We start from the raw sequence: 72,089 nt of genomic DNA, 5'->3' as shown, positions 1-72,089 counted from the left end.
TATTTCAAGATTCTTTTTACCGCATTCAAGTGTGATTCCTTTGGACAGGATTGAAATCGAGCACATAAGCACACAGCAAACATGATGTCAGGCCTACTAGCAGTTAAATAAAGTAAACTTCCAATCATACCTCTGTACTTCTTTTCCTCAACTTTTGTACCTTCTTCATCTTTGTCAAGTTTGGTAGATGTGCACATAGGTGTTCCAACAGGCTTTGAATCCTCCATTCCGAATCTTTTCAGCAACTCCTTGGTGTATTTTGTTTGATTTATAAATGTTCCATCTTGGGTTTGAATCACTTGAAGTCCAAGGAAGAAGTTCAGTTCTCCCATCATGCTCATTTCAAATTCTTTTTGCATGATGATGGAAAAGTCCTTGCACAAACTCTCATTAGTAGCACCAAATATGATATCATCCACATATATTTGCACAATTAAAAGATTTCGTGAGTTTTGTTTTGTGAAAAGTGTAGTATCTACAATGCCCCTTTTAAAACCATTTTCAATCAAAAATTCACTCAGACGTTCATACCATGCTCTAGGTGCTTGCTTTAATCCGTATAAAGCTTTTGAGAGTTTAAACACGTGATCTGGACAAGATTCATTTTCAAAACCAGGAGGTTGGTCAACATAGACTTCTTGATCTATAAAGCCATTTAAGAAAGCACTCTTAACATCCATATGAAATAATTTAAAATTCTTGAAACATGCAAATGCTAAAAACATTCTTATGGACTCCAGCCTGGCCACAGGTGCAAAAGACTCATCAAAGTCTATTCCCTCTTCTTGAGTGTATCCCTTAGCCACCAGCCTGGCCTTATTTCTAACAACCTCTCCTTTATCATTCATTTTGTTTCTAAAAACCCACTTTGTACCAATGATAGGATGGCCTTGTGGTTTGGCAACCAGGGTCCAAACCTTGTTTCTTTCAAATTGGATTAACTCCTCTTCCATAGCTAAAATCCAATGCTCATCATTCAATGCATCAACAACATTTTTAGGTTCAATATGTGATACAAAAGCAAGATTATCTACTAGGTGTCTAGAGGAACGAGTTCTGACCTTTTCAAATGGATCACCAATTATAAGCTCCCTAGGATGGTTATGAACAAATTTCCAAGTTCTTGGAAGATCATTAGGAGTAGTGGTATCTCTGTCATTCACTTCTCCAGCTGGACTGACCTGAGTATCAGTATCCTTTGAATCAGTTTCTAGTGAGGTAGAGTCATGATTATTGATTGCTAGCTTCTTTAGTTCTTCTTAAACACCTGTATCATCATCTTCACCACAACTCATAGAGATGTCACCATTAGATTCATCAAAAGTAATGTGTATCGCTTCCTCTATAATCAGTGTCCTACGGTTATAAACTCTGAAACCTCTTTTATTTTCACAATATCCCAAGATAATTCTCTCATAAGATTTCTTGTTAAACTTTCCAAGATGTTCCTTGATATTCAAAATGAAACATTTACAATCAAATACTTTGAAGTAACCAACAACAGGTTTTTTGTCAAACATGAGCTCATAGGAGGTTTTGTTCAAAATTGGTCTTAGAAGAACTCTGTTCATGGTATAACAGGCTGTGTTTATGGATTCAGCCCAAAAATATTTTGGTAAATTGCATTCACTAAGCATGGTTCTAGCAGTCTCTTGGAGAGTTCTATTTTTTCTTTCTACAACTCCATTTTGTTGGGGGACTCTAGCAATAGAAAATTTATGAGTAATGCCATTATGATCACAAAATTCTGAAAAATCACAGAACTTGAATTCTGTCCCATTATCACTTCTAATCCTGACAACTTTCAAGCCAAGCAAATTTTGTACTTTGGCAAATAATGAGGTAAAATTCTTAAAGGCATCATCTTTATGAGTAAGGAATATCACCCAAGTATATCTAGAATAATTATCAACAATCACAAAATAATATCTGATACCACCAAGGCTTGTAGTTTGCGTAGGACCAAACAGGTCTAGGTGCAAAAGTTCAAGTGGTTTTGAAGTAGAGACACATTTCTTTGGTTTAAAAGATACCTTGACTTGTTTTTCAAATTGGCAGGCATCACAAATCCTGTCCTTTTCAAATCTGATTTTTGGGAGACCTCTAACAAGTTCCTTTTTAGAGATTTCTTTTAGCAAATCCATATTGAAGTGACACAGCCTTCTATGCCATAACCATGGGTCCTCATTTGCTACTTTGAAACATTTGAGATAGGAGGAATCAATTTTTTCAAGAATAACTATATAGACATCATTAACTCTTTTTCCTTTGAAAATAATGTTGAACTTTGAGTCAAATATTAGACATTCAAGCTTTTTGAATAATACAAACAGATTCCTATCACACAATTGGCTAACACTTAATAAATTGTAGCTCAGATTGTCAACGAGAAGAACATTGTGGATAAAGGTTTGACCATTCTTACCAACATCACCAATACCAACAGTTTTGGCTTTGTTATCATCTCCAAACGTTACCTTTCCACTTGCTTTTTGCTTGAGTTTAATGAATTGTGATGCATCACCAGTCATATGTCTTGAACATTCACTATCAATGAACCATTTTGATTCTTTAGCAATGTTATCCTGATTCACCTACACACAAACCCACAAGATAATACTTGGTACCCTTTACATGTTGGGTCCTTGAGAGTTAGTCTTATGTCTAACTACCCACATGCATCTCATGTCATTCCTCATGTTTTTCTTAACATAACAGTTACTATTTATGTGACCAAATTGACAACAAAAATTGCATACTGACATTGGATCAATCAAATGAACAGGTTTAATGAATATGACTTGCCTTCTCCTGTGAATAGCAAACTCATTTGCATTTTGATTCAGTCTTATTTGATGAGTATTAACATAAGGTACAGTGTCATTCTTTTGAAGATGGTTTTGTTTCAAATGGTGTAACAATTGACATAAATCATCCATCCTTTTTCTTAAGTTACATTGCTCACTTCTGAGTATGTCACAGAAATTTTTATTTTTGTAAAGTTCAGCAAGCATATCAGTTTCAGTCATTTTCAGGTTATCATTTTCATGCTTAACACACTTGTTTTGTCGAAAAAGATTTGCATTGTCTTATATTAGAAAACTAATTTTTTGCTTTAGTTCCTTGTTTTTAACATAGGATTCTTTCAAGCTGTTATGCATTTTTTCTAGAAAAGAATTAACATCATCATCAGATTCACTATCACTATCGGTTTGAGAGTTGTATTGTGTTACCTCTTCATCTCCAATGGCCATGAAAGTCACTTGAGCAGATTCCCCTTCTTCTTCAACTTCGCCTTCTGAGTTGCAATCATTCCAGGTAATCTGGAAATTGTTGAACTTTGGTTTTCGTTCAACCTTGTTTTCCTTCTTTTTCTTCATTGGACACTCATTTGCATAGTATCCTGGTTGGCCACATTCAAAACATTTATCAGTTAGCTTCCTGTTGAACTCCAGTTTCCCTCTGTTTCTGAAGTCATTAGACCGATTTGGGAAGGAATTGCTGGATCCGCCTTTCCTAAATCTTCTCTTATTGAGAAATCTTTTGAAGCCTCTTGTGATGAGTGTAATATCACTGTCATCACCTTCCAAATCATTTTCATCCCGTGAGGCTGTTTCATCTTCATCTTGTGAAGATTTCAGAGCAATACTCTTTCTTCCTTTTGTGTCTTCTTCATCCTGCATCTTAGATTTAAGTTTCAGTTCGTAAGAAGTTAGAGAGTTAATCAGAGATTCAATGGATAAAGAGTTTAGATCCTTGGCTTGCTCTATGGCAGTCACTTTGCTTTCCCAATCCTTTGATAGAGCATTCAGAATTTTTCCGTTCTTTTCACCTAGAGAGTACTCCTTCTCAAGCACCTCTAAATCCTTGATCAGATCATTGAATCTACAATATATTTTATCTATGTTTTCATGAGGCTCCATCTTAAAAGATTCATACTTAGTGACCAGAATGGATTTTTTTTGTTCTCTCACGTTGTCACTACCCTCATGAATTTCTCTTAACTTATCCCACATTTCTTTGGCAGATTTACATTCTTTTACTCTAATTGACTCATTTGAATCTAAGGCACTATAAAGAACATTCATGGCTTTGGCATTCAATGCGAGATTGGTTCTATCTTGAGCATTCATCTCAACTCTTGTTTTTTGCCGTAACAAACCTGTTTCTGCATCAAGAAAGTTAGCATCATGCGGTCCTTCATTCACAATAAATCATAGCTCAATATCAATGGATTGCAAGAAGATAATCATTCTTTCTTTCCAACTAACATAATTGGAACCAGTAAACATGGGAGGCCTAGTGACTGATTGTCCCTCAACAAACATGGCATGATTGGTTGTCATTTTTACCCCAAACCGCTTGAGATTAATCTCTAGGAGACCAAACTCTGATACCAATTGTAAGGATCGAAAACAACCTAAAAGGGGGGTGAATTAGGTTTTCAAAAAACAGCTAAGATATAGGCCACTTTTTTTAAAAGTCTACCTTTCTTTTCTCAAAGACCACCCAATGGACCAGATAACAAGAGAGCATAGGTATTCGTGAGATGAAAAGGAGAACAGTTTATGTAGAAAAGCAGTAAATGAAAGTAGAAAAACAAACCAGGCTTCAAACACAACTGAAGTTTGAACAACACTTTTATATACCAAGTTACTTCAAGTTGAACAGTCTTGCAACCAATATCTTGTGTATAAGGGAGGGATCACTTCCTTCTTGCCCCAAACCACACTTGATCAAGCAAGGAAGTTTAACAAACACTCGAAGAACCCTCACTAAGCTACACAATTGAAGAAGCTGTGTCACACTTGAAAAACTACAAGAAGATTGCACAAGCTAAGAGTACAAATGTTCCTTTTGAGTATTCTAACACTTGAATCACTCACGATCTGATGTAGACTTGATGTGCAAAGTTCTTCTGAGGTGGTTGACTTTGTTCTTTTTATAGGAGACCAGAAAATTTTTCAATTAATGCTGTCAACGGACAGAAGGCAACTGAAGAGTCAACTAGCCGTTGGTGCTGTCGGACGTCCGATGTTTAGTTTTTATGCGTCCGAACGAGATCAATGAGTTCTGGAAGTTTTCTTGAATCTCTTAGGACGTCCAATCCCTTATCATCATGCGTCCGAGGGTAGAATGCACACTTGGAACTTCTTCTTCAATTCCTTCGGACGGCCGATGCGTCCAGAATGTTGCGCCCGAAGAGCAGCAACGCTTGTCGGACGATACTCAGGTGTTGAGCATCCGATCATGATCAGTAATCATAGAAACCCTGGCTTGTCTTCTTCGGACGTCCGAGTCTGAGTTCTTCACACGTCCGAAGATACTCAAAGGATGTCGGACGTCCGATAATCTCCTTTTGTGCGTCCGACATCATTCTCAGCACTATTCATTCTCTTTGATCTTCTTTTCCTGTTTGGTGTCATTTCTGAAAAGGATCTCTACAAAAAGTATTAGTAACATCCAAATGTTTTGTAATCATCAAAAGATATGAATTGAGATAAACACATTGTCAAAACTGAGTAAGTGAACAAATAAACTTTTAGGCGTCCGTTCCGAGATTCTCTTGAAAATCCTCTTGAGCGCCTGAAGAAATAACGATTTTCTATCACTCATAACCCCTGTGACGGCCCCACCTCCCCCTAAGGCGAACCAAAGGGTTTGGCGGCCCGCCTGCCCAGCTCTCGCCGGGACTCAGTCGATCACTAAAGTCCTCAAATGAATTACAAGAATAAACCTCAAATATACATCACATGGTCCACAAATATACATCCAAGTCTCCAATAATTACATGTCACAAATGCAGCGGAAACTAATTCCCAACTATACATAAAATGATTCCAACATCCAAATTGTACAAGATATAGGCCATCCAGTCACGTGAACAAGTACTACAAGTCCTTCCTTCGCCACGAGCCCTGTGGAGGGGAATAAAATATTTTTGGGGTGAGTTAGAAGCTCAGCGAGTAACCATTAAAATCAGTAATCAAATCGGTTTCACAATAGTTCATTTCAATGATGTCATAAATCGATGATGTCATAAATCAAATGATAAGTCCCGAAACAATTACAACATTTTCAATACATTAAATATGGAGTATCAATAATTCAAGAAACATTTAGCAAGGAAAGCAATAAGAACACATTCATTAAAAGGATACGGGCTCACAAGGAGCCAAATGTTCCCGCACGCGCTCGTTCTCCTGACATTTCCTTTTTTTTCATTTGAAATTGCATTTTTTCATTCAACCTTTCCCGGACATCGTCCAGGCTCCACCAACCTCCACCAACCTACAAAGGTAATACTCGAGTATACCAAACGTTCACCCAGATCCCTAATCGCCCGACCGAGTCCGCTTCTGGCTCGAGACGACCGGTAACAAGGGGCAATGGCCAGTTCAGCCCAAAAGGCTTACATTCATGCGCAAGTAGCATTTAATCATTAATCATGAAAATTTCACATTTATTTAGGCCGAGTGCGATAAAGTACACACTCGCCCAGAAAACTCGTTTTAACAATCATTGAAAGCACTTAACACATTATCAATCCATAATAACAAGCCAATAAGTCAAGAAAATATATCAAACAAGGAACACTCTCATATAAGCACGCATGATATGCAAGAAAACAGTTCAAAAGTAACTTTGGAAACAGTTCAAAAGTAAATAATGCAAGAAACGTTTCACAAGTACTTTGGAAATAGTTTAGGGTCACTCAACTCCATGGCTCAGAACCCATCCATCATATAACATTGCCTTGCTCAAATCCAAGTCTTAGATCACAAATCCAACGCAAACAAGTTCCTTTAAAAGTTCGGACAGCACTTCCCCTGAATTTGCTAACTTTTCCAGCCATCATGGCTTCATTATTTCCTCAGCCAGTTCCAAAGGTACACACACAACAACAAGTTCATCCACTAGCCATTCAACAAGCTCCAAGTAGTACTAGTACAAGTCAAGCTAGGGAAAAGTTCAGAAATGAAAGTTAAGCTCAAAACCAGAAAAATAGTTTTGACGTCATTTTGCGGTAATGGTACCAAAGGCGTTACGATTGTCCGATGAAGGTTCAAGACCCACCGTTTCGAAGCTAAAAGATAGGGTTACAATATTGAAGAAGGTCACTCAACCCAGTTTCGAGTGTATCCAGGTCAAAAATGCAAGATACTACACCAGAATCACAAAAACAGATTCACCAAAACGCATTCTAGCGGAAACATCATAACTCAGGCTCTACAAGTCCAAATCCAGAAATTCCAAAACCAAATGAGAGCTAAGAAACAGGGCTAAATTTCATCAGAAGGCCTCAAGAACTCATTCGGAAGCAATCCAGACCAAAACAACCAATTACAGAAGCAAATCCCAATTTCGGGTAAAACCAGAACAGCAATAGTAATTTCGACTTTTCTCATTCCACACTACTCCGATTGACCTGAAATTTTGTAGACACCTTTAAAATGTCATTCCCTACAACTTTCATGTTTTAAGCAAAGGCCAATTCGGCCTCTATCTAGGACCTAAAAATTCGGACAGAATGTTCATCACAAAACCCTCACTTTTCAATTTTTGGTCCAAAACAGAAATTGGTTGCAATTAATCACTTTTTCCACCTCATAGAGTCCTTAAACATCATTTCCAATCATCATATATAGCCACACAACCTTGTTTATATTAAAACAGAAAAATCCCCAAAAATAATAAAACTTCACCAATTCAACCAAAACCAAGAAATAATCCATAAAGTTGCACCTTATACCACCACTAATCATGAATTAAGCATCAATTAAGGAAGGAGAGGGGTCCTTCACAACTCACCTTAGCAATACAAGAGATAGAGCAACTAGTCACCTTAGCTTTCCAAACAACTCCACAAAACACCTCAAGACCACTTAGCAAAGAGATTTTATGGAATGATTTGGAGTTTCATTGGCTGGATTTGAAGATTGAGCAAGAAATAGAAGGAAGAAATTGAGAGCTTTTCTTTCTTTCTTGAGCAAGAACATTCGGCCAAGGAGCTTGCAAAATGAAGCTTATTTTGATCAATTTTTTTGTATTTATTTGGTAAAGGTAAAGGTAAAGTCAAATGATCAAAGTCCAAGATTAAATCACAAGGTGACACTTGTCACCTTTTGGTTCAAAACTTATCTTTTTGTCTCTCCAATACAAATATCTTAACACCTTTTAAAATAATATCACTTAATACAAAATTCCAACAAGTTGTCAAAAAATATAATGCATTTACCGCACTTGCGGGTCCCACGTCCAAAATACGCTTTTAATTTCTCAAAAACTAACCGATACTAGAAAAATCATTTTAAAACTATTTTTGCTCATAAACTTTATCTGGGGAATTTTTCTAATCAAGAAAATGTAGAAAAGGCGAGCGTTAAAAAAATAAACCCTAGAAAATTAGAAAATTTCCGGGTTCTCAAACTCTTTTTCTTCGGGGCGTCACAATCTCCCCTCCTTAAAAGAATGTCGTCCTCGACATTCCATCTTGTACCAATCAAGTCGAGATATCCCGCAAGAATCACTAATTTTTCAACCAAACCCACAGTCCGGCATCCTAAACTTCAAGCCTAGGATACACTACAGAGATCTGAAGCCTAAGCTCTGATACCACCTGTGACGGCCCCATCTCCCCCTAAGGCGAACCAAAGGGTTTGGCGGCCCGCCTGCCCAGCTCTCGCCGGGACTCAGTCGATCACTAAAGTCCTCAAATGAATTACAAGAATAAACCTCAAATATACATCACATGGTCCACAAATATACATCCAAGTCTCCAATAATTACATGTCACAAATGCAGCGGAAACTAATTCCCAACTATACATAAAATGATTCCAACATCCAAATTGTACAAGATATAGGCCATCCAGTCACGTGAACAAGTACTACAAGTCCTTCCTTCGCCACGAGCCCTGTGGAGGGGAATAAAATATTTTTGGGGTGAGCTAGAAGCTCAGCGAGTAACCATTAAAATCAGTAATCAAATCGGTTTCACAATAGTTCATTTCAATGATGTCATAAATCGATGATGTCATAAATCAAATGATAAGTCCCGAAACAATTACAACATTTTCAATACATTAAATATGGAGTATCAATAATTCAAGAAACATTTAGCAAGGAAAGCAATAAGAACACATTCATTAAAAGGATACGGGCTCACAAGGAGCCAAATGTTCCCGCACGCGCTCGTTCTCCTGACATTTCCTTTTTTTTTTCATTTGAAATTGCATTTTTTCATTCAACCTTTCCCGGACATCGTCCAGGCTCCACCAACCTCCACCAACCTACAAAGGTAATACTCGAGTATACCAAACGTTCACCCAGGTCCCTAATCGCCCGACCGAGTCCGCTTCTGGCTCGAGACGACCGGTAACAAGGGGCAATGGCCAGTTCAGCCCAAAAGGCTTACATTCATGCGCAAGTAGCATTTAATCATTAATCATGAAAATTTCACATTTATTTAGGCCGAGTGCGATAAAGTACACACTCGCCCAGAAAACTCGTTTTAACAATCATTGAAAGCACTTAACACATTATCAATCCATAATAACAAGCCAATAAGTCAAGAAAATATATCAAACAAGTAACACTCTCATATAAGCACGCATGATATGCAAGAAAACAGTTCAAAAGTAACTTTGGAAACAGTTCAAAAGTAAATAATGCAAGAAACGTTTCACAAGTACTTTGGAAATAGTTTAGGGTCACTCACCTCCATGGCTCAGAACCCATCCATCATATAACATTGCCTTGCTCAAATCCAAGCCTTAGATCACAAACCCAACGCAAACAAGTTCCTTTAAAAGTTCGGACAGCACTTCCCCTGAATTTGCTAACTTTTCCAGCCATCATGGCTTCATTATTTCCTCAACCAGTCCCAAAGGTACACACACAACAGCAAAGTTCATCCACTAGCCATTCAACAAGCTCCAAGTAGTACTAGTACAAGTCAAGCTAGGGAAAAGTTCGGAAATGAAAGTTAAGCTCAAAACCAGAAAAACAGTTTTGACGTCATTTTGCGGTAATGGTACCAAAGGCGCTACAATTGTCGGATGAAGGTTCAAGACCCACCGTTTCGAAGCTAAGAGATAGGGTTACAATATTGAAGAAGGTCACTCAACCCAGTTTCGAGTGTATCCAGGTCAAAAATGCAAGATACTACACCAGAATCACAAAAATAGATTCACCAAAACGCATTCTAGCGGAAACATCATAACTCAGGCTCTACAAGTCCAAATCCAGAAATTCCAAAACCAAATGAGAGCTAAGAAACAGGGATAAATTTCATCAGAAGGCCTCAAGAACTCATTCGGAAGCAATCCAGACCAAAACAACCAATTACAGAAGCAAATCCCAATTTCGGGTAAAACCAGAACAGCAATAGTAATTTCGACTTTTCTCATTCCACACTACTCCGATTGATCTGAAATTTTGTAGGCACCTTTAAAATGTCATTCCCTACAACTTTCATGTTTTAAGCAAAGGCCAATTCGGCCTCTATCTAGGACCTAAAAATTCGGACAGAATGTTCATCACAAAACCCTCACTTTTCAATTTTTGGTCCAAAACAGAAATTGGTTGCAATTAATCACTTTTTCCACCTCATAGAGTCCTTAAACATCATTTCCAATCATCATATATAGCCACACAACCATGTTTATATTAAAACAGAAAAATCCCCAAAAATAATAAAACTTCACCAATTCAACCAAAACCAAGAAATAATCCATAAAGTTGCACCTTATACCACCACTAATCATGAATTAAGCATCAATTAAGGAAGGAGAGGGGTCCTTCACAACTCACCTTAGCAATACAAGAGATAGAGCAACTAGTCACCTTAGCTTTCCAAACAACTCCACAAAACACCTCAAGACCACTTAGCAAAGAGATTTTATGGAATGATTTGGAGTTTCATTGGCTGGATTTGAAGATTGAGCAAGAAATAGAAGGAAGAAATTGAGAGCTTTTCTTTCTTTCTTGAGCAAGAACATTCGGCCAAGGAGCTTGCAAAATGAAGCTTATTTTGATCAATTTTTTTGTATTTATTTGGTAAAGGTAAAGGTAAAGTCAAATGATCAAAGTCCAAGATTAAATCACAAGGTGACACTTGTCACCTTTTGGTTCAAAACTTATCTTTTTGTCTCTCCAATACAAATATCTTAACACCTTTTAAAATAATATCACTTAATACAAAATTCCAACAAGTTGTCAAAAAATATAATGCATTTACCGCACTTGCGGGTCCCACGTCCAAAATACGCTTTTAATTTCTCAAAAACTAACCGATACTAGAAAAATCATTTTAAAACTATTTTTGCTCATAAACTTTATCTGGGGAATTTTTCTAATCAAGAAAATGTAGAAAAGGCGAGCGTTAAAAAAATAAACCCTAGAAAATTAGAAAATTTCCGGGTTCTCAAACTCTTTTTCTTCGGGGCGTCACAATCTCCCCTCCTTAAAAGAATGTCGTCCTCGACATTCCATCTTGTACCAATCAAGTCGAGATATCCCGCAAGAATCACTAATTTTTCAACCAAACCCACAGTCCGGCATCCTAAACTTCAAGCCTAGGATACACTACAGAGATCTGAAGCCTAAGCTCTGATACCACCTGTGACGGCCCCATCTCCCCCTAAGGCGAACCAAAGGGTTTGGCGGCCCGCCTGCCCAGCTCTCGCCGGGACTCAGTCGATCACTAAAGTCCTCAAATGAATTACAAGAATAAACCTCAAATATACATCACATGGTCCACAAATATACATCCAAGTCTCCAATAATTACATGTCACAAATGCAGCGGAAACTAATTCCCAACTATACATAAAATGATTCCAACATCCAAATTGTACAAGATATAGGCCATCCAGTCACGTGAACAAGTACTACAAGTCCTTCCTTCGCCACGAGCCCTGTGGAGGGGAATAAAATATTTTTGGGGTGAGCTAGAAGCTCAGCGAGTAACCATTAAAATCAGTAATCAAATCGGTTTCACAATAGTTCATTTCAATGATGTCATAAATCGATGATGTCATAAATCAAATGATAAGTCCCGAAACAATTACAACATTTTCAATACATTAAATATGGAGTATCAATAATTCAAGAAACATTTAGCAAGGAAAGCAATAAGAACACATTCATTAAAAGGATACGGGCTCACAAGAAGCCAAATGTTCCCGCACGCGCTCGTTCTCCTGACATTTCTGTGGCGACCCCACTTCCCCCTGAGGCGAACCAAAGGGTTGGCGGATCGTCTGCCCAGCTCTCGCCAGGACTCAAGCACGCATTTCAAACCTGAATTCCTCCGAAGAAAAGTCTAATCTATTACATCAGCAATTCTTCCAAGTAAAACTTTATAACTCCACAGTATCTTCAGGGATAACAGTGACATAAGTCAGCCCTTCGACGGCTCTTAAAACTATCGTTCACGCGCCTTACAAGAACAAAGTCGTACAATCCTAACGTACAAAAACCCAAACAGCGGAAACATAAAAATACCCCAGCCATAGGTCACCACGAGAGCCACACATTTTCCAGCTTCAAGTGGTAACACAAAGGCGAAAGTACGCAAGCAGGATTACACGTTACAAACTGAAATTTACAATTCTTAAAACCACATTGTCCAAACACACGCGTAACCAAATAAAAACAGCATCCAACTTCTCAAGCCTCAAAACCTGTAAGGAAAACAAATAAACGTGGGGTGAGCCGAAGCTCAGTGGTGCCCCAAAACATGCATCCAAATAAACATTTAACAGATAGAAATTTGCAGCATTAAACAAGTAGGAAAGCGAGTAACAACACAGGGCTCTCAGGAGCCAATTTCCACGCTGGATTAGATACCATCGTAGTTGACCCTCCGTCAACTTTCACTACTTATAGTCCATGTAGATCCACTTATTTTAATCCTAACCCGTCACCATTCATACCTCTGCTTTGGGCCCAAACTTCATCTACCGACGCAGTATACTCGAGATATACCCGTAATAAATTTGTCGAGGGATTCACCCAACGACGTAATTGTAGTCTGATTCACGCGTCGAGGGATTCACCCAACAACGTAACTACATTTAGATTGCAGTCAGATTCACGCGTCGAGGGATTCACCCATCAACGTAACTGCGTTTATGTTTAAGAATTTAGTTATAGTAGTCAGATTCACGCATCGAGGGATTTACCCAACGATGTAACTACTTTTAGATTCATAGTAGTCAGATTCACGCATCGAGGGATTCACCCAACGATGTAACTACTTTTAGATTCATAGAAAATATTTCACACACATCACCACTCGAACGGCTAGTGCGATAAAGTACACACTGCTCACTTCGATGGATCAAATCATTTATTGCATGTTGACAACTATCACATAGTGGATTGATAAAGCGCTTAACCACATAACATAGAACAAGCAGGGACACTCACCAAGAGTGAAGTTCAGATATTGGATTGAGGATCGAGTTCCGCGTCCTCGTAAAATCCTAGAATATCAGAATTTAAGCCATAAGTTTTCTATTGGAACTGTTGGCTTGCACATGTAGAGTTTTCTAGCATGTTGCTAGCTTACTTTTCTCAAAATATTTACTTGGAATCAAGCTTGTGAGATCAGTACCATATCTCTCATCGTTCTCCTGAAATACTTTTCCTTAAAGAAAAATACTACTATTATTTTCTTAAAATAAGTCGGAAAGCTATTTAATATCGAGGCTAAGAGTATACCTTGAGAAAAAGTTCCTTTGAGTGGCGGTGCTTGCAAAATTTATTGCTAAGGCTTCAGGATAAGGTTTCTTATACAATTGTTGCTAAAGCTGTTTGTTAAAAGGAAATAAGGTCTTTCTTGCCGAGCGAGTTTTCTATGCATATAGCTAAGGTGATCAAGACTCACCTTTTAAACTTTTCCTTAGTTAAAACTAGCCTTAGACGATTTATAAAGAAGGAAGGAATTTGAAACAAAACTAAGGTTTTGAGTCTGGGGGAATCATATTCCCAAATTAATAAGGCTAGTCTAGCTTAAGGGGTAAAAGTCATGTTGCCCAAGTTTCTAAGGCAAAAATAGTAGATACTATGTTTAGTAGTACGATGCTAGATCTGTACCGTTCAAAACTTGAAGCAAAATATTTTTCATTTACTTAGTCAAGCGTTTACTTGGAGTCACAAGGTCGGTACACTTCTCACATTTTCGATTCCAATCCAAAATCACATTTTCTCAATATTGCACAATTAGAATTTAAACAGTAATAACACTAGAGCTCATCAATTCTTAGCCCTGTGTTCCAACAAATTTATATCTAAGCATAAGCAGGAAAATTTACCAAGGCTTCGTCAATACTTAGCACTTGGTAATCAGCACTTATATCCACTCACAGTTTCACAAAATAGTAGCACAGATTTCTAAGAATTTCAGCAATTCAGTTATCCATTCAGGGTGGGAGTTCATAGAGCCCACCATCAGCCAATTTCCAATAACTCAACCATCAACTCAAAAGTGGGAATTCATAGAGCCCACTGTCCACAATTTCAACACATGATATACTAATGAAAGTAAATTTCAACCATTAGTTTTTCAGGCATTGAAATACGAGTAGAAATTGTTTCATTGGCCAGGCTTAAACATACGTTTAGCAAGTACCTTCTTACATCTAACTCTTTGAGAATTTCATGAACGCAATAGGGTCAAACCACAATCATTAACATCAACATTTTCCATGTGTTTCCAATCATTAAGTTTCAAGGAATAACTTCGCAATTTAAGTTGGAAATTCGTACCCAAACTTTGGTAACTACAAGGAAAATTTCCAGCATTGGCATGCCCATATCTTTGGTTAGACCATCCCATATATTAAATATCACATTGCTACCCAACTTGTATCTCTTAAAATTTGCATCTCGCATGCAGTTTTGACCCATTATGATCCAAGGAAAATAAAATAAAATTCCCGAAACTGATTACAATTTCCAAAGACAACTGAAATTCTGGTTGGTACCACTCGGATATCAACAAAATTTCCAGCAGCTAAAGGTTTACAAAAATCCAAGCTTTCCTTAGTTTAAACATGGTGTTAGGGACTCAAATTCAGCAATCAACCACTTAGCTGGCTATTAAAATTTTCCATTTCAAAAATCAGATTCATTCCATAATTAAAAGCATCCAGAAAATTCAGAACTTTTATCCATCAGCCACGGATGAACATGCATGAAGAAATGTTCTGTAATCATTTTATTTTTCTGGCTAAACCATGCTTTAAAACTCTCAGCTTCCTCATGCAATCTCTTAGCAAAACAATGCACATTTCCAGATCAGGAGTTGAAATTAAACCATGATTACAAACCCCAAAATTTCCAGGTTTAAATCTCACGGTTCTTTCTCAAAATTTCTGGCAATAACAATGGTTCTAAAACAGGATTTTCTTTGGTTAAAATAGAATTTTTGGTACTCTATTAGGACATGTACACACGTAGCTAGCTAGTAAAGGTTTCCAAATCCAATCCAGATTCAAACTACAATTGTACTCATCTAACCCAAATCCAGAAATTATATCAACTAGTGAAATCCGGAAACACTTCAATATTTTCAGCTCAATCATTTGGTTAGCTAAATTTTCCAGCAACCATTTATCTTGTATAAAATTCTTCCTTGGCTTATTCAGGGATTTAAATACTCAAATTCGGCATACGGATACTTAATTAACTGAGTAACATTTCTAGTTAAAAATTTAGGTTCGAATCATAACCCAAATCGTCGAATTTCCAAGAAAATCTCCAGCTAGCCTCGGTTTGAGCTGCACAAAAATCCGGTTGCATCTTATTTTTATTTTCAGTTCTAGCTCAACTAATTAACTACATGCAAAGCTAAAATTTCTTGTCATTAGCTAGCTAAATATGATTATAGGCTCAAAACAACAAAATTAAACCAAATCAAGATGCATTACTTCCAAACAAACTCACGGCAACATTACTACATCAAAACAGAATTTCTTATGTTCCTTGGTTCATCATCCGATATCTCTTCAGTTAAAGCCTTTTATTGCCCTTAAAGTCTCACATGCACAATTGCTGAGTTAATTAGCTAACATCCAGACCAGAAAATCAGCTCGGCAACAGCAAAACACCTTCATAAATCCAGAACTAGGTGAGACTACACTCGGATGAGTTTGCATGTGAAAAGTTCTATTTCATTTTTATTTCCAAAGTAATCCAGGCTAATTAAATTCATGCATGACCCTAATCATAATAATCATCCGAGATTCGATTAGTTAATCACCATTTCAGGCTCAAATCACTTCAGAAAAACACATTAAAGCTGCACTATCAGCTCAGCTCCTTGGCAGAACCATCTAGCCGAAATAGAATTTTCCACAGCTTTGATTTCAACATCTGATGGCACAGATTAACACATGCAAGACCACGGCTAGCTTAATCTACCTCTGATAAACTATTTTCATTCCAGAAAATTTACCTCACAGCAATTAAATTCACGCACGAAATCTGAAAGAAAAGTTTCTGCTCCCTCTCGGCTTACACACGCACGGCAGTGGTCCTGGTTGGGTTTGCAGCTGGAAATGGTGTTGGTGAAGATGGTTGCAGCTGATGGTGTTGGTCTGAAGTGAACAAGGATGGTGAGGTCCAGTAACTCCTCCAACTTCCACCAGCTCTCCCTACTCCCTCCTCTAGCTTACGGACAGGCAGAGATGAAATGGAAGTGCAGCCCGCGGCTTCTTCCTTTGGTCCTGCTTTGTCGATGGTAACTAGGCAGAGAAGGAATGTGTTTGTGGTCTGGGATATGGAATGAAGATGAATGAAGGGTGCCGCGGTTTTGAAGATGTTGAGCTGCAGAAATTGTTGAGTGTTGAGTTGGTTTAAGCTTTTGATTGGTGGAAATGGGCGGTGGTGGAAGAGCTTGTAAGGAGTGTTTGGTTCGGCTTTGTAAGGTTATGGTGAAGTGAGGATTTGGTGAATTTCTAAAGGCATTTTGGCCTATTCACTTCTCCTCCTATTATCCCCTTAAATCCTTAGTTCTAACTTAGCTCCAAAAATTATCCCCAAGTGTGATTTGATCGCCTAATTAAATCGCTAATCTTGCAAGACTTTGGTTATCGAGATTTTCCTCAAGTATGATTTAATGGCCTAATTATACTTTGGTATACCTAAACCATTTTATCGAATTTTTATAGATTACAACTTAGTATTAAGGTTCCCAACATTCATACTTCATTAGTTTCTTATTAAAATCAAGTTTGACCTTGTAATAAAAAATCTAACATTTTATTTTAAGGCGAAAATTAATCTAACTCAAGAAATATTAATTTAATATAGCAAAACCGAATAATTCAATATTAGGCACAATTATATTATTTATTTCATAAAAATTATCTTTACGCTTTATTTCAAAACAATTAATTACTATACTAGAATTCAGGGAGATTACTTGTTAGATTAGAGAAATAGTTTACCATAGAAATATGAAGTTAAAGTAACAAAACTAAGAAGTTTAGTGGTTTAGCACGATTCTTTTATTTTGCACCTAACATTTATCTTTACGCATTTATCTAACAATAATTAAATCTTAGTGCTAAAATTTATTAAAGAGTTAAAAGAAATGCAAATGATCTACAAAATAATATTTATATATATATTTTTCAGGGTTCTCACAATTTCCTTTTTTTTTTCATTTGAAATTGCATTTTTTCATTCAACCTTTCCCGGACATCGTTCAGGCTCCACCAACCTCCACCAACCTACAAAGGTAATACTCGAGTATACCAAACGTTCACCCAGGTCCCTAATCGCCCGACCGAGTCCGCTTCTGGCTCGAGACGACCGGTAACAAGGGGCAATGGCCAGTTCAGCCCAAAAGGCTTACATTCATGCGCAAGTAGCATTTAATCATTAATCATGAAAATTTCACATTTATTTAGGCCGAGTGCGATAAAGTACACACTCGCCCAGAAAACTCGTTTTAACAATCATTGAAAGCACTTAACACATTATCAATCCATAATAACAAGCCAATAAGTCAAGAAAATATATCAAACAAGTAACACTCTCATATAAGCACGCATGATATGCAAGAAAACAGTTCAAAAGTAACTTTGGAAACAGTTCAAAAGTAAATAATGCAAGAAACGTTTCACAAGTACTTTGGAAATAGTTTAGGGTCACTCACCTCCATGGCTCAGAACCCATCCATCATATAACATTGCCTTGCTCAAATCCAAGCCTTAGATCACAAACCCAACGCAAACAAGTTCCTTTAAAAGTTCGGACAGCACTTCCCCTGAATTTGCTAACTTTTCCAGCCATCATGGCTTCATTATTTCCTCAACCAGTCCCAAAGGTACACACACAACAGCAAAGTTCATCCACTAGCCATTCAACAAGCTCCAAGTAGTACTAGTACAAGTCAAGCTAGGGAAAAGTTCGGAAATGAAAGTTAAGCTCAAAACCAGAAAAACAGTTTTGACGTCATTTTGCGGTAATGGTACCAAAGGCGCTACGATTGTCGGATGAAGGTTCAAGACCCACCGTTTCGAAGCTAAGAGATAGGGTTACAATATTGAAGAAGGTCACTCAACCCAGTTTCGAGTGTATCCAGGTCAAAAATGCAAGATACTACACCAGAATCACAAAAATAGATTCACCAAAACGCATTCTAGCGGAAACATCATAACTCAGGCTCTACAAGTCCAAATCCAGAAATTCCAAAACCAAATGAGAGCTAAGAAACAGGGATAAATTTCATCAGAAGGCCTCAAGAACTCATTCGGAAGCAATCTAGACCAAAACAACCAATTACAGAAGCAAATCCCAATTTCGGGTAAAACCAGAACAGCAATAGTAATTTCGACTTTTCTCATTCCACACTACTCCGATTGATCTGAAATTTTGTAGGCACCTTTAAAATGTCATTCCCTACAACTTTCATGTTTTAAGCAAAGGCCAATTCGGCCTCTATCTAGGACCTAAAAATTCGGACAGAATGTTCATCACAAAACCCTCACTTTTCAATTTTTGGTCCAAAACAGAAATTGGTTGCAATTAATCACTTTTTCCACCTCATAGAGTCCTTAAACATCATTTCCAATCATCATATATAGCCACACAACCATGTTTATATTAAAACAGAAAAATCCCCAAAAATAATAAAACTTCACCAATTCAACCAAAACCAAGAAATAATCCATAAAGTTGCACCTTATACCACCACTAATCATGAATTAAGCATCAATTAAGGAAGGAGAGGGGTCCTTCACAACTCACCTTAGCAATACAAGAGATAGAGCAACTAGTCACCTTAGCTTTCCAAACAACTCCACAAAACACCTCAAGACCACTTAGCAAAGAGATTTTATGGAATGATTTGGAGTTTCATTGGCTGGATTTGAAGATTGAGCAAGAAATAGAAGGAAGAAATTGAGAGCTTTTCTTTCTTTCTTGAGCAAGAACATTCGGCCAAGGAGCTTGCAAAATGAAGCTTATTTTGATCAATTTTTTTGTATTTATTTGGTAAAGGTAAAGGTAAAGTCAAATGATCAAAGTCCAAGATTAAATCACAAGGTGACACTTGTCACCTTTTGGTTCAAAACTTATCTTTTTGTCTCTCCAATACAAATATCTTAACACCTTTTAAAATAATATCACTTAATACAAAATTCCAACAAGTTGTCAAAAAATATAATGCATTTACCGCACTTGCGGGTCCCACGTCCAAAATACGCTTTTAATTTCTCAAAAACTAACCGATACTAGAAAAATCATTTTAAAACTATTTTTGCTCATAAACTTTATCTGGGGAATTTTTCTAATCAAGAAAATGTAGAAAAGGCGAGCGTTAAAAAAATAAACCCTAGAAAATTAGAAAATTTCCGGGTTCTCAAACTCTTTTTCTTCGGGGCGTCACAATCTCCCCTCCTTAAAAGAATGTCGTCCTCGACATTCCATCTTGTACCAATCAAGTCGAGATATCCCGCAAGAATCACTAATTTTTCAACCAAACCCACAGTCCGGCATCCTAAACTTCAAGCCTAGGATACACTACAGAGATCTGAAGCCTAAGCTCTGATACCACCTGTGACGGCCCCATCTCCCCCTAAGGCGAACCAAAGGGTTTGGCGGCCCGCCTGCCCAGCTCTCGCCGGGACTCAGTCGATCACTAAAGTCCTCAAATGAATTACAAGAATAAACCTCAAATATACATCACATGGTCCACAAATATACATCCAAGTCTCCAATAATTACATGTCACAAATGCAGCGGAAACTAATTCCCAACTATACATAAAATGATTCCAACATCCAAATTGTACAAGATATAGGCCATCCAGTCACGTGAACAAGTACTACAAGTCCTTCCTTCGCCACGAGCCCTGTGGAGGGGAATAAAATATTTTTGGGGTGAGCTAGAAGCTCAGCGAGTAACCATTAAAATCAGTAATCAAATCGGTTTCACAATAGTTCATTTCAATGATGTCATAAATCGATGATGTCATAAATCAAATGATAAGTCCCGAAACAATTACAACATTTTCAATACATTAAATATGGAGTATCAATAATTCAAGAAACATTTAGCAAGGAAAGCAATAAGAACACATTCATTAAAAGGATACGGGCTCACAAGAAGCCAAATGTTCCCGCACGCGCTCGTTCTCCTGACATTTCTGTGGCGACCCCACTTCCCCCTGAGGCGAACCAAAGGGTTGGCGGATCGTCTGCCCAGCTCTCGCCAGGACTCAAGCACGCATTTCAAACCTGAATTCCTCCGAAGAAAAGTCTAATCTATTACATCAGCAATTCTTCCAAGTAAAACTTTATAACTCCACAGTATCTTCAGGGATAACAGTGACATAAGTCAGCCCTTCGACGGCTCTTAAAACTATCGTTCACGCGCCTTACAAGAACAAAGTCGTACAATCCTAACGTACAAAAACCCAAACAGCGGAAACATAAAAATACCCCAGCCATAGGTCACCACGAGAGCCACACATTTTCCAGCTTCAAGTGGTAACACAAAGGCGAAAGTACGCAAGCAGGATTACACGTTACAAACTGAAATTTACAATTCTTAAAACCACATTGTCCAAACACACGCGTAACCAAATAAAAACAGCATCCAACTTCTCAAGCCTCAAAACCTGTAAGGAAAACAAATAAACGTGGGGTGAGCCGAAGCTCAGTGGTGCCCCAAAACATGCATCCAAATAAACATTTAACAGATAGAAATTTGCAGCATTAAACAAGTAGGAAAGCGAGTAACAACACAGGGTAGGATACAGGGCTCTCAGGAGCCAATTTCCACGCTGGATTAGATACCATCGTAGTTGACCCTCCGTCAACTTTCACTACTTATAGTCCATGTAGATCCACTTATTTTAATCCTAACCCGTCACCATTCATACCTCTGCTTTGGGCCCAAACTTCATCTACCGACGCAGTATACTCGAGATATACCCGTAATAAATTTGTCGAGGGATTCACCCAACGACGTAATTGTAGTCTGATTCACGCGTCGAGGGATTCACCCAACAACGTAACTACATTTAGATTGCAGTCAGATTCACGCGTCGAGGGATTCACCCATCAACGTAACTGCGTTTATGTTTAAGAATTTAGTTATAGTAGTCAGATTCACGCATCGAGGGATTTACCCAACGATGTAACTACTTTTAGATTCATAGTAGTCAGATTCACGCATCGAGGGATTCACCCAACGATGTAACTACTTTTAGATTCATAGAAAATATTTCACACACATCACCACTCGAACGGCTAGTGCGATAAAGTACACACTGCTCACTTCGATGGATCAAATCATTTATTGCATGTTGACAACTATCACATAGTGGATTGATAAAGCGCTTAACCACATAACATAGAACAAGCAGGGACACTCACCAAGAGTGAAGTTCAGATATTGGATTGAGGATCGAGTTCCGCGTCCTCGTAAAATCCTAGAATATCAGAATTTAAGCCATAAGTTTTCTATTGGAACTGTTGGCTTGCACATGTAGAGTTTTCTAGCATGTTGCTAGCTTACTTTTCTCAAAATATTTACTTGGAATCAAGCTTGTGAGATCAGTACCATATCTCTCATCGTTCTCCTGAAATACTTTTCCTTAAAGAAAAATACTACTATTATTTTCTTAAAATAAGTCGGAAAGCTATTTAATATCGAGGCTAAGAGTATACCTTGAGAAAAAGTTCCTTTGAGTGGCGGTGCTTGCAAAATTTATTGCTAAGGCTTCAGGATAAGGTTTCTTATACAATTGTTGCTAAAGCTGTTTGTTAAAAGGAAATAAGGTCTTTCTTGCCGAGCGAGTTTTCTATGCATATAGCTAAGGTGATCAAGACTCACCTTTTAAACTTTTCCTTAGTTAAAACTAGCCTTAGACGATTTATAAAGAAGGAAGGAATTTGAAACAAAACTAAGGTTTTGAGTCTGGGGGAATCATATTCCCAAATTAATAAGGCTAGTCTAGCTTAAGGGGTAAAAGTCATGTTGCCCAAGTTTCTAAGGCAAAAATAGTAGATACTATGTTTAGTAGTACGATGCTAGATCTGTACCGTTCAAAACTTGAAGCAAAATATTTTTCATTTACTTAGTCAAGCGTTTACTTGGAGTCACAAGGTCGGTACACTTCTCACATTTTCGATTCCAATCCAAAATCACATTTTCTCAATATTGCACAATTAGAATTTAAACAGTAATAACACTAGAGCTCATCAATTCTTAGCCCTGTGTTCCAACAAATTTATATCTAAGCATAAGCAGGAAAATTTACCAAGGCTTCGTCAATACTTAGCACTTGGTAATCAGCACTTATATCCACTCACAGTTTCACAAAATAGTAGCACAGATTTCTAAGAATTTCAGCAATTCAGTTATCCATTCAGGGTGGGAGTTCATAGAGCCCACCATCAGCCAATTTCCAATAACTCAACCATCAACTCAAAAGTGGGAATTCATAGAGCCCACTGTCCACAATTTCAACACATGATATACTAATGAAAGTAAATTTCAACCATTAGTTTTTCAGGCATTGAAATACGAGTAGAAATTGTTTCATTGGCCAGGCTTAAACATACGTTTAGCAAGTACCTTCTTACATCTAACTCTTTGAGAATTTCATGAACGCAATAGGGTCAAACCACAATCATTAACATCAACATTTTCCATGTGTTTCCAATCATTAAGTTTCAAGGAATAACTTCGCAATTTAAGTTGGAAATTCGTACCCAAACTTTGGTAACTACAAGGAAAATTTCCAGCATTGGCATGCCCATATCTTTGGTTAGACCATCCCATATATTAAATATCACATTGCTACCCAACTTGTATCTCTTAAAATTTGCATCTCGCATGCAGTTTTGACCCATTATGATCCAAGGAAAATAAAATAAAATTCCCGAAACTGATTACAATTTCCAAAGACAACTGAAATTCTGGTTGGTACCACTCGGATATCAACAAAATTTCCAGCAGCTAAAGGTTTACAAAAATCCAAGCTTTCCTTAGTTTAAACATGGTGTTAGGGACTCAAATTCAGCAATCAACCACTTAGCTGGCTATTAAAATTTTCCATTTCAAAAATCAGATTCATTCCATAATTAAAAGCATCCAGAAAATTCAGAACTTTTATCCATCAGCCACGGATGAACATGCATGAAGAAATGTTCTGTAATCATTTTATTTTTCTGGCTAAACCATGCTTTAAAACTCTCAGCTTCCTCATGCAATCTCTTAGCAAAACAATGCACATTTCCAGATCAGGAGTTGAAATTAAACCATGATTACAAACCCCAAAATTTCCAGGTTTAAATCTCACGGTTCTTTCTCAAAATTTCTGGCAATAACAATGGTTCTAAAACAGGATTTTCTTTGGTTAAAATAGAATTTTTGGTACTCTATTAGGACATGTACACACGTAGCTAGCTAGTAAAGGTTTCCAAATCCAATCCAGATTCAAACTACAATTGTACTCATCTAACCCAAATCCAGAAATTATATCAACTAGTGAAATCCGGAAACACTTCAATATTTTCAGCTCAATCATTTGGTTAGCTAAATTTTCCAGCAACCATTTATCTTGTATAAAATTCTTCCTTGGCTTATTCAGGGATTTAAATACTCAAATTCGGCATACGGATACTTAATTAACTGAGTAACATTTCTAGTTAAAAATTTAGGTTCGAATCATAACCCAAATCGTCGAATTTCCAAGAAAATCTCCAGCTAGCCTCGGTTTGAGCTGCACAAAAATCCGGTTGCATCTTATTTTTATTTTCAGTTCTAGCTCAACTAATTAACTACATGCAAAGCTAAAATTTCTTGTCATTAGCTAGCTAAATATGATTATAGGCTCAAAACAACAAAATTAAACCAAATCAAGATGCATTACTTCCAAACAAACTCACGGCAACATTACTACATCAAAACAGAATTTCTTATGTTCCTTGGTTCATCATCCGATATCTCTTCAGTTAAAGCCTTTTATTGCCCTTAAAGTCTCACATGCACAATTGCTGAGTTAATTAGCTAACATCCAGACCAGAAAATCAGCTCGGCAACAGCAAAACACCTTCATAAATCCAGAACTAGGTGAGACTACACTCGGATGAGTTTGCATGTGAAAAGTTCTATTTCATTTTTATTTCCAAAGTAATCCAGGCTAATTAAATTCATGCATGACCCTAATCATAATAATCATCCGAGATTCGATTAGTTAATCACCATTTCAGGCTCAAATCACTTCAGAAAAACACATTAAAGCTGCACTATCAGCTCAGCTCCTTGGCAGAACCATCTAGCCGAAATAGAATTTTCCACAGCTTTGATTTCAACATCTGATGGCACAGATTAACACATGCAAGACCACGGCTAGCTTAATCTACCTCTGATAAACTATTTTCATTCCAGAAAATTTACCTCACAGCAATTAAATTCACGCACGAAATCTGAAAGAAAAGTTTCTGCTCCCTCTCGGCTTACACACGCACGGCAGTGGTCCTGGTTGGGTTTGCAGCTGGAAATGGTGTTGGTGAAGATGGTTGCAGCTGATGGTGTTGGTCTGAAGTGAACAAGGATGGTGAGGTCCAGTAACTCCTCCAACTTCCACCAGCTCTCCCTACTCCCTCCTCTAGCTTACGGACAGGCAGAGATGAAATGGAAGTGCAGCCCGCGGCTTCTTCCTTTGGTCCTGCTTTGTCGATGGTAACTAGGCAGAGAAGGAATGTGTTTGTGGTCTGGGATATGGAATGAAGATGAATGAAGGGTGCCGCGGTTTTGAAGATGTTGAGCTGCAGAAATTGTTGAGTGTTGAGTTGGTTTAAGCTTTTGATTGGTGGAAATGGGCGGTGGTGGAAGAGCTTGTAAGGAGTGTTTGGTTCGGCTTTGTAAGGTTATGGTGAAGTGAGGATTTGGTGAATTTCTAAAGGCATTTTGGCCTATTCACTTCTCCTCCTATTATCCCCTTAAATCCTTAGTTCTAACTTAGCTCCAAAAATTATCCCCAAGTGTGATTTGATCGCCTAATTAAATCGCTAATCTTGCAAGACTTTGGTTATCGAGATTTTCCTCAAGTATGATTTAATGGCCTAATTATACTTTGGTATACCTAAACCATTTTATCGAATTTTTATAGATTACAACTTAGTATTAAGGTTCCCAACATTCATACTTCATTAGTTTCTTATTAAAATCAAGTTTGACCTTGTAATAAAAAATCTAACATTTTATTTTAAGGCGAAAATTAATCTAACTCAAGAAATATTAATTTAATATAGCAAAACCGAATAATTCAATATTAGGCACAATTATATTATTTATTTCATAAAAATTATCTTTACGCTTTATTTCAAAACAATTAATTACTATACTAGAATTCAGGGAGATTACTTGTTAGATTAGAGAAATAGTTTACCATAGAAATATGAAGTTAAAGTAACAAAACTAAGAAGTTTAGTGGTTTAGCACGATTCTTTTATTTTGCACCTAACATTTATCTTTACGCATTTATCTAACAATAATTAAATCTTAGTGCTAAAATTTATTAAAGAGTTAAAAGAAATGCAAATGATCTACAAAATAATATTTATATATATATTTTTCAGGGTTCTCACAATTTCCTTTTTTTTTTCATTTGAAATTGCATTTTTTCATTCAACCTTTCCCGGACATCGTCCAGGCTCCACCAACCTCCACCAACCTACAAAGGTAATACTCGAGTATACCAAACGTTCACCCAGGTCCCTAATCGCCCGACCGAGTCCGCTTCTGGCTCGAGACGACCGGTAACAAGGGGCAATGGCCAGTTCAGCCCAAAAGGCTTACATTCATGCGCAAGTAGCATTTAATCATTAATCATGAAAATTTCACATTTATTTAGGCCGAGTGCGATAAAGTACACACTCGCCCAGAAAACTCGTTTTAACAATCATTGAAAGCACTTAACACATTATCAATCCATAATAACAAGCCAATAAGTCAAGAAAATATATCAAACAAGTAACACTCTCATATAAGCACGCATGATATGCAAGAAAACAGTTCAAAAGTAACTTTGGAAACAGTTCAAAAGTAAATAATGCAAGAAACGTTTCACAAGTACTTTGGAAATAGTTTAGGGTCACTCACCTCCATGGCTCAGAACCCATCCATCATATAACATTGCCTTGCTCAAATCCAAGCCTTAGATCACAAACCCAACGCAAACAAGTTCCTTTAAAAGTTCGGACAGCACTTCCCCTGAATTTGCTAACTTTTCCAGCCATCATGGCTTCATTATTTCCTCAACCAGTCCCAAAGGTACACACACAACAGCAAAGTTCATCCACTAGCCATTCAACAAGCTCCAAGTAGTACTAGTACAAGTCAAGCTAGGGAAAAGTTCGGAAATGAAAGTTAAGCTCAAAACCAGAAAAACAGTTTTGACGTCATTTTGCGGTAATGGTACCAAAGGCGCTACGATTGTCGGATGAAGGTTCAAGACCCACCGTTTCGAAGCTAAGAGATAGGGTTACAATATTGAAGAAGGTCACTCAACCCAGTTTCGAGTGTATCCAGGTCAAAAATGCAAGATACTACACCAGAATCACAAAAATAGATTCACCAAAACGCATTCTAGCGGAAACATCATAACTCAGGCTCTACAAGTCCAAATCCAGAAATTCCAAAACCAAATGAGAGCTAAGAAACAGGGATAAATTTCATCAGAAGGCCTCAAGAACTCATTCGGAAGCAATCTAGACCAAAACAACCAATTACAGAAGCAAATCCCAATTTCGGGTAAAACCAGAACAGCAATAGTAATTTCGACTTTTCTCATTCCACACTACTCCGATTGACCTGAAATTTTGTAGGCACCTTTAAAATGTCATTCCCTACAACTTTCATGTTTTAAGCAAAGGCCAATTCGGCCTCTATCTAGGACCTAAAAATTCGGACAGAATGTTCATCACAAAACCCTCACTTTTCAATTTTTGGTCCAAAACAGAAATTGGTTGCAATTAATCACTTTTTCCACCTCATAGAGTCCTTAAACATCATTTCCAATCATCATATATAGCCACACAACCATGTTTATATTAAAACAGAAAAATCCCCAAAAATAATAAAACTTCACCAATTCAACCAAAACCAAGAAATAATCCATAAAGTTGCACCTTATACCACCACTAATCATGAATTAAGCATCAATTAAGGAAGGAGAGGGGTCCTTCACAACTCACCTTAGCAATACAAGAGATAGAGCAACTAGTCACCTTAGCTTTCCAAACAACTCCACAAAACACCTCAAGACCACTTAGCAAAGAGATTTTATGGAATGATTTGGAGTTTCATTGGCTGGATTTGAAGATTGAGCAAGAAATAGAAGGAAGAAATTGAGAGCTTTTCTTTCTTTCTTGAGCAAGAACATTCGGCCAAGGAGCTTGCAAAATGAAGCTTATTTTGATCAATTTTTTTGTATTTATTTGGTAAAGGTAAAGGTAAAGTCAAATGGTCAAAGTCCAAGATTAAATCACAAGGTGACACTTGTCACCTTTTGGTTCAAAACTTATCTTTTTGTCTCTCCAATACAAATATCTTAACACCTTTTAAAATAATATCACTTAATACAAAATTCCAACAAGTTGTCAAAAAATATAATGCATTTACCGCACTTGCGGGTCCCACGTCCAAAATACGCTTTTAATTTCTCAAAAACTAACCGATACTAGAAAAATCATTTAAAAACTATTTTTGCTCATAAACTTTATCTGGGGAATTTTTCTAATCAAGAAAATGTAGAAAAGGCGAGCGTTAAAAAAATAAACCCTAGAAAATTAGAAAATTTCCGGGTTCTCAAACTCTTTTTTTTCGGGGCGTCACAACCATGCATCAACCAAATAAGAATATCCACAAGTTTAGGATTAAGACAATGTTTTAAAGAACTTTACTCTATCGAAATGCAAGTTCCAAAAGTGAGGATTTTAAAGTCACCAAGGAGACTTGTATCCTCCATGAAATCCAAGTCCAAAATGATTTATCAATATCGGGATAAAGTGTCAAGTTTTCAAAACTCATTTCCCAAGAAATCGGAAAATTTCAGTTTTGTCCGTCAAACTTAGAAAAATCAGATCTTACACTCAGTAGGTCCAAAAATAGAAAACTTTATACTGTTGGAAACTATATCCAAAGTACTAAAAGTTCATAGAAGACACTTTTCTAAGATTTCCACTAGAAAGTACTCATAATTCAGCTCAACATTTCAGTTCCAGGAAGATAGGTTTGAACCAGTCTTGGTTTTTTAGCAATTTTGAAAATTCGGCAAAATTCACAGCAAGTGAATCAGCCTTTGAAATTCGTAACACAATATGAATTCTAAACAAGGATTCTAACAAAATAAACAGAACTAAATTTGGAGTTTTGACCAACAAGATATAACAGTTTAAAGTCGGTTAATTTTCACTACTTAAACAGTGACTTTCCAGATTTGAAAAGCCATCTTTGGGGCGTTATTTGGGTATCGAAATGGTATTGAAATTACACCAATTTTGGTACACTTAAACTTCCATATGTGGAATACCTCTCTATCACATTTTACTAAAAAATCACATGGGAAGGTAGTTAAAAAAACTACCAAAGTTTGAAAAATTCTCTAGGCTAATCTGCCAACTCGACCCCTTTCTTTCCTTTCAAAAGTTTGGTACAATGAAATCAGCCCCAAATTGATCCATTTTTAAAACCAAGGTTCTAAAAACATTAAAAAAGCAGTTGATGAGCAATTGACACTAAAAGTTTTGAAATATAACCTTCCAAAACAGATTTGACCATTCGGTCAACAAGAAAGGAAAGGTTTTCAGTTTTCTAGTTTTGTTGCACTTTCGGAATTAGACCACATCTCAATCAATACAAGTTCAAATTGAGAATGGTTTACGGCGTTGGAAACTAGGTTCAAAATGTCACATTCCATCAGAAGGAAATGCTTCCAAAATCAATTCACAAGTGAGATAAAATAAAGCCTCAAGATGCAGCTTCTCCATTCCTCTCGGAAAGACAGTCACAACAGGGCAGTCAATTTTGCTGAATCACTACGGTTGATTCAAAATAAACTACCAGGGATTTTTATACCATTAGAAAGCCCTGAAGGTCTAGTTTTGAATGCCACAAACAGCACTCAATTTTGAATTTTGTACAAAGAGTTACGTTCAAACAAAGAACTACTGTTCGGTCATCCTGATTACCATTTCCAGATTTCTTCCATTTTCAAAAACCCAAGTTTTGTTCAACCAAATGTAACGATTTTTGGAAGACACTTTGTACACACAATATACAACATATCTCTACCAATTTCACAGCCAACAAGCATCAAAATTTTTGAAATATAAACTGAACAACAAGGACAGAATTTTCGGCCATCACACTCTCCAAAATTTTCCAACTTTCTCTTCCTTTCCTAACCGTAATCCTTTCATTCATCACACAAACAACATTAACCAAGCAACAAATCCTCAAGGCAGCTACCTACAAGCCTCCTCAAGATCGTTAGCCTAAGATTAAAGCAAGATAAATGATGTACCTCAAGTCCTCTAACCTATTTCTTGCTTAGGGTTGTAAACCCATGCAAACTAAGCTTCATTCTTGAAGAAATTAGAAAGATTGAAGAAGGTGAAGGGTTACCTCTTGAACTCTAGGTGAAACCAAAATTTTTCCACCACAAAACCTCTAAGAATTCCACAAGTTGTTGTCTTTCCTCAAGCTAGGATGAATCTCCAAGAACTAGAAATTTGGATGAAGATTTGGAAGAAGATTGGAGCTAGATTTTGTAGACACCAAATTTTTATTAAATGTTAATATTTTCTTGAATTTTTTCTATGTAATAATTTATTTATTTTCTTACATTTTTATGTGCATTTTTCTTATTTTTGGTTTGTTTTTTAAAAAAAAATGAAAAAAAAATGACAAAAAAAAATCTCTCTGCCATATCCCCTTTTTTTGGCTCGTTACACACAACATACAAAAACACAATCCCTCATTTCACTTTCTCGGAGGGGGGACTGACAAGACAAAAAAACGGCACTTTGGGGCTCAAAAATAGGTACATCTCTCGGCTCTCTCACAGAACAAGAAGGAGAGAAACACCCCAATACTTCACTGGGCTCTTCCTCTCACAACAGACAAGACACACAAAAACACTCCACTCTTTTCTCAACTCCAAAAAAAAAAAAAAAACTCTCGGCTCTCTCGGCTCTTTCTTTTTTTAACACACTCCACAATTCAAACAAGAAGGGGGGGAACTAGCGGTCAGGCCATTGAAGTTAGGAATTTCACCACAAAGCTCAAACGAGTGACTGCAATATTCTGGAGGTAGTTTCTTTTCTCGTTTTTTTTTAGTTTTGTTTTTCACCTTACACTCATATTTTGTTGCTTATTTTCTCCTGTTTGGTTGCCTTTCAGTGTTGTTGTTCTGTTGTTAAAATTTTGGGAAATGGCATGAGCCAGTTTTAGGAAAAGGAAATGTTTATTATGTATGCATATTAACTGTTTGGTAAAATGCCGAAAATGGAAAAAATGGATTAAAAAGCTGAACATTGTGCATGTTGTTGTCAAAACGGATGACCGTTAGCTAGCACCAATATCTGAAAATGTTGGGTTATTTAAGTATTTTGAAGTTTTGAGCCTTTAAAGGCATTGAAATATTTTCTTTATTTTTGGGGCTGTTTTGATTTAATGCATTCTTTTGTTGTCGTTTACTTGTCAAACTAAGATCATAGTTGTATTGTAGAAGTCATAAGGAGGGTTTTGGCATAATTTTTATGATTTTTGGTGAAGATGTGAGGGTTTTAAAAAATAAAAACTGAACTGATTTCTTGGCATTTTGGCCACTTTTGGGTCATTTTCTGTAAAAACTAAGTCCAAAAATGGAGTCTGCGCGAAAAATCGAGTGAGGGGTGTATTTTGAGGATTTTTGGTGACCGGAGAGGTCACCGGCGGTGGCGGTCGGCGGCGGCGGTCGGCGGTCGGCGGCGGCGGCGCCACCGGCAGCCGCCATGGCCACCAGCTGAAGAAAACTTCAGCTGGCCGAACAAGAAGAAGAGGAAACGGAAGGGGAGAAGGAGAAAGAAAAGAAAGAAAAGAAAAGAAGAAGAAAAAGGAAATGGGCTATTTGTTTTAGTGGGCTTGCGTTTGTTTTTAGTTGGGTTTTGACTTGGGTTTTGGTTATTTTTCTTTTGGGTTTTACGCATGGGCTTGGGAGTTGAAGCCCATGTATTTCAGCTGGGTTTGTTTGACGAAAAGGATGGGCTGGGCCATTTATTTTCCTTTGGGTTTCGGTTGGGCTTAGGTAGTTTTTGGCCCAGAAATAAATAAAATGATGGTCCAGTGGCCTGATTTATTAAGGAATAAGAAAATGTTTTCGCATATCAGTCCCTGTACTTTCAAGTACTTTCACTGCGGCCCAGAACATTTTAAATTCCTTTCAACTCGGTACTTAAATTAATTGCACTTTGGTCCCTAAATTTTATCTTTCATTTAATTTTGACCCCTGAACTTTGGAAAATATAATTTTTGTCCCCCAAAAGTTTTCAATTTTTGTAATTCAGTCCTTGGCAAATTTTGGCTCTCTTTATTATGATTGTTTCTTTTCTTCAATAACTAATTATGTTACTTTTGAACATATTCAACTTGTAATTTTTAGATGTTTTAAATTTCTTTATGTTTGACATATTAGCGTGAGTTTAGTACTTTTATTATTTTTGTTTTTTCAATTAAATTGGTGTCATGATTCTTTTGTTCATTGTGAGTATAAATAGGACAATTTGACTCCATTTAGTCACCACTTCAAACGGGAGGTACCCCTATTTTTATTATTTCAATGTCAATTACGTGCTCTTATGTGCTCTTATGTGTTCCTATGTGTTTATATTTTCATATGCTTTATTTATTTGATTTAAATATTCATTCAAATTTTCTTATATATGTTTTAGTTAATTTTTACAATGATTCAAGAGGCATTTAAATACCTCAAAAATGTAATAGATAGGATAATTAGATTTGTTTTATTATATTTTCCCTTCTAGATTGTAGTTAGGCGCTCCCTGATGTAATAGATAGGTTGCGTGTTTATGTGGCTTATGTGTTATGTGTTTTATCCGCTTTTCTTAGGATTTTGGCATCTAAATATTATGTTTACGTGTTATGTGCTACGTGCTCTTATGTGTTTATTTGTTTTAATTTATGTTTTATTTGTTTCACTATGAATTGTTAATGCATGACGTCACCACACTAGTCTAACGCTAGTTGTGGTTTCTCCCTCCGCTTACTTGCTGTCCAACGCTAGTAAGGACTTTTAGAAATTGGTTAGTCCAACGCTAGACCCTTTAGGTCATCTTCCGCTAGATTCATCTTTGTATGCTATTCACTACATTTTCATGCATATTTTTATTTTTAGGATCTTTTCTCATTTGCATAATATTCCTTATTATATTATCCCCTACTCGCTATAGGTGCTAATCATGTCATTTAGAATTGCATCTCATTTAAGCTAGTTCATTTGCTTGTTCATGTTAGAATAATTATTTTTCAAACATGGGAAATGGGTGATTATAACTTTTTAGTTTAAATACCCCATTAATCCATGTATAAGAAAATTATGTCACGACTTTTTGCCTCCCGTACCCTTTATGTTGCACTCCCTTTTCTTTAATCACTTATATCTATGTATATAATTTAATTTCTTTTCTTTACTTTTAATTTCATCTTTTGCATACTCGTGACACTTTCAAGGAATCATTTTGGCCTTCGCAATTAATGCGATTGATTCAATTAAACCCTTGAATGAACATTTTGCTCCTTTCGATATTTTTTATTTGCATCCATGTAGGAAACATCCAAATATGATAAAATTAAGGGTTAGATTAGGAAAATTTTGACTAAACCTCGCAACTAGTTTAGACTAGATGGAAAGGGTGCCTTAGGTTTGAGTTAATCGAACCTTTGCCTTCCCTTTCTTCAACCGTGACTCCCGAATCCATTTTCTCTTGTTTTCAAAGATCTGGAGTTGTCAAAAAGAGTTTTATTTTATTTTACTTTATTTTTTGGGTGACTTGATACACCAAAACTCCATACCAAGTGGCGACTCTTATTTTCCTTAAAAACCCTTTTAGACTAAATTTTGGATCCAAATTGTCGCATTCTTTTTTAAATCCCATTCTAGATCCTTTTTATTTATTATTAATAAGTCACGTCTTTTTATAAAATCATTTATTTTTTCATCGCGAAAAATGGGGCGCGACAACTTGGCGACTCCACTGGGGACGTAAGAGAGTCCAAGCACTTGGTTTAGTCGTTTTTTCTCGTTTTAACCCTTATATTTATCATATTTGGATGTTTTAGCTTGCATTTTTCTCTTTTAGGATATTTTGCATTTCACCCTCGTATTCGTTTATCGTTCCTCGTATATGTGATGAATGATTTATTTATTTACTTTTGTTTATTTACTTATATGTATCGCGCTTTGCATTTGGGGGTGGGGAATATTACCCTAGAGTCTCGCATTGGTTATCGATCCCTCCCCTCCAAACCGAGCACTGGCATACGTGCATACATTTTATTTTTTATCCCTTATTTATTTTTCTTTTAGTGGCTTGTCACGCCACTCTTCCCTGTTAGGATTAGGCGACCCATTTGGACGTGTGATCGTGACACGACGTGTGCGTAGCATGATCCGAGGGGTCACTCAATCTTTCATTTTAAGCTTTGGGTTGATAGCCTTTATCTTTTAGTCGAAGATTGAGGATTTTTGATAGATTCACTTGGACATGTGGTCGTGGCACGACGTGCGCGTAGCAATGTCTGGGGAATCACTCAAGCCACTGACAAAGAACCTTGGGGTTGATGACCTTTGGTTTCCAAGTCTGAAGGCTCGGGGACCTAAAACCTATCGAGTCTAGATGCATTAGTAAGCCAATACCTCATGCATCCATGATAGTTTACCTAAGGTAGAGTCTGTCTTACCCTATTAAAAACACTATTCACGAGGGGAAGGATCCAATCTCTCTTTTCTTTTTATTGTTTTATCTCTGTGTATTACTTTGCTACAATGTGTTATGTGAATTTATCTGATTGAACTAACTTTTCTTGATTTTTGTCTCCACTGCATTCACAAACCTTAGAAATAAGAGTTCTGACGTGATATTCGTTAACGCAGACCACCCTTTGCAAATAGCACGTTTAAATTTTGGTTTATCGCATTAATACTATGTATATATATATGCATGTCATTCTAGGCCTACCCCGGCATCTAAATGGGGCACCCTTAGACCATATTTCAATTATCGTATTGCATATTTATGTGTTTAATAAACCGACATCATGCATTAACCCTAGAGGGAATGCCATTTAGGGGATCCCATTTTAGGAATATACTAGCCTTGTTTTCCCTGGGTAACTAATCCTTTATGGGATATTCATGTTTAAATTCTTGTAAAACTGGAGAAGTGAGGCCTGTAGGTAAGGTATTTAATCGAGATTACATGCTTTGGATGGACAGATCTCAACAAATCAGTCAGCTGTTAACAGTTCCAATGGAGGTTCGAAGATGGCCAGGGCTTCTTTCATTTAGTGAGATCAATCAGGTTGCCTCCTACCTTGGACCAATTGGGGATTTCAAAGACATTGAATCAGATGGGTATTTGGTAGAAGCTTTAATTCAATTGTGGGATCCCGATGGTTCAACATTTCGGATAGGAAACAAGGAGTTGACTCCGACCATTGAAGAGGTAGCCGGTCTTCTGAATTTGCCAGTAAAAGGTACAGCAGTGATATTTCCGATTGCTTCTGGCAAGATTGAATTCTATCATTTTACTGGATTAAAAGAGTCTGTAGTGCAAGGATCAGATCAGAGCATAGATGTAAAATTTTTGTTTGACAGATTCGCAATGAAAGACGGGTTTGATAAGTATTCGAAGGATTTTTCATTTACATCTAAGGTAACATGGGAATGTAAGAGGCCGCTGGTGTATGGACTTGTGATGGCGGGGATTTATTTGTTTCCTAGAAAAGATAAGAAAATTGGTTTCAAAATCACTAAACTCCTGTCTGACTTGTTTTTTGGAATTAAGGATCGACAAGCCTCTATAGTACCAACTGTGTTAGCTGACATTTTTGTTGCGTGTACCAACTGCCAAAGGGGGTCAAAGTTCTTTTATGGATCAAATCGAATTTTGCATATATGGGCCATGGAACATTTTCGAAGACAGTTGCCTGCTCTTGATGGTCTACCATTGATTGGGTATAATTGGATCTCTACCCATCATAAGAGAGTTGACCAAAGTAATTTGCCAAGAAGTGCATCGGAATGGCTGGACTTTTTGAGGGTATTGTCAGATCAAAAGATTAGATGGGTACCAGACTGGACCGACTGTTTTAACCCTGTTCTGCGCGCCAAGTCATCAGATTTGATACCGTTATTGGGAACTCAAGGCATCATGGCATACACTCCGAAAAAATTTCTCAGACAGTTAGGACGCATTCAAGGAGTACCACTCACACCTGACTTGACCGATTTCACCATCAGTTTTGGCAAGGGGATCTGTCCAGACAAAATTTCGATGAAAGTACCAATTGTCGAAGCTTGGGAAACGCTGTCCGATGATGAGGATATCACTTATGTTCCGCAACTTAAACAGATGGCTTTGGTTACCCCTCAATACGAGGAGTGGCTCAGAGAATCTGGTGCTGAGCGACCATTGATGGAACAGTCCGAGGAAGTCAAGAAATTAATAGCAATCATTGAGGCGAAGGACAGAGAAAATGCACAATTAGACAATCTATGGAAGTGAATAAGGGTCTAGCAGAGAAGAATAAAAGACTGTGTGAGGAAATGCACGAAAGACACCAGGAGTTGAAGAGAAAGTGTGGCGAGTTGTATGATCAAACTGAACGCATGCAGAATCCCTATTCCAGAGAGCCAAAAGATGCTGTGATAGATAGATTGAAAAAGTTTAATGATCTTGTACGAAATCAACTTCGAGAAATGATGTAGATGATGTATGATATTTTGAAATCCGTCAATGAAATGATCCTTATCTGTTGCAAAGTTATTTTTCGAAACACAGGTTTGATAAACAGGTCTCATTTCGAAGGTGTTGCATCATATTAAGCCTACCCTTGGCAGAAAAGGGCTTCCCCATAGGACATGCATCCGAATTATTTAGATATCTACTAACTCATGTTTTTTTTTCTCTTCTTTCTTCTTTTCTTTTCTTTCTTTTTTCTTTTTCTTGAATAAATCACAGCAATTTGACAGAAAATTCACTCCTAAATCAGTTTCTTTTCCCCACTATCAGGTATTTTTCACAATTGCTACCCAAAGAAGCCCCATCATCACCAGATCCCGAAGTAGAGCCTTGAGACAGTCTGTAAACATGAGTTCAGTGCCTGAAGCTTCGGAAAGATCTGCTATGGTTACATCACCGGACTTCACAGCATTGGGAGCTCAGTTAAGTGAGGAACTTGGCAAGTTCAATGAGTTAAGTGCTGAAATGGCCGCACAGAAGCGTGTAATTGATCAGTTGGTCGCAAGCAACAATGGTGGTGGTGTCCCAAACGACCAAGAACCTATCGATAATCACCCACCTGCACAAGACTATCAACCACCCCACACATCCAATACCCAAATACCTTTCTTTCCTCCTTTCGCTAACCCTGTTGAAAATACCTTTGCCCGATTAAATTCAGACTTTTCCTATATGCATCCGAATTATGTAATGGTGAACCCAACCAGTAGTCAAATCCCTCAAACTCATCCACAAACCAATCTGAACATTCCTCCCAACCCTCAGGGACCGCACTACCACCTTCCGGAGCCTTTTGTACTGGATACGGCATCTCAAGAGAAGACGGCAATGGAAGAACAACATACACCTGTTGATAAAGATCTGTTAAGAAGGTTGGATCGATTCGATGACTTTATGAAAAAGAATCAAGGGTTGAGCAGGCATGGTGGTTTGGACTACGATGAATTGTGTCTTTTCCCAGATATTCAGCTACCGTTGGGATTCAAAACCCCTAAATTCAGCAAGTATGATGGAATTGGAAATCCAAAGACGCACCTCAAGATGTTTGCCAACAAGTTAGGTAAACCTGTGGATGATGAGAATTTGCCTATGCGTCTATTTCCGGAAAGCTTGGAGGGAGATGCTCTAGATTGGTATTCAAATTTGAAATCTGGAGAAGTCAAAACTTGGTTGGATCTATCAACTGCTTTTGTGAAGCAGTATGAATTTAACTGTGAGTTGGCACCAACACGAACCACACTGGAGGGTACGAAAAGAAAGCCGTCAGAAGATCACAAGACCTACGCAAAACAGTGGAGAAAGTTAGCTGCCAAAGTGGAGCCTCCTATGACTGAGGAGGAGATTGTTCGCACTTTCATCAAGGCTCACGATCCACCCTATTTTGAAGAGATCTTCCGCATGACTGGAAGTTCATTTGCTGCTATCATTAACAAATTGGAGGAGTATGATGAATTTGTCAAGGCGGGGAAGATTGTTAATGTGTCTGCATTAAAGTTGCAATTGGATGCTCTACAAAATCAAAACAACAATGGGAAAAAGCCCCAATTCAAGAAGAAAGAAGGTGATACTGCTTTTATATGGGATCAAGGCCCGTCTTTCAGACCCAAAAACCATCCCACCTATTCTTTTCCTACCACACCACTACCAAATTCCATCATTCCCGACCAAATCATTTGAATACCTCGCCCTTACCTCCAACTCCACAACCTGTTTTTCAAAATCACTCTCGTCCCATTTACCATTCCAGACCAACCTTGCAAAACAATAACCCTCCTCAAAATCCTTTGCAAACCAGTGGAATTCAAACTCAGAAGCAATTTCGAGCCTTCACCAACTTGGGCCGACCTATTGATCAGTTCTATGAGCAATTAAAAGCAACTGGGAAAATTGGCACTGTTCCTCCCAAAATCTATCCCAGAGGTCCTCCTGCCGGTTATGATCCGCATGCAATCTGTGCTTATCATTCTGGAAGTCCAGGTCATACCACTGGCAATTGTTGGGCTTTAAAACATAAAATTCAGGACATGATTGACTCTGGAGACATTCTTCTCAGAAAAAAGGGAGAGCAAGGACCGAATGTTAGTAAGAATCCTTTACCTGAGCATGGGAGCACTGTAGGGATTATCATCGCGGATGAAGATTTTATCGACCCCAGTCAGTACTTTGTAGATGAAACTGAAGTGTTTGGCGTGATAGAGACTGACCATGCAGAGATGAGGAAAATGTTGTCTGTTGAAGAGTCCATAACTAAGGATAACGCTGAGGAAAAGTTAAAATCTTTTGTGTTTGAGAAAGAGGAGCCGTTTATGATAGAAGGAGGGCCTTCCGAGGCTGACAATTCTGAAGTTCCTTTTATTTTGGATCTACCCTCTTTTGAATGGGATATATCAGAGCCTGCCATTCTCGAATTTTCAGAGCAAATGTCTGTCAATAACTTGCAAGAGGTACCGTGGAACTACGAGGAGTCTAGTCTGTTAATTGGAGACAAATATTGTTTGAAGGAGGAGGTATCTAATGTTACTAGGCCTGGAAAATTTGTGGGAAACCCCGAAATCGATGTTCAAACCAAGGCCAAGATTAAATCCCTGACGCCCAAGTCTCTTGTGTCTGAAAAGGAAGCTGTGGATTTTCTAAAGATGCTGAAGAGAAGCGAGTACAAAACAGTGGAGCAGTTGGATGGGCTGCCTGCTCAGATCTCTTTTTTGAATCTTCTCTTGACTTCCGAATTACACAGAGAAGCATTGCTCAAAATCTTGAACGAAGCCCATGTCCCTAAAGATATTCCTGTGGATAAGTTTTCTAACATTGTGGGTAATGTACTTGCCGCTAATCATATCGCCTTCTCCGATGATGATTTGACTGCAGAAGGGATTGGGCATAATAGAGCCTTGTATATATCAGTCCGCTGCAATGGAAAGCTGCTGCCGAGGGTTTTGGTGGATAATGGGTCGGCGCTGAATATCTGTCCATGGAACACTCTCACTAAACTTGGATTTCTTGATGTTAAACTCCGTCCGTCTGCAACCGTAGTTAGGGGGTTCGATGGTTCAAGAAAGGAATCTATGGGTGAAACAGATCTGGTATTGGAGATAGGCCCTGCTCAATTCCAAGTTACTTGCCAAGTCATGGACTTCTCCAGCGTTTACAACATTTTACTTGGAAGACCTTGGATACATGCTTCCAATTCAGTGCCATCTTCTCTGCATCAAATGTTGAGATTTATTGTGAATGATCAGCTCATTACTGTATTTGCTGAGGATGACTGTACCATGATCATTGATGCAAAATTCAAAGGTGAAGACAGAAAATGGACTCCAATTTCATCTCATCATGTTGCTGACATAGTCTCTGTAGGATGGGCATCTAGGGATAAGTCGTTGACTCAATCAGATTTGCCAGAGGCCAGTATTATGATGGCGAGAGAGATGATCCGAGGCGGATATGAAATAGGAAGAGGTCTTGGGCGAGAATTGCAAGGAATTTTGGAGCCGATAGAGATCCCTACGCAAAAGGATACATTTGGACTGGGATTTCATCCGACTGCTAAGGACAGAAGGGAAATGCAAGCTCGAAAACAAGCTGAAAAGAAGGGCAAGCAAATTGCCTTAAATATCCCACCGCTATATCACACTTTTCCTCGTCCATCAGAGGTGATTATGCCAGAAATGAAGAATCCTGTGGAAGATATTGAACTGGACCTGTCTCAATTATTTGTCGGGGCCACTTGTGAGGAGGAGCCATCGGAGAATGCAGAATTTTTGCCAATTACCGAAGGAGCTATTCAGAATTGGACTGCTGATTATCTTCCCTCTCGAAGGGAATTTCGGTAAATTTAAGGGAATTGTCTTTTGTCTAGATCACATCCAGATAGGACAGTAGTCTGGATCTTTTGTTAAAAGAAATTGCTTTCATCTTTTAAACCTTTATTCTTGTTTCAGTTAATATAACTTGCTTTGTTCAAGAAAATTGCTGAAACGAAAATAAAGGTTTGGGTTAAATATGTCTTTAAATGGCAATCATGTCTGTATATTTATCTTTTTGTGAAGTCTCGATGCATTTTGAATTTAATGAAATGAAAGACTTTTCCAGTATTTGCTATTTATTTATTACTTATGTTCTATTCTATTTTCAGATGGCCACAAATAAAATCTTTTGACCCTTTGGATGTCACCATTTTGGAATTCGATGGCTGCAATCTCGATATCTCTCATGAACTTGAAATCATGCAATCTGAAATTCAAAGCGAGAGCGATACTGAGAAAGAATTTGAGTCTATTTCAAGGGATTTAAAACAGTATGAAGAGAAACCCAAACCCAACTTAGAAGAAACAGAAATCATCAATATTGGCACTAAGACGGAGGTTAAAGAAATTAAAGTCAGCATTCATTTGAATAGGAAACAGAAGGAGGAAATGATTTAATTCTTAATGCTTTTTCAAGATGTGTTTGCATGGTCATACGATGATATGCCAGGGATCTCTACAGACATAGTGGTTCACAGGTTGCCAACTGATCCAAATTTTTTACCTGTAAAGTAGAAGCCACGTAAATTCAAACCAGAAATGAGTCTCAAAATAAAGGAGCAAATCGTGAAACAGCTCAATGCTAAGATAATCATGGTGTCTCATTATCCCATCTGGCTATCGAATCCTGTGCCAGTGCCTAAGAAATCTGGGGAGGTGCGAGTATGTGTTGATTACAGAGATCTGAATAAGGCTAGTCCGAAAGACGATTTTCCTTTGCCAAACATTCATATTCTTTTGGACAATACTGCCGGACACGAAATTGAATCTTTTGGTGATTGTTTTGCAGGGCATCATCAAATTTTAATGGCAGAAGAAGACAGAGAGAAAATCTCTTTTATCACCCCATGGGGAACCTTTTGTTATAGAGTGATGCCTTTCGGGTTGAAGAATGCTGGAGCCACTTATCAGAGGACCATGACTACCCTGTTTCATGACATGATTCACAAAGAGATGGAGGTCTATGTGGATGATATCATAATTAAATCCAAGAAGGTTGAGAACCATTTGGTTGATTTAAAGAAACTGTTTGAAAGATTGAGGAAGTATAATTTGAAGTTGAACCTTGCAAAATGTGCTTTTGGAGCTCCGGCTGGTAAGTTATTGGGTTTTATTGTCAGCAAGAAGGGTATAGAGATAGATCCTGTGAAAATAAAAGCAATTCGAGATATGCCCATTCCAAAAAGTCAAAAGATGTGAAGAGTTTTCTTGGAAAGATCAATTTCATTGGCCGATTTATTGCACAGTTAACCTCTACCTGTGAGCCTCTGTTCAAACTGTTGAAAAAGAATGCGCCGATGGATTGGAATGAAGATTGTCAGCAAGTTTTTGATAAGATCAAGAATTATTTGTTAAATCCTCCGATCTTAGTGCCACCTCAGCCAGGGAGACATCTGATTATGTATTTGTCTGTTCTTGATGAGACTGTTGGATGCGTTCTGGGACAGCATGACGAGTCTGGGAGAAAGGAACAAGCCATCTACTTTCTGAGCAAGAAATTTACAGCATATGAGGCCAACTATTCTTTCCTTGAGAGAAGTTGTTATGCTTTAGCATGGGCAGCTCAGAAGTTGAGACATTATTTGCTTGGTTATACCACTTACTTGATTTCCCGTTCCGATCCTTTGAAATACCTGTTGGAAAAGTCGATGCCCACGGGATGTATGGCTAAGTGGCAAATGATCCTTTCCGAATTCGATATTGTCTTCACAACACAAAAGGCAGTCAATGGTCAAGTTATAGCAGATCATTTGGCAGAAAATCCAAGAGATGATGATTACCAACCATTGCATACCTACTTTCCTGACAAAGAAATTCTATTCGTTGGAGCAGTTGAGAACATGAGTGAGCAGCATCCTGGATGGAGGTTATTTTTCGATGGTGCATCAAACTCTTTTGGAGCTGGAATTGGAGCAGTTTTAGTGTCGCCTGAAGGGAAACATTATCCTGCTACTGCCAAATTACAGTTTCCGTGTACTAACAACATGACTGAGTATGAAGCTTGTATTTTTGGATTGAAAATGGCATTGGACATGGAGATCAAAGATCTGATAGCATTCAGTGATTCCGATTTACTTGTGCACCAGACGCTTAAACAGTGGGTAACTCGGGATTCAAAATTTATGTTGTATCATTGTAACTTGCTTAGTTTGGCTAGCAAATTCAGGAATTTGGAACTCAGACACATTCCCCGCACTCGTAATGCCTTTCCTGATGCTTTAGCTACTCTGTTTTCGATGATCCACCATCCAGATGAGTTGGTGATTGAACCTATACAGATCCAACTTCAGAATAGGCCAGCGCATTGTCTGGTTACAGAAAGGGTCACTGATGGTCGCTCCTGGTACAAGGATATTAAGGAATTCATGAAAACGGGATCCTACCTTCCTGATACTGATTCTGTTGCAAAAAGTTTCTTACGCAGAATGTCATCAAGATTCTTCTTGAATGGAGAAGTGCTATACAAGAAAACATCTGATTTGGGCCTTCTGAGATGCATCAATGAAGAGGAAGCCGATTATATGATGAAAGAAGTACATAGTGGGGTTTGTGGGCCACACATGAATGGGCATCTACTGGCTAAGAAGATCATGAGAACATGATATTTTTGGCTTACCATGGAGTATGACTGTGTAGATTTTGTTAGAAAGTGTGTTAAGTGTCAAATGCATGGTGATATTATACGTGCTCCTCCTACAGAATTGCATAGTATGACTGCTCCATGGCCATGTTCGATCTGGGGAATGGATGTGATCGGAACTATTGATCCTCCTGCTTCAAATGGGCATCGATTCATTTTAGTGGCGATTGAATATTTCACCAAGTGGGTTGAGGCCGCGTCCTATAAGCATGTGACTAAGAAAGTGGTGTCGGATTTCTTGAGAAATAATATCATCTGTCGTTTTGGGGTACCAGAGACGCTGATCACTGATAATGCCAAAAACCTCAACAATGATATGGTAGATGGATTATGTGAACAGTTCAAGATCAGATATCGAAATTCTGCTATTTATAGGCCTCAGATGAATGGAGCCGTTGAAACCGCAAATAAAAATTTGAAAAAGATTATCCGTAAGATGACTGAAGCACACCGGAATTGGCATGAGAAGCTGCCTTATGCACTAATGGCATACAAACTACCATCAGAACTTCTACTGGTGCAACTCCTTGCTCTCTTATATATGGAATGGAAGCAGTACTACCTGCAGAAGTTGAAATTCCTTCCTTGCGCATTCTGATGGAAGCTCAGATAGAAGAAGCTGAATGGATCAGAGAACGTCAAGAGCAGTTGTCTCTGATTGATGAAAAGAGGTTGAATGCCTTGTGTCATGGACAATGTTATCAGCAACAAATGGCTCGGGCTTACAACAAAAAAGTCAAGCCCCGCTTATTTGAAGTTGGAGATAAGGTTTTGAAACGGATTCTTCCAATATAAGATGAGGCTAAAGGGAAGTTTGCTCCCAATTGGCAAGGACCATTCATTATTAAAAAAGTGCTATCCGGAGGAGCGTTTATTCTTATGGAAATGGACGGTCAAGTTTTTCCCCAGCCAATCAATGCAGACATGTGCAAAAAGTTTTTCATTTGATAAAAAAAAAAAATACTGCAAGAGGCGGATTTCAGGCATACTTCCTCTCATTTTTCCATTTCGATATTCTATCCCTAATTTTTCTTCTTTCCTTTTGACTTTTCATAACCATTTTCTTTTTCTCTTGGCTGTCCTTTAAGATCACTAACCCCATACTGGGGCAATTTGTTTCAAAAAAAAAAAAGAAAAAGAAAAAGAAAAAAAGAAAAAAAAAATCGAAAAAAAAAGAAAATAGAGATTCTGTCAGAATTAAACTGGGGCAAATTTTTATCTCTCTCTCACCCTAGATTGGGATAAGTTTTGAAAGAATGCTATCTCAAATGATTGCAAACTCATCATATGATCCGCTGTGAAGCCTTTCAAGCCTTAACCTTTCCTTTGCTACTCTATCCGATCCTAATCGCAAGAACCAAAATTGCCAAATTTCATCTTTTGCAGTATTTTGAAAAAAAAAAATTTCTTAATCAACTAGCAAATGATGTTAATACAAACTTTTCTGAAATATGTCAGAGAAGATTGTCTCACTGATGCTACTCATTATCAAAGTATGACTGCATTGATATAGTTTGGGTTAAAATTGTCTTGTCTATATCTCTAGGTGAAAACCTGAAAGGGCACCTTCTAAAAACAAAACAAAACAAAAAAACAAAAAAAAAGAGAGAAAAAAAAAATGAAAAGGGTGGGGGTAACCTTAGTGAAAACCCGAAAGGGCGCTGAGGTAGGGTTTTGGAATACAAGAGGATTAACAACAAAGAAGAAGATGCTGAGGTCTGAAAGCTGGTGACTATGTTGATTTGGGTCTCTTTGATACTGTTGTTCTTTTGCCGACAATGAATTTCAAAATGGATGACTACGAATGGGTCAGATGGAGCATTTTTCCTCATCAAAGACCATCCTCTAAATACGAATCCAAATTTGGATCCTTGGGCCTATATTCAAAAATTCAACAATTTTGTTTTACTATTCTATTTGCTATTTCATTTATTTATTGTATATCATTGTTTATTTCATATTAGCATTATTGCATGATGAATACTACTTTTTTTTAATTGTTTATATTTTTCATTTTTTGGGTCTCATTCAAAAGACAACCCCCTTATAATTTATCTCTAAAGAGTCATGAAACTTAAGGTCCTATGATACTAAAGTACGGACAATTGACATTTGACAGTTGCAAAGATTCTGAAGGGTTGTCGGCTGAACCTAAGGGAGCGATTGGTTGATATTGAAACTCATGTTTACATGGTTCTCAAGGCAAAGGGATCACGTGGTGGTGGCAGTCTTTTCATCATAGTTGCTTCTTTTCTTTTTTTTTCCTTTTTACAGGAAAGATTATGTGACAGACTACTGGCTTAGTTGAGCATGATTCACACTAGGGCAAATGGCAAGTTTCGCTGTACATTCCCAAAGAAAGAAACAAAAATCATTATTCCCTTTCTTTTAAAGTTTAAAAAAAAAATCATCAATCAAGAAAGTTGTAAGTCCACGAAGTAAGTTTGTCTTGATTTATTACTACTTGAGCAATATGCATTTTAATCTTTCAGTTTGATGGTATTGAACTTGCATTTTCATTTCTTTCAGTGTTTAATTGGGCTCGGGTCAATCCCACCAATCTGTTTAAAAAAAAAAAAATCAATCAAGAAGATCAAATTTAAATTCCTGTTGGTGAGTCTCAGCGTCCACCGCGCACCCTTCTACCTCCCCTTCTTGACAACTTAAATTTCTGTTGGTGAGTCTCAGCGTCCACCGCGCACCCTTCTACCTCCCCTTCTTAATAATTTAATTTTCTGTTGGAGCGTAATCGCGTCCCTCCGCGCATCTTTTTCTAAAAGACAACTTAAATTTCTGTTGGTGAGTCTCAGCGTCCACCGCGCACCCTTCTACCTCCCCTTCTTGACAACTTAAATTTCTGTTGGTGAGTCTCAGCGTCCACCGCGAACCCTCCTATCTCCCCTTCTTGACAATTTAAATTTCTGTTGATGAGTCTCAGCGTCCACCGCGCACCCTTCTATCTCCCCTTCTTAACAATTTAATTTTCTGTTGGAGCGTAATCGCGTCCCTCCGCGCATCTTTTTCTAAAAGACAACTTAAATTTCTGTTGGTGACTTTCAGCGTCCACCGCGCACCTTTCTACCTCCCCTTCTTGACAACTTAAATTTCTGTTGGTGAGTCTTAGCGTCCACCGTGCACCCTTCTACCTCCCCTTCTTGACAAATTAAATTTCTGTTGGTGAGTCTCAGCGTCCACCGCGCACCCTTCTATCCCCCTTCTTGACAATTTAAATTTCTGTTGGTGAGTCACAGCGCCCGCCACGCACCCTTCTATCCCCCTTCTTGGAGCGTAATCGCGTCCCTCCGCGCATCTTTTTCTAGTTATGACAAGTTACTTTTCTTGACTGTTTTGATTAATAATTATGCTTTCTCATTCATTTTGGGTTTCATGTTTAGAAGTTCTGATTGCTCAGACTTTTTCGACTTTGCAAAGATCACAGTTGGTCAATGCACTTATTTCATTGTGGTTCACTTGCATTTGAACTACGTTTGACCTGATTCCCATGGCGGGATACGTAGGCAACTCTACATGAGTTCGGTCATGTGTTTTGCAATTTCATTACATCTTTTGTTCACTAATTTCAGCCAAGTGTTGCTTTTCTTTATTTTAGCTCAGGTGCAGTTAGAAGAGACAGGTAAGTAATTTGGTGTCTACGTCTTTGTCTTGAGTTTCTTCAAAACTCTAGACAAAGAGGGGCAAGTTGTAGACACCAAATTTTTATTAAATGTTAATATTTTCTTGAATTTTTTCTATGTAATAATTTATTTATTTTCTTACATTTTTATGTGCATTTTTCTTATTTTTGGTTTGTTTTTTTTTAAAAAAAAAAGAAAAAAAATGACAAAAAAAAAATCTCTCTGCCATATCCCCTTTTTTTGGCTCGTTACACACAACATACAAAAACACAATCCCTCATTTCACTCTCTCGGAGGGGGACTGACAAGACAAAAAAACGGCACTTTGGGGCTCAAAAATAGATACATCTCTCGGCTCTCTCACAGAACAAGAAGGAGAGAAACACCCCAATACTTCACTGGGTTCTCCCTCTCACAACAGACAAGACACACAAAAACACTCCACTCTTTTCTCAACTCCAAAAAAAAAAAAAAACTCTCGGCTCTCTCGGCTGTTTCTTTTTTTAACACACTCCACAAATCAAACAAGAAGGGGGGGGGAACTAGCGGTCAGGCCATTGAAGTTAGGAATTTCCCCACAAAGCTCAAACGAATGACTGCAATATTCTGGAGGTAGTTTCTTTTCTCATTTTTTTTTAGTTTTGTTTTTCACCTTACACTCATATTTTGTTGCTTATTTTCTCCTGTTTGGTTGCCTTGCAGTGTTGTTGTTCTGTTGTTAAAATTTTGGGAAATGGCATGAGCCAGTTTTAGGAAAAGGAAATGTTTATTATGTATGCATATTAACTGTTTGGTAAAATGCCGAAAACGGAAAAAATGGATTAAAAAGCTGAACATTGTGCATGTTGTTGTCAAAACGGATGACCGTTAGCTAGCACCAATATCTGAAAAATGTTGGGTTATTTAAGTATTTTGAAGTTTTGAGCCTTTAAAGGCATTGAAATATTTTCTTTATTTTTGGGGCTGTTTTGATTTAATGCATTCTTTTGTTGTCGTTTACTTGTCAAACTAAGATCATAGTTGTATTGTAGAAGTCATAAGGAGGGTTTTGGCATAATTTTTATGATTTTTGGTGAAGATGTGAGGGTTTTAAAAAATAAAAACTGAACTGATTTCTTGGCATTTTGGCCACTTTTGGGTCATTTTCTGTAAAAACTAAGTCCAAAAATGGAGTCTGCGCGAAAAATCGAGTGAGGGAGTGTATTTTGAGGATTTTTGGTGACCGGAGAGGTCACCGGCGGTGGCGGTCGGCGGCGGCGGCACCACCGGCAGCCGCCATGGCCACCAGCTGAAGTTTTCTTCAGCTGGCCGAACAAGAAGAAGAGGAAACGGAAGGGGAGAAGGAGAAAGAAAAGAAAGAAAAGAAAAGAAGAAGAAAAAGGAAATGGGCTATTTGTTTTAGTGGGCTTGCGTTTGTTTTTAGTTGGGTTTTGACTTGGGTTTTGATTTTTTTTTTTTGGGTTTTACGCATGGGCTTGGGAGTTGAAGCCCATGTATTTCAGCTGGGTTTGTTTGACAAAAGGGATGGGCTGGGCCATTTATTTTCCTTTGGGTTTCGGTTGGGCTTAGGTAGTTTTTGACCCAGAAATAAATAAAATGATGGCCCAGTGGCCTGATTTGTTAAGGAATAAGAAAATATTTTTGCATATCAGTCCCTGTACTTTCAAGTACTTTCACTGCGGCCCAGAACATTTTAAATTCCTTTCAACTCGGTCCTTAAATTAATTGCACTTTGGTCCCTGAATTTTATCTTTCATTTAATTTTGACCTCTAAACTTTGGAAAATATAATTTTTGTCCCCCAAAAGTTTTCAATTTTTGCAATTCAGTCCTTGGCAAATTTTGGCTCTCTTTATTATGATTGTTTCTTTTCTTCAATAACTAATTATGTCACTTTTGAACATATTCAACTTGTAATTTTTAGATGTTTTAAATTTCTTTATGTTTGACATATTAGCGTGAGTTTAGTACTTTTATTATTATTGTTTTTTCAATTAAATTGGTGCCATGATTCTTTTGTTCATTGTGAGTATAAATAGGACAATTTGACTCCATTTAGTCACCACTTCAAACGGGAGGTACCCCTATTTTTATTATTTCAATGTCAATTACGTGCTCTTATGTGCTTTTATGTGTTCCTATGTGTTTATATTTTCATATACTTTATTTATTTGATTTAAATATTCATTCAAATTTTCTTATATATGTTTTAGTTAATTTTTACAATGATTCAAGAGGCATTTAAATACCTCAAAAATGTAATAGATAGAATAATTAGATTTGTTTTATTATATTTTCCCTTCTAGATTGTAGTTAGGCGCTCCCTGATGTAATAGATAGGTTGCGTGTTTATGTGGCTTATGTGTTATGTGTTTTATCCGCTTTTCTTAGGATTTTGGCATCTAGATATTATGTTTACGTGTTATGTGCTACGTGCTCTTATGTGTTTATTTGTTTTAATTTATGTTTTATTTGTTTCACTATGAATTGTTAATGCATGACGTCACCACACTAGTCCAACGCTAGTTGTGGTTTCTCCCTCCGCTTACTTGCTAGTCCAACGCTAGTAAGGACTTTTAGAAATGGGCTAGTCCAACGCTAGACCCTTTAGGTCATCTTGCGCTAGATTCATCTTTGTATGCTATTCACTACATTTTCATGCATATTTTTATTTTTAGGATCTTTTCTCATTTGCATGATATTCCCTATTATATTATCCCCTACTCGCTATAGGTGCTAATCATGTCATTTAGAATTGCATCTCATTTAAGCTAGTTCATGTTAGGATAATTATTTTTCAAACATGGGAAATGGGTGATTATAACTTTTTAGTTTAAATACCCCATTAATCCATGTATAAGAAAATTATGTCACGACTTTTTGCCTCCCGTACCCTTTATGTTGCACTCCCTTTTCTTTAATCACTTATATCTATGTATATAATTTAATTTCTTTTCTTTACTTTTAATTTCATCTTTTACATACTCGTGACACTTTCAAGGAATCATTTTGGCCTTCGCAATTAATACGATTGATTCAATTAAACCCTTGAATGAACATTTTGCTCCTTTCGATATTTTTTATTTGCATCCATGTAGGAAACATCCAAATATGATAAAATTAAAGGTTAGATTAGGAAAATTTTGACTAAACCTCGCAACTAGTTTAGACTAGGTTGAAAGGGTGCCTTAGGTTTGAGTTAATCGAACCTTTGCCTTCCCTTTCTTCAACCGTGACTCCCGAATCCATTTTCTCTTGTTTTCAAAGATCTGGAGTTGTCAAAAAGGGTTTTATTTTATTTTACTTTATTTTTTTGGGTGACTTGGTACACCAAAACTCCATACCAAGTGGCGACTCCTATTTTCCTTAAAAACCCTTTTAGACTAAATTTTGGACCCAAATTGTCGCATTCTTTTTTAAGTCCCATTCTAGATCCTTTTTATTTATTATTAATAAGTCACATCTTTTTATAAAATCATTTATTTTTTCATCTCGAAAAATGGGGCGCGACAGATTTTGTGAAGTTTTCTTCCTTTCTTTTCCTCTTGAGTTTCGGCCGAGAAAGGTATGAGAGAGAGAAGGGTTTTGAGTGTTCAATCTTGCCTTGGAATCTTGAAGAAATTGTGACCAAGAAGCTTTGCAAAAGTCAACTTCGAATAGTGTTCAAATAGTCAGGTGCACCACCACTTTTCTCTCTTGTTTGTTTCACTTGTGCACTAATCCTCCAATGTAATTCTTTTTACACTATAATTACTCACTCTTACTAGTCTAATATAAATTTATCAAAATCTCCACTTAATCGTTTCAGCACGATTTATGCGAACTTTCGACTCGCACGCGATAAAACAAAATTAAGGGTAAAACGAGCAACTAAAATATAATTAACAAATACTAGGGTAATTAATTATAAAAATGACTATTTTAAAAATAAAAACATGTGTTCTCACAAATAGACTTTAGAAGATATCTTCATGAAATTCAGCTCATAGGTTAGTCAAATTTTCAATTCAAAATCACTGTTGTTTCATGTGCAAAACAGAACAGTCATGGTTTTTGAAAACATTTTGTAAAATTGTTGGTATTTATAGGAGTTGAACCAACCCTTGATTTTTATACGGTCAAAAGAGCTATGAGTCTAGTTTTCAATGCAACAAACGGAACTCAATTTGGATTTTTCTACACTAAGATATAACAGATTTCCGAAGACTGTTCAAAGTCTCCTGCAGAAAAATTTCAGCAGCACTTCCTTTGGATTTACCAATTTTTTCAGCCATTTTAAGGCTACATTTTCTTCTCAAATCAGCCCACTCAAAACCACAAGACAGTCACAAATCAAGTTCTCAAGTTATAAGATACATAGAGTACTTATTTTAGCCACAAACTAGCTATAATCAACATATACCTAAGTTGGAAAATCCTCTACCAAAGCTGAAATTTCATAACTAAAGTTATGAAGTCCTATTTTGAAGCTAAAATTTCATACCAAAGCTAGAAATCTTCATATCTCAACTTTCATATGCAAATCAAAGTTAGAAACTCCTAATTCATGGCTGAAAAATATAAATGAAAGCTGAAAAATTTCAATAACAACACAAATCCATGAAATCAGCCACAATACTTCCATATTCAAGTCATATGCCCACTTAAATGCAAGATTAAAGGGAAAAAGTAGTTCCTTATCAATATTACCTTCAATTCCTAAGGATAGTAGCAAATCATAGCTTTCTTCCCTAAAAATCACACCACACTAAACTTCTTCCTTCTTTGTTGCAACCTTCTACGTATGGATTTAGGGTAAAAGGTTGATTTTCCCAAAAAATCAAGCTAGGAATCAAGATGAAAGTTGGAAGTTTTCTCTCTTCCTCTCCTCTCTAAGGTTTGTGTGACGCCCCCACCTCTCCCTAAGGTGAACCAAAAGGTATCAGCAGGACGCCTGCCCAACTCTCGCCTGGACTCGGTACAATTCCCGTTCAAACTTAATATAATAATAACCAATAAGACAAGACGCAATAATAAAGAAAAGTCGTTTCTATACAATTAGGGTTCAATCTTACATCACAAGATTCAAAATACATTCACTTTCTCAAAATGTGCAACTCCCAATTGTCTAGTGAAATACATTCAATTCCCTAAATCAAAAGTTCATCCAAATGGCTTCTCGAATGTCACTCCATATCGGTTCCTGTTAAGGAAAACAAGTCTACGGGGTGAGCGATTGCTCATGAGGTCAAGAAACACACATGCAAACACGTAGTTCAAGTAGCAATCATATTTAGCAAATAAAATAGTAGTTTTCAAGTAATTAACAATTCGAGTGAGAAAAATAAACAGAAATAATTCAAGGATATGGAAGCTCTCAGGAGTTAAGTTTCACTTGCTTTACCAAACCTCGATCGAATACCTTCCTGCGATGACACTTCGTCAACCGGGTTGGCATTTAAGTCCGTAGGATTCCGCTTACTTCACAGTTCCATCCACCATACACTACATCGGGCCCAAACTGTTATAAAAGGCACTACTACTTGAGTAGGCCAAACGAGATCTCTCCAATAGATCAAACTTATATTTTTCTCATGGCTTACCAAGGTTCCCGACCAAACCCATGCCGGCTCGAGTCCAAGGTTGGCCGATGAGTTTGGGCGTCCCCCAGTTCAGTTGTAAGTCGAGGAGATTCACTCCAATGACATGTATACAGTTCAGTTATGGGTCGAGGAGATTCACTCCAATGACATATGCAGCCATAGCATATAATTCAGCTCAATTCAGTTCAGATAATTCAATTACAATTCATTTAAATGAGAACGAGTGCGATAAAGTACACACTCGAATCAGCAGTTATAAGCCATCCATTTCACAATGAGCAATTCACATAATTTTCAACTAATCATGCACTTGACACTCACCAATCAAAATAAGGGAGTAGTGCTCAATCAAGTGTTTAGACATCCCCTATGAAATCCCCTTGAAGGTCTCCTTGAGTGTCTGAGCAAATAATAATTATCTATCACACACTATCGCTTATAAACCCCTAGTTAACAAGGGAGATTGTACACTTGTACGATCTAAGAAAATATCATGAAGGAGAGCCATAATTACTCGTAAATCGAGACTCAAAAATGAGATTTAATAATGCAAGGAAAAACTATTTTCCTTTAAAAAATCAAGTCTAAAACAGTCATTCAATATCGAAGGGTAGTGAAGAGTTTCTAAAAACTCAATTCCCATCAAATTCAAAAATTTCAATTTTAAGGAGCAATCTTTGAAAATTCAGATCTTGCACTCAGTAGGTCCAAAATTGGAAAACTTGGTACTGTTGGAAACTAGTTCCAAAGTAATAAAAGTTTTTAGAAAACACTTTTCCAAGATTATAAACATAAGACATTCAAATTTCAGCTTAATGTGGCTGATTGAGCATACAAGACAGTTTTAGTCATGTTTTTGGCAAAATTTGAAAATTCGGCAAAATTCATAGAAAGTGAACTAGCCTTTGAATTTTACAGAACTACTAGAGCTCCAATCAAAGTTTTAAACACAACAAACAGAACTGGAATCAGAGTTTTGAGCGTCAAGATATAGCAGCTCAAAGTTGGTTAAAAATAAGGACTGTTTGGTCCATTTTTCAGATTTGGAAGAACAACTTCGGTATCTTGGTTGTATATCAAAACAGTCTTAGAATGACACCAAAATTGGTAGAATTCAACTTCCATATGAGGATTATTTCTATATAAAATTTCATTTTAAAATTCACATGGAAAGGTAGTTAACTAAACTACCAAAGATTAAGGAAATCCCAAGGCAAATCTGTCTTCTTGCTTCCTTTTTCCTTTTCAAACAATTTGCCCAATGAAAACAACTCAAATCTGGCTCATTTATGAACCAAAAGTCTGAGAAACATCCAATACATATTTTCCAATACATATTTGGCAGATGATTGACATCAAAATTTGTAAAGCAACAAGTCCCAAGTCAAACTAGGCCATTTGGCTAGCAAAATTAAGGTTTTCCAGATTTGATACAGTTCGTTAATTAGACCATATCTCACTCAATTAAACTTGGAATTGAGCATGGTTGATGGCTTTGGAAACTATATTCAAAAGGCTACAATTCATCAGAAGAAATCATTTTGAAAATCAGTTCATAGCTAGCTTGAATTCAAGCGACAACCATAGCTTATCACTGTCACTCGCACAGCATAGTGGAACAGAACAGGTAATTTTGATCACCTACTACGGCTCACACAATTCGAATCAGAGGGTAAATTTTATACCGTTAGAAAACTACTGATGTCTAGATTCAAATGCCATAAACAGCACTTGATTTCGACATCTGAGCAGAGAGTTATGATTGTTCAAAGAGGCTCTGTCCAGAACACCTGGACACCGTTTTCCAGAATTTTACCATTTCGAAATTCCAACTTTTACCCAACCAAATCAAATGATTTTTGGTGGAACCTTTCCACACATCCTATACAACATATCTACATCCGTTTCAAGGTCATTTGATCACCAAAAATTCAAATCAAAGGCTCGGCAAAAATAGGGCAGAATTGGTCAGCAACCACCCAAAATTTTCCTCAACTTTCCTTTCAATTTTCCAACTAATCTCGCCTTGTTTACCACTTAATTAACACAAACAACACTTATAACAATCATCTCAGCCCATATATTCAAGGTGAGATTTCATAGAGGCCACTCCAATCAATTACATCCAAATAACAACACCCACAATGAAGCTACAAGCTTCAAGGCCAATATCAAACCTACTAAAGCTAAAAATGAAAGATCGGATGGTTTGGATGATTACCTCTTTGCTTTGAGGAAAAATCAGAAATTTTGCACTTCTAAAACCTCAAGACAAACCGTGAGATGATGCTTCCTTCCTAGTCCAAGTGAATCTCCAAGTGAAGTGGAAGTTGTATGGTGAATTCGAGTGAGAAATGGTAGTACAAAGTGAGGTGAAATGAAGTGGAGCTCTCCTTCTTCCTCCTTGGAGAATTTTGGCCAGCAAGATGAGAGGAGAGAGAGTGTGCAGCTGATAACTAAAGCTTCTCTTGGAAGCTTGGATACCTGGGGCCAAAGTTTGGAAAAAATATCAACTACTAATAGTGTCACGTGCGCGCGTTTCGTGTCCATTTTCTCTCGGGTTTGTTTCACGTGTGCACTAAACCTCTAATGTACTTCCTTTAACATTATAATTATTCACTCTTAGTAGTCTATAATAAGTTTCTTAAATCTCCACTTAACCGTTCCTGCTCGATTTACGCGAACTTTCGATTTACGCGCACTAAGGCGAAATGTAGATGAAATTCTTGTAACGATAGTATAAGTAACTAATATTAGGGTAATTAATCATAAAAATAGTCATTTTAGAAATAAAAACATGAGTATTCACATATATTGATTCCTCAAGTCTCCAATTTGTCACGCGGTGCGACTTTCGAAAAACTTTCGGCACGAACACGGTATAAGTTTAATTAGCACCCATTCGCCTCTAATTTCTCAATTAATTTTTCTTAATCTACTATTGATTATTCTTAATTCTCCAAGATATTTGCATTCTCGAATCGAATTTTGCCTCGAAAAGCATGTACTCGCTATTCCTCACTAAACGAGTCTTCGAAAAATAAATTTTTCTAACGAAACGTTTTAAAAACATAAGGCAGACGTTGTTCCATACAAATAAACTTAAAATGGTTGAAATAAATTATTCGGGAAAAACGAGTGAATAAACATTGAAATAAGCAAGTAAAATAAAAAGAAGAAAATTTTTCGGGTCCTCATAATTTGGCCTTCATGGAGCAAAAATGAAGGATTTTTGGTGTCAATTGGAAGATAAATACAAGACCAACTCTTGGTCAAAGTCTTAGTCAAAGTTTAGTTAGATCGATGACAAGTGGCGGCAATCGGTTCTATTCCTATCTCTTTGTCTCTCTTGTGTTTCTTATAGCTAATCTATCTTGTTTTCCTGTAATACACTGTTAATACTTCTAATCGCATAATTCCTATAGTACTACACTTGTTCTCGTCCACCAAATATAATACGCACCTCAAAAATCGGTCAAACTACCATAATACTTTGCAAAACTTAACATATACCAAAATATAAAAAGGGAAAGATAAAAATGTTAGCTTAACCTTTAAAAGCAATGTCAAATTAAGGCTAGAAAATAAACAAGTAAAGTAAAATTAAAAGAAATTTAAATTAATTTTTCAAAATAGGTAAACATTTAGAAATAATTTTTGGGTCCTCACAGCTTGCCCTTCCTATCAATTTCCACTAACAAAACATCCAAGTGGTAGCAGTACATAACGTTCTCTGTGACGCAACAATCACAACTTTTCACTCAAGACTCCAATTCAAGATTTGTAAGTTACATTGAACATCTTTCAACTTCATAACAACTCTATTGAATATTAAGACCATCAAATAATGAATCTTGTGCGTGCCTGGAAGTGCACTACGAAAGACAATTATCCACCTAGTAGTCAAGACTTGCTACTATCTTTTCTTGCCAAAACAACCTTGGACCCATCTCAAACTTAACAAACGATTCTTCTACATCCTAAGGTAAGATGCCCTCTTAGATTGCATTTATTCTATGCCTGTAGTCGTGTACTCCACTCCCTACACTTTGGTAATGTCACGATTCACTGGTCATTGTAGGAAAATAGCCCACAAGATAAACAAATCAAAGAGATAACTATGACAATGAAAATGATTAGAAAAAAAAACTAAATAACGGTGGCATAGACCAAAGATGAAGACGAAGGGAAATATATAAGTTTTGGGAGGCAAAGTCTCAATTTTATTTCTCAAATAGCCACCGCACACTTCTTCAAGTATGAGTACATACATTTATAGATTACTACTTCCCCAAAGCATAAACACTGGACACCGAATCATTCAGGGAAAAGATAATACAATTGGATTTGGACACTTAATCCGACATAAGCCAAAGAATCTAACAAATATGACTCAGACAACATCACACCAATTTTGGACACCAAATTAAATAATTAAATAAGACTTAGTTTAACTTTCTACATTGCCTCCCTTAAACCAAGGTCTTCAAACTTCATTATGCCAAGAATCTTCTTCAACTTCACGAACATCTCCACTTTGGGTGGTTTTGTCAAAATGTGAGCTACTTGATTTTTACTTCTGCAATAGTCAATGACAATTTCTTGATTTTGAACCAACTCATGAATAAAATGATACTTGATAGCAATATGTTTGCTATGCCCATGAAAACTGGATTCATTGTCAACTCAATAGTAGACATGCTATCACAAAATACTTTAGTAGGATTATCTTGCTTGTGCTGTAAAAACCCAAGCATTCTCTCAACCAAAGTGCTTGAGTAGCACTACTGGCAGCAGCCATGTACTCCACTTCTACTGTGGACAAAGCCACCATCTGCTGTTTCTTTGAAGATAAAGAAAATACACCAAATACCAAATAAAGTGCATAACCAGAAGTGCTCCTCTTTTGTATTTTGTTACTAGCCCAATTACTATTAGTATATCTAACAAGGTTGCTACCATGTGAAGATAAGTAAAATATACCCTCAGACTATGTAGCTTGAGCATATCTCAAAATTCTCTTAATGGTTTGTAAGTGGAATTGGCATGGAGATTCCATGAATCTACTAATCAAACTAGCTCCATAAGTGATGTTAAGTGTGAGGACCTGAATTTTATTTTACTTACTGAATGTTAGGTGTGAGGACCTGAATGTTAGGTATATAAGCTGAAATTTGGCCGAGACTCGTACCCTTGGACAAGTGAAAGTAGCGACCCTTCAAAACATGATTTTTTCGATTTGTCATACCAAGTGTGATTTTCAAAGTATGAATCACTTCTTTATCGAAACTAAAAGAGCGAGCATGAATTTTTGAGAGTTTGAGAAGTCATATGACTACTATTTAAACAAGTTTCATTTAATTGATCTTCTTGAAGCAAAACTCCTATGTTTCGAATTCTAGTGGATTTTAAACTCTTAAATTATATTGTATCGCAGATTTGGACTCCAACCAAGGAGTTACACCTGAACGTGATTTTGACAAGCACTAAATCTTTGGTGAGTGCTTCCAAATATCTGATTGAACTTGACACTTGTTTTCAATACTTGACCAATGTGATCGAATGATATGTGATTGGTATGGTCGGGTAAGGGTGTACTTTATCGCACTTTCGCTAATGAGATATGTACTTGTTTATTGTTGCCATTGATTTGATATACTTGTGCTTGACTTGTAAGTGCTGAGCAGCAGCATGTACCACATTCAATCCGAGTGGAAGGTGCTTCTCATTCCCATCTCCGTACTTTTATCTTGATTCATTCGATTGGAGATATTATCTCATCGAATTTTTGGGGACCCAAACTCTACTGGCTAGTTAATCGAATTGAGCCGGCAAGGGTTTGGTCGATTAGATAACGAACCATGGGTATCTAGTGTTTATTGAGGATTTTGGGCTTAATAGGTGGTTTGGATGGTGGACGGATTGGTGTGAAACGAAACACTACTGAATTGGTTATTTTACTTTAAAGTTGACGGAGAGTCAACTAATACTTGATCAAGCTCTGATACCATTTGTGACGACCCTACCTCCCCCTACGGCGTATTCCAGGGTTTAGCGAACCGCCTACTCAACTCTCACCAGGATTCATTCACGCTTAATTCGAGAAAAGATATCACGACCATAGAAAAGAAATGAAACAACAATTTCAAACTTAATATATACATATCTAAGGTCCCCAACAATAGACATTTGTTCCACACTTAACAAACCAATCCCCACAGTCCGAGAATCCTCTCCCAACACGAGATCGATAAGAGCTCTGATACCATCTCCTCGACCCACCTTAGAGGGTGGTATACCTAAATCACCTTGTTCCTGCCCTTGACTTCCACCAGGCACACCCCTCCTTTTGGCATGAAAAACCCTTACTTGTGCCCTGACAATTTCTATTCTCTGGACTTTCTCTAGAACCTCCGTAAAAATATTAATTTACGCCGCCGCCAAAGCCTCTTGTATTTCCACATTTAATCCCTGTACAAACCTCTTTACCCTCCTTTGCTCTGTAGCTATTAATTCGGGAGCAAACTTGGATAGTTTAGTGAATTGAGTCTCATACTCAGATACACTTAGGGTTCCCTGACGGAGTTTAATAAAATCATCCTCCTTCTTCTCCTGGACTATCGGTGGCAGATACTTTTCATTAAACTCTCTTACGAAGTTCAACCAGATCCATGCAGTTCCCTCTCTCTCCCATTTAGCCCAAATTACGTTCCACCAGGTTCTAGCTGGTTCCTCAAACTGAAATACAACAAAATTCACCTGCCTATCCTCCGTATAGTTTAAGGCAGCGAAATGTTGTTCATCGTTTCTAACCACCTCTTAGCTACTTCAAGGTCCGGTCCTCCAAGAAACTTAGGAGGAGAAAACTTTTGAAATCTCTGTAGAGCTCTATCTTGCCCTATTTCAGGATCTTTTGGTTGATTAACAAGGGTTTGACCCTGCTGCGCTATCAGTCGAGCAAGTATATTGGTCATAAGCACTGCAAACGGCTCTCACCATTTACTTTAATCCTCTTGTTATTATTGCATAAATATCATCCCTTAATCAGCCAAGAAAGGGCTGAAATTGTTGACCAAGAAAAGAAGAAAAAAAAGAAAAATTTGACCTTTCATCTTGAGGCGACACTTGGCAACCATCCAAGGGTTGTTTGACCAATCAATTTCCTTCATTTTTATCATCAAATTCACTTCCTTTGCTCTTCATTTCTGCACTTTCTGGCCGAGCATAAGGGAGAGAAAAACCAAGTGAGCAAACTCCAACTTTCACCTTGAATCATCTTCATTTGAGAGAAATCACCCAATTCAAACCGATTAAACTTTCATTTTAGTACTTAGGAACAAAATTCATTTCAGCTAATAACCCCTAAAATATCCTCTAAAGAAGCCACCATTTTTGACCAAAGGAAAGGAAAGAAAAGAAAAAAACAAAGAATGGAAATCTTGGCTTGACAAGTGTCAAGGATCCAACCAATTTTGACCAAATTAATTTCCTATCTTCTTATCTTTCTCTTGGCTTCATTTTACTTAGTATATGAGTTGTTTTGACCAAGATTTGGTATCAACTAAGATGAAAAGTGTTAGTTTTCTCTCAAAAACTTTGAATTACCTTTACTCACTTCAATTTGGGATTGGTTATTCTTAGGGTTTGTCGGTGATCAAGGGCATAATCTGGAAGGAAACTTTTGACGTTATTTTACTTCAATTGGTGAGTGTTCTTTGTAGATTATACTTCAAATGACTATGTGGATTGTTGTGAATGTTTGATTAAATATTAAATGTTTTCAATGATTGCTAAAATGAATTTTTGCTAGGCGAGTGTGTACTTTATCGCACTCGACCTAAATGAACGTGAAATTTTTAATGATTAAATGATTAAATGCTACTTGTACATGAATGTAAGTATTTTGGCTGAATTCGGCCCTGGCCCTTTGTTGCCAGTCGACTCGAGCCAGAAGCTGACTCAGTCGGGCGACTGGTGACCCTGAGATAATGTTTGGTATACTCGAGTATGACCACAAAGATTGGTGGAGACTGCCCAGTGAATTGGCTAGTGGCAGGAAATGAAATGAATGAATGAATGTCAAGAACATTCGAAGAGTTTTCACTTGCAAATGTTTTCTAATGTTGGAGGAATAAGGAAAATGATTGGCGAACGAATGAACGAATGGCTCCTTGTGAGCATGTATCCTTTTAATGAGTGGGTTATTATTGCTTATATATGTTAAATGTTATCTAGATTATTTCCTATTAAATGATTAATGTTCTGGATTTAATTACTAGATTATGTGTATGGAGCCTCACTAGACTTTTAACTCATTCCTTTAGTTTTGTTTTCCTTACAGGGAATACAAACGAGGCGTGAGACTTGTACAGGTTAGCGTAGTCTAGTTTTTTTTTAGATTTTACAATTGTACTTGCGCTAGTGCTCGACTAGGATTGGTTACACCTGGATTGTAAACACCTTGATATATTTGGGCGTGTATAAGTTTTGTAACTGGATTTGAATATCAATGTATATGTTAAGCTTGGAATCATTGTTTTATTTTTTTTCTATGGTTGTAAGTTCTTTTCTCAAGTTAAACGTGAGTGAGTCCTGACGAGAGTTGGGCATGCGACTCACTAAACTCTAGAGTAAGTTGTGAATTATGAAGTGGTAAGCGTAAAAATCTTTACCATACTACTTGAGGTAGATAGATATGTACGCCAAGTAAGAATCTCTAATATAGATTATTTACTCTTGGAACCGGCCGGTTCGAGTTGTGAATTATCTTATTGTGGATTCCTATACCCGAATATCAAAGAATAATACCTTTATGACAAGTCGATATCTCGAATAATATTAGGATAAGTTTGGATGGTGAAAGCCAATGCACGGGGAACGCGAATAGTCTGGACTTGGAATATATTGAAAATATTAATGAGATTTGGGACCCTTCTTATTCACGTGTACATACTTGGTTGTACTTTTTCAAGTTTTGATTAAGTGTAATGCTTGAGCAATACCTAGGGTTAATGTCCCATAGGATATGTGAATTGCTATGATATGTATATAAAGAAAGTATGTTATTTTTAATGTGTTATATTATTTTTCATTTTATGATTTGAAAATATTTTTATCAAAATTCATAGCTACTTTATTTTGTTTATACCTATAAGTCTATTTTCAAAAAAGGTATGGACAGTAGGCGAGAGTAGTAACCAAGTTTCACAGTTACAAATTTTCCTTTTCATCAAGTTTCTAAATTTATATTACTTTGCACAATCTGACACCTTCGTTGAACTTCCTTAGCATATCAACTTAACCATTACGTCGGCGAGATTTTCTCTCTAGGTAAGTCTGTGGCAGTACTAAAAGTAAGAGAAAGTCACTTAAGAATTGGAGAAAAATCCTATAACATCAAGTTTTGTGCGAGCAAAGGTTCGAATTTCGAGGACGAAATTCTTTTAAGGGGGAGAGAGTGTGAGACCCCAAAATTTTACTTGTCTTTATAGCTCTTATTTGAACTTACTTGCCTTAGATTCTTGGTTGAATGTGAGCCAAGGGAGTGAATTTTGTTAAGAAAAGTTTCATAATCTCAAGTTGTTAGAAAATCTAGAAATTTTCGCAGGAGACTCTGCGCAACTTTGAGAAATTGGCTATAACTTCGTATAGGAAAGTCGGAATTGAGTTCCGTTTGTTGTTTTTGAAACTAGACTCATAGAGCTTGGCATTTTTTTTAGTCTTCCAAATCTTTCTATTCAGAATTTGATTCAATCTCTATAAATTCTAGAAAATTGGCAAATTTGACTGAAAATTCTGCCCTGCACAAGTAAACATAGGAATGTTGTAGTAGCTTATGGCTCAATTTGGACTAACTTATGAACTGAATCTCTTTGAGGTATCTTCTAAAGATTAGTAGTATTTGAAATCTAGTTTTCAACAGGGCAAGTTGTATGAATTTTTGATAGTCATAACTCAAGTTATGATTTTTCTAATGCAAGGGCATAAGTTAGGATTTTTTGTGCATACTAGGATTTTTGGTGTGTTTTTGGTGCATTTTGGCCGTGTGATCACTTGGTGAGGTGTGTGTACTAAATTTGGCGGTTAAGAGTGAATGCTTTGACAAGCACTAAATCTTTGGTGAGTGCTTCCAAGTACATGATTGAACATGATACTTGATTTAAATACTTGATATCTGATTGGTTTGGTCGGACAAGGGTGTACTTTATCGCACTTGCTCTAATGTGATATATATTTATTTATTATTGCAATTGACTTGATATACTTGTACTTGACTTGTAAGTGCTGAGCGGCAGCATGTACCACACTCAATCCGAGTGGGAAGTGCCTCTCATTCCCGTTTCCGTACTTTTATCTTGATTCAGTCGATTGGAGAGGTTATCTTATCGACCTCTTGGAGACCCAAATCCCACTGGTTAGTTAATCAAGTTGAGCCGACAAGGGCTCGGTTGATTAGATAACAAACTATTGGTATTTTGTGTTGTCGAGTGGAGTGTTATCTTCTCGACTAATTGGTATGTTTGAGTATTACTACCAGTGTTTATTGAGGATTTTAGGCCCAGCAGGGGGTTTGGATGGTGGATGGAGATTGTAGCTAAGTGGTGCTCTATTGGACTGGTTACTTTACTCAAGAGTTGACAGAGTGTCAACTACTACTCGATCAAGTTCTGGTGAAGAAATGGGAATTTGGCTCTTGAGAGCCATCCATATCCTTATACTCTGACATGATTATTACTTATCGGGTTATTGTTTCTATTGAAAAATTTTACACTCGCTCATTTTGAGATTTGCTACTAGAAGTTTTATTACTCACTTTTATGAACTTGTTATACTCGCTATTTTGTTACGTTGATACTCGTACTTTTAAATAGTGGTCAACTTGCTATTTGGAAACTCACTGAATTTTTAGCTCATTCCACGTTATTTGTTTTCCTTACAGGGGATACGAGCGCGGCGTGAGACTGGTACAGGCTAGCGTAGTCTAGTTTTTGGAAATTTTGTAATTGTACTCGCACTAGTCGCTCAATTAGGGTTGAACGTATTGAGAACTTAAATCTTTTGATATATTTAGGATTGTATGGATGTTTGAAATAGAAATGAATGTATTTATATGTTCCAAACTTGTGAACTGTTATTTCCTTTATTCTTGAGGTTGCATCTTATTTTATTTGAAGTGAGTGAGTGAGTCTTGGCAAGAGTTGGACAGATGGTCCGCTAAACCCTAGAGTACGCCCTAGGGGGAGGTGAGGTCGTCACAGATGGTATGGAGTGGAATGAGTTAAAAGCCCAGTGAGGTTCCAAATAGCAAGTTGACCATTATTTAAAAGTACAAGTATCAACGTATCAAAATAGCCAGCATAACAAGTTCATAAAAGTGAGCAATAACACTTCAAGTAGCAAATCTCAAAATGAGCGAGTGTAAAGTTTTTCAATAGAAACTATAGTCCAATAAGTAATAATCATGTCATAGTATAAGGATACGGATGGCTCTCAAGAGCCAAGTTCCCATTGTTTCACCAAAGGCTGATCAAGTAGTAGTTGACACTCCATCAACTTTCAAGTAAAATTAACCAGTCCAATAGAGCACCACTTAGCTACAATCTCCGTCCACCATCCAAACCCCCTACTTGGCCTAAAATTCTCAATAAATACTAGTGGTAACACTCGAGCATACCGATTAGTCGAGGAGATAACACTCCACTTGACAACACTAGATATCCATGGTTCGTTATCTAATCGACCAAGCCCTTGCCGACTCAACTCGATTAACTCGCCAGTGGGGTTTGGGTCCCCAAAAATTCGATGAGATAACATCTTCAATCGAATGAATCAAGATAAAAGTACGGAGACGGGACTGAGAGGCACCTCCCACTCAGATTGAATATGGTATATGCTGCCGCTCAGCACTTATAAGTCAAGTACAAGTATATTAAATTAATGGCAACAATAAACAAGTGCATATCTCATTAGGGCAAGTGCAATAAAATACACCCTTACCCGACCATACCAATCACATATCATTCGATCACATTAGTCAAGTATTGAAAACAAGTGTCAAGTTCAATTAGATATTTGGAAGCACTCACCAAAGATTTAGTGCTTGTCAAAATCACATTCAGGTGTAACTCCTTGGTTGGAATCGAAAGCTGCGATAGAATATCATTTAAGAGTTTAAAATCCACTAGGATTCAAAAACAAACCACTTTCTCCCCAAATTTCCAGCACCCCAAGTCTTCCAAGCACCAAAAGGAAAGGTTAATCGATTTAGTTTCGTCGATTCCTCTCAAACAAGCTTGAAGTGTTATTGCTCACTTTATGAACTTGTTATACTCGTTATTTTGCTACGTTGATACTTGTACTTTTAAATAATAGTCAACTTGTTATTTGAAACCTCACTGGGTTTTTAGTTCATTCCACTCCATTTGTTTTTCTTACAGGGGATACGAGCGAGGCGTGAGACTAGTACAGACTAATATAGTCTAGTTTTTGAAAATTTTGCGATTGTACTCGCACTAGTCGCTCAATTAGGGTTGAATGTATTGAGAATTTAAATATTTTGATATATTTGGGATTGTATGGATGATTGAGATAGAAATGAATGTATTTGTACGTTCCAAACTTGGGAATGTTATTTCTTTTATTCTCGAAATTGCACCCTATTTTCTTGACGTGAGTGAGTGAGTCCTGGCGAGAATTGAACAGGCGGTCCGCTAAACTCTAGGATTCGCCCTAGGGTGAGGTGGGATCGTCACAAAATGGAAAAACTGGAAGGGAAGCAAGAGAACATCTGGGAAGCAAGGAAGAGAGTGAGAGATTGCAAAGAGAGGAGAAAAATGAGAGCAACTGGGAGAAAAGAGAAAAGAAAAAGGAAGAGGGTTTTGGGGAAGGAGAAGAGGAAACGGGAGAAAGAAAAGAAGAGGAAAATGGAGAAGAGAAACCAGAAAAAGGGAGGAGAGAGTCTAAAAGAGAGAGAGGGCGGCAGAGAGATCAAAGGGAAAGAAAAACAGAAAAAAAGAGGGGAAATTCAGAAAAAGTGTAGAAAATATTCTACAAAAACCTTAACCAGGTTGACGAACTAGCCTATTTCGAGGCCAGATTTCTGTTTCTATTGTAGTTTCTTGTGAGATTTTTTGGCTTCTGCGCTCTCTTGGGAGACAGTAGAAGGAATTTCGTTCAGGAATCTCTCAGAAAAAACAGCTCTAGGCTAGCCAAATCCAAGCTCAAAGTGACGAACCCATCAACCCTTAAACTCCAGCAGTCAAATTCAAAGAAGCATGCTTTCAACCTTTGATCGTGCAAAGCTCACGTGTCTCCATATATCTGGTGTTAAAGTCTTCAAGGTAACCTTTTCTTTCCATTTTTTTCGCCTACACATACTCAGATTGATGTTAATCTGTAAAATTTTATACTACGGTATTTAGTTTTTCTGGTTTCATGTTCTTTCTTTTCTTTCTTTGATTCTTTCGTTTCCATACCAGTTGTTGGTTTAGATCTTTGCCCCATACCATTGCATCTGGGTCCTGTGTTATTGTGGGTCATGAGACCTTTTGTGTAGAGATTATCCCACGTTTCTTTTAGTTGGCAACGAACCCATTACATCTGTAAAAGGTTTCATGAATGAATCTGGGTTTGCAAGCATTTCCACCAACTCAAATTTTACTTTCTTTTGTGTGTTTAGTATTCCATCTTGATGATGGGTTTAGGGAGTTTAACGAGAATTTGAGGCTGTTTTCTTGTTTAAGATTTCCGTTAATGATTGCCGCATGAGGTTTGATAAAATTTCAAAGCATCAAAAAAGTTGCGAAAAGTTTCCAGATTTGCATGCTCTTTTCTTCTGAATTTTGTGTTTAAATCTAAGAGTTTTATGTTGAAAAATGAGAAGAATATTTGGTGATCTTGTTGCTTTGGTTCAAATTGGGTTTGGTTGTGATGTTAGTTGTGCATTTGAGACTACGTCTGAGAACTAAATTTGAGAACTCAGAATTGCAGAAGAAGAAGAAAACTTCTTCGAAGCTTGCATGAAATATTTCCAAATATTGTATTTTGACCCCCGAATTTCTGCGTAATTCCTATGGCCCAAGAATAGTGATACGAAATATGGGCCACTTATGGGCCATGTTTCGGGCTGCAAGAGAATGAATCTTTTAGTAATAGTTTAGTAGTTTATTTTTCAGATTTCTATTTTATTTGGTAGGAATAAGTTCGGTCCAAGACCTCATGTTGAGTTGGATCCGATTTATAGACTCTAGGCTCACTATTACTTAAGTTGGTTAATTAGCTTTTATTGGGTTATGTTGGGCTAGCTTAAAGCCTTCATTGGGTCGATTATAAGCTGTCCATTAGTTAGCCCTAACTATGATTAGTGAGTCATTAGTTTAGTTGTCAAATCGAATGAGGAAACTTGCATTGTTTCCAACTTAGATTAGGTTTGCTTCTTTGTAAGGCTATAAATAGCCAAGCTTTGATAATTTAAGGGTTAGACACTTTTATCATAAAATATTTTGAGAGAATTTTCTCCATAGATTTCGAGCAACCTTGAACAACTTAGAGTTTTACTCTTGTGTTCTTGTTTGGCTTATCAATTCAAGAACCACACTTGAATTGTGGCGCCTTCTACACTTGCCTGAGGTTCGCTAATTCGTTTGATTACGGGTTGAGATAATATCAACAAGTTCGTAGTCACGGGGATTAGAGGGGTCGTAGGGTTTCCGCTGCTACCGTTTCTTGCGTTCGAAGTCAAATCCAACAAGTGATCTTGGGTCGCGAATCTTCTCACCAACAAGATTCGTATCAGCTGGCATCAGAGCTAGCTTGTTGGTAACATCATTTTTTATCCCTCTTTTCGTGTCTTCTGTATCTATCTCGTTAGAAAAAAAAAATTTTCAGTCGCTAGTCTTATTCTTTGCAAAAAAATTCTGCCCGTTAGTGTTTTTGTGTCTTTCTTGTGCCGTTTCTAATTTCTGGAAATTCTGGGAATTATTTGTGTTATTCGTAGGCTATTTGTTTGTTAGTTACATCGTTTGGGTTTAAAAAAAAAAACCAAAAAGAGAAGAAGAAGAAATCTGTTCATTCTTTCGTGCTGAGTTTTGGTAGTTTCCAAAAATCTGTTCGTTCTTCCTTGTTGAGTTTTAGTTGTTTCCAAATCTGTTCATGTCGTTTTTTCTTCAGTTGCTTATCATCTAGGAAAGTATTGGTACCTTGTTCTTGAAATTCTTGCATCAAATTTGCTGGTTTCACGAAGATCTTGAAGGGATTCAGATATTCTTGAAATCTGGAAATTAGCCTTGATATTCTTGAAGTTATTTGCTGGAAATTGTGGTTTGATCTTGAATTCTTGAAATTTTCTTGGGCGTGACATTGAAACATACCTGAACTTTGAGCTCTAATTGTTGGGAACCAAGAATCACATCCTGCCAAACATTAAAATCACCAAAACAGGCCGCACCAAAGCTGCAACCAAACCTGGAAATTCGTGTGTTTGAGCCGAACCCATAGTGCATCTTTTGGCTGCATAAAAAAAAAAAGCTGTTGCAGTAGCCAATTTGATCTTGAAAGGAACAAAATAAACTACCCATCTTGTTCCGCAATCCAGTAAGGGGAATCGGGAAACACCAAGCAAGAAAAGGAAAAGGCAGCTTCCTAGTCTCCAAAACCCGAAAGATTTCTAAAAGCCAAAGACTTCCAAAACTGATAGGCTAACTTTTAGCCGCATCTTGTTCCCTATTTTATAGCTGCATAGTGCCTAAACTCCTGCCTATCTTTTAGCTATATCACCTGCTATATTTTAGCAAACGGCCTCAAAAAAAAAAAAAATTCCAGCAAAGCAAAAGGACCACTTTCCTTGTCGGTTAGAGTTTTTTTTTTTTTTTTAGTGTCGTTCTTAATTTTTTTTCAGCTTTTGTGCCCATTCTTTTCTAGTTTTTATTCTTGAATATATTCTACCACTCCATTCTTAGCGTCTTAATTTTGTTTTCCAAGCAAATCTCTACTCTTACGAACCTCAAATTCTAGCGTGAACTTGTTTTTGAGCTACACTTGAGCACTTGGAGAATTCTACTTTCTTCAAGGTTTGCAAGGGGCTGTGGGAAAATCTTTGGTGAGGACTACTTGAGGGACAAATTAGAGTGAAAACACGAGTGACGAGTGCATACACGTGAGCTTGTGTGTTGTGAGAAATTTCTCCTCTGCTAACCAATTTTGCAGGTCACTTAACCATGCCTCGTGGAGCTGCATCTCATTCATATCATCAAGAATTCTTAGAGAACGAGCCTCTTAAGAGGAGGGGTTCCAAGCGAACTACTTCCAAGTACTCTAGTTCCACGCGTTCCATCTCCGAGCATTCACAACATGAGTTTCATCCACTTCAGGAGGAAATGGATCATTTTCATGCCTTGTGTGTAAATGAAAGATATAAGCGTACTTGTAATGAGTATGAGGAGGAGCAAAGGAGTTTGCATCGAGCATCTAAGCCAAGGTCTTTATCAAGCAAACGAGCATCATCTAAGGAGTGTTGTGACAATCGAGTCATGAATTCTCGAATTGAATCAAAGGCTGATTTCCGAAGCCGGAATAAAGAATTATTTGACTCTATGATGGGAGAAATTCGCCAAGTGCTAAATTCATATTTTGAGCAACTTACTCATGTGTCTACCAATAGTGGTAAAGATGTTCCTTCTAGTCCGCCATTGATTGAAGAAATATCTACGAATGCTAGCAATGAACTTGAGATTGAAAACCTTGAAGTCCCATCTACACAAGTTAGTTATCTTGAGCTAGTTGAGAAGGAAGACAAGGGAAAAAGTGCGCTGACTTTGGGAAACAATGCGAGGGCTTATTTTTCTAACGAACTTACCTTTGTTATATTTAGCTTTTCTTCTTTTATACAGGTTAAGTAAGGAGAGATTGAGTTGATCATGGCATGTTCTATCCCTATATCCATTGGCGAATATCAGAATTTTCATGGAGTTTGCATCTTAAGTGTTGTATCCCTTTACTATCCATTGATATACAACTTCACCCATGAGCCTACTTTGCTTGTTGGGAGGAGTAATGAAGTTTCAAAGGGAGTCCTTGCACTTGAATTTTGTCCTTTGCCTCCTTACCATTTTGCAACAAGTGTCCCAAGTGATGATCAATCTAATGAAGTCGATCATGTTCAAAGTGTTCTTCCGTTTGTCAGTTGCATTATGGAGGATCCAAGAAGATGTGAGCTTGTTGCCAATGTACCATACATTTTACCTTGCATCATGGAACCGAAGCTATATGCGTTATCTTCGAGGAGTCGTTGGAGTAAAGCCTTGAGTTTTCCATGGCTGATTGTGAGCATTTTCAAGCTTACCAAGAGACATGTGCACCAAATTATAATAATCATGACGTATGCAAGTATCATTCATTCTAAGAGAGCCAATATATGGAGATTTGAGGTTTCATCCTGCCAACTCTTGTTAGTACCATTCATTTCCAACCACGATTTGATGACAAATCTTTTTCAAGAGGAGGGGAATGATACGAAATATGGGCCGCTTATGGGCCATGTTTCGGGCTGCAAGAGAATGAATCTTTTAGTAATAGTTTAGTAGTTTATTTTTCAGATTTCTATTTTATTTGGTAGGAATAAGTTCGGTCCAAGACTTCATGTTGAGTTGGATCCGATTTATAGACTCTAGGCTCACTATTACTTAAGTTGGTTAATTAGCTTTTATTGGGTTATGTTGGGCCAGCTTAAAGCCTTCATTGGGTCGATTATAAGCTGTCCATTAGTTAGCCCTAACTATGATTAGTGAGTCATTAGTTTAGTTGTCAAATCGAATAAGGAAACTTGCATTGTTTCCAACCTAGATTAGGTTTGCTTCTTTGTAAGGCTATAAATAGCCAAGCTTTGATAATTTAAGGGTTAGACACTTTTATCATAAAATATTTTGAGAGAATTTTCTCCATAGCTTTCGAGCAACCTTGAACAACTTAGAGTTTTACTCTTGTGTTCTTGTTTGGCTTATCAATTCAAGAACCACACTTGAATTGTAGCGCCTTCTACACTTGCCTGAGGTTCGCTAATTCGTTTGATTACGGGTTGAGATAATATCAACAAGTTCGTAGTCACGGGGATTAGAGGGGTCGTAGGGTTTCCGCTGCTACCGTTTCTTGCGTTCGAACTCAAATCCAACAAGTGATCTTGGGTCGCGAATCTTCTCACCAACAAGATTCGTATCAAATAGGGAAAATCAATCAATTTTACCCATTTTTTATTCGATCATCTTCTCATGATTTAACCATGTTTTAAGTAAGTTTATTTTCTGGTTTTAGGAGATAATTAGTAGAACTCCATTAATTTTTAAAGCTTTATTCTGACTTCTAATCTTAGCCATAATAATAATTTGAACCTTAAAACTTTGAAGTAACCTGATGATTCACTTTAGTCCATGGAAAGAATGAATGTTAGCAATGATGACTTAGTACTCTATTTACGCTTGAACATAATGGTATATGTATGAAGATAATACGGGGTTAAGAGTTGTAAACTTTCACTTATGTGTTGGTGAAAGACTTTTGTCCTATGATCAGTAGTTAAGGTTCAATGATCCATGAGTAAAGGGAATGTAAATTGATTCTTCTAGTCTTAGATATAAACTAGATAGTTTATGGGAAGACCAAAAATAGGAGTAAGTACTTGTGTTTAGATTTCTTGTTTATTTCGGCAGAAAATAGCTAGGATTTATGTTTTCCAGTGACTTGTAAGCAAAAGGATGGAAGAGTTATATGGATATAGTTTTCAAGTGTGATTAGTTACTTATTTTGATCCTTTGATTTTCTGAACAGGACATCAGTTGAACTTGAAGAAATTGGTGATATGACAAATTTGAGAGATATGCATAAGGAAATAGACACCTTTCGAATGGAGGTAGAATTTCAAAAGAAATTGGCTGACTATTGGGAAGGACGATGGAAACAGGAATATGCGGAGAAAATTGAGCTGTTGCACAAGAACATGGAATTGGAAAAGAAATACAAAGAGATCTCAGACGAGGTGCAGGATAAGTTTGAATTGGGGTAGTCACCTAGTCAAGTAGCACCTCAAGACCTTCCCAGTAATCAAGTTAGAAGGGGTGAAGGAAGTTCTTATGATGCTGAAAGGAATCGTAAAGCAATTAGTGAAGATGAACTCGCTATAAAGGATAAAGGGAAGGGGAAAAGAAGGAATGGACTCTTCAAGAAGAAATGCGTAGCCGCTAAGTGTGAATTATGTAGTAAAATTCATACGCGATTATATCATTCAAAAACTGGTGTGTGTTTCAAATACGGCCAACTTGGACATCAAGTGAGGAACTGCCTAAGATAAATGAATTTCTTGAGGATAAAGTTGTAGCAATAGTTAAAGTTAGCAACTAGTGATGCTTTATTTGATATAACTGTATTTATTAGACTATGTGTAGTGAAAGATTTATATATAAGTTGTATTTCCATTAGAAACAGTGAACTTGATGCCTAATGTTTTGATTAGTGATATTAAACATTTGTGGTTGTTTGAAGTTAAATTCCTATCCGTTATTCAATTTTTGCACCTTATTCTTGGATTTGGACAAGAATTCTTTATTTGTGGTTAATAATGAAGGATGGCAGTTCGATTAAAGAAGAAAGTATGTGGCCAGTGT

At 37.2% G+C, this 72,089-nt stretch overlaps 2 protein-coding genes and 2 long non-coding RNA genes across 4 annotated transcripts; 2 read left to right on the top strand and 2 right to left on the bottom strand.

Moving 5' to 3' along the window:
- Nucleotides 1–12,285: 12,285 nt before the first annotated feature.
- LOC140010269 (uncharacterized) lies at nt 12,286–17,161 on the bottom strand. Its single transcript, XR_011817573.1, has 3 exons — nt 16,467–17,161; nt 13,436–13,491; nt 12,286–12,687 (listed from the first exon to the last, which is right to left on the bottom strand). It is a non-coding gene; the product is annotated as an uncharacterized lncRNA (long non-coding RNA).
- Nucleotides 17,162–20,738: 3,577 nt separating this feature from the next.
- On the bottom strand, nt 20,739–25,626 carry LOC140010270 (uncharacterized). Its single transcript, XR_011817574.1, has 3 exons — nt 24,932–25,626; nt 21,901–21,956; nt 20,739–21,140 (listed from the first exon to the last, which is right to left on the bottom strand). It is a non-coding gene; the product is annotated as an uncharacterized lncRNA (long non-coding RNA).
- Nucleotides 25,627–36,365: 10,739 nt separating this feature from the next.
- LOC140010581 (uncharacterized) lies at nt 36,366–40,982 on the top strand. Its single transcript, XM_072057876.1, has 4 exons — nt 36,366–36,497; nt 36,832–38,153; nt 38,309–40,387; nt 40,694–40,982. Exons 1-4 carry the CDS (start codon nt 36,366–36,368, stop codon nt 40,980–40,982), a joined length of 3,822 nt encoding a protein of 1,273 aa, XP_071913977.1.
- Nucleotides 40,983–41,123: 141 nt separating this feature from the next.
- On the top strand, nt 41,124–43,186 carry LOC140010580 (uncharacterized). The gene is made up of 2 exons (XM_072057875.1): nt 41,124–41,246; nt 41,705–43,186. Exons 1-2 carry the CDS (start codon nt 41,124–41,126, stop codon nt 43,184–43,186), a joined length of 1,605 nt encoding a protein of 534 aa, XP_071913976.1.
- Nucleotides 43,187–72,089: the final 28,903 nt, after the last annotated feature.

Source organism: Coffea arabica, chromosome 7c (genome assembly GCF_036785885.1).
Source record: "Coffea arabica cultivar ET-39 chromosome 7c, Coffea Arabica ET-39 HiFi, whole genome shotgun sequence".
NCBI classification, from domain to species: Eukaryota; Viridiplantae; Streptophyta; class Magnoliopsida; order Gentianales; family Rubiaceae; genus Coffea; species Coffea arabica.
The sequence above is the reverse complement of the archived record's forward strand: the minus strand, read 5'-3'. Positions and strand labels throughout refer to the sequence as shown.

Bases quoted from the DNA above. Each gene is read 5' to 3' on its own strand.
- LOC140010581 (XM_072057876.1), top strand. From the start codon at position 36,366: ATGCACGAAAGACACCAGGAGTTGAAGAGAAAGTGTGGCGAGTTGTAT. The intron at 36,498-36,831 runs GTACGAAATCAA...CCCCACTATCAG, and splicing joins TGAAAAAGTTTAATGATCTT to GTATTTTTCACAATTGCTAC. The intron at 38,154-38,308 runs GTCTTTCAGACC...TTACCATTCCAG, and splicing joins TTTATATGGGATCAAGGCCC to ACCAACCTTGCAAAACAATA.
- LOC140010580 (XM_072057875.1), top strand. From the start codon at position 41,124: ATGAGTCTCAAAATAAAGGAGCAAATCGTGAAACAGCTCAATGCTAAG. The intron at 41,247-41,704 runs GTATGTGTTGAT...TTTTATTGTCAG, and splicing joins AGAAATCTGGGGAGGTGCGA to CAAGAAGGGTATAGAGATAG.